The sequence below is a fragment of the Notothenia rossii genome (assembly GCF_949606895.1).
Source record: "Notothenia rossii genome assembly, chromosome: 2".
NCBI lineage: Eukaryota > Metazoa > Chordata > Actinopteri > Perciformes > Nototheniidae > Notothenia > Notothenia rossii.
This window is the reverse complement of record NC_136904.1, coordinates 65,862,957-65,935,045: the sequence shown is the minus strand read 5'-3', so window position 1 is coordinate 65,935,045 and position 72,089 is coordinate 65,862,957. Positions and strand designations below refer to the sequence as shown.

General features: G+C 42.3%; 1 long non-coding RNA gene across 1 annotated transcript; it reads left to right on the top strand.

The window, feature by feature from the left end:
* Nucleotides 1-20,028: 20,028 nt before the first annotated feature.
* LOC307026943 lies at nucleotides 20,029-58,999 on the top strand. The gene is made up of 4 exons (XR_013804484.1): nucleotides 20,029-20,443; nucleotides 26,635-26,787; nucleotides 53,259-53,424; nucleotides 58,317-58,999. It is a non-coding gene; the product is annotated as an uncharacterized lncRNA (long non-coding RNA).
* Nucleotides 59,000-72,089: the final 13,090 nt, after the last annotated feature.

The window sequence follows — 72,089 nt, the reverse complement described above, 5'->3', positions numbered from 1 at the left end:
TGAAACAACGTTGGAGGACGAGACTCCAGACACTTTGGCTCGTAGTACATGACATGATGTAATTTGCCCTCTAGCCTCCCGGTAACTTCAGAGATGAATGAGGGAGCTTTGTTGTATATGTCTGCAGGGGGGAATATGGAGAGGCCATGGGAAACCTATTTTATTTGAATTACAGGTAGTTAAATATAACTTCTAAGAAACGCAAAATACAGCTGTAGTGAAAGCACAGCATCTGTAACCTTCGTTGCCCACAGATGGTTTAGCTATCAACATTGCAGCAGATATAACTTTTATTTCTCCTAGACAGTGGTTCCCAACCTGGGAGTTTGGGCCCAACGGGGGTCACAAGATAAAGATGATCAAGTTAATAATAAGAAAGTAATATCTCCAGGACTAATTAAATAATCTTAAAGGGAAACATAACTCTTTGGTTTCTCTTAGCTAAAAGATATCAGACTTGTGTTGGTGTTTCTTAAAGTTAATATAGTTGCGATGAAGTGCTAGGAAGTGAAATTAACATGTTGACAAGTTGTGGAGGCATGAAAACTTGTCTGACAATGACCAAACTGCTCCCTCTTGGGGTCACAGTTTTCAATACTGGGGGTTAGATTGACTATGATAGCAAAACATCAGCCTTTACATACATCTGTATTACTGGACACAATTTGCGTGTCATTTTAACACGTAGTATACAAATATGGCATTGTCATTCAATGACAATACAGAAAGGGCTCTTATTAGACCCGGAAAACGGAGCATTGGCTGTACGCCATTGGCTGTACGGCAACTCAAGAGGACCATCATACACGGTCAAATTCCGAACATTTAAACATAGCCTACACTTCATTCTTTACTTTGTCCGTTATTATATGTAGAAGATGAACTACCTCTCTGAAAGGTCTCAATGTGTTCATTTTTGATGGGCTGTCTTCTGAGTGGTTAAACATCACTAATGATTTTCTGAATTCTGACTGCTTTGGATATATAATTACACCACAATAAGGTTTTACTATCACAGTGCACTGAGATTTGTGACAAACTGTAAAGCACTTACGCATCACTGTACACTGTAAACCAAGGGGGTTTTGCCATCACTTACTGTACGGAGGCTCAGTCACTGGTACATTTTCATTTACAAAGCCATGTTGGATAAAGTACCATCTTATATCTGCTCCCTGATCTCTCTGCAAATTGAAAGTACTTATTGCCTGAGATCTCATGCTGTGGTTTTATTAAATGTGCCAAGTGCTAGGACTGTCTTAGGGAAGAAAGCTTTTAGATGTGCAGCTCCACTAACTTGGAACAGTCTGCAAAAAGAATGGAAAATTACCAAGCTGGTACCACTACATGTTTTTAAAGCTCGGTTGGATGCTCCACAATCAGATGATGTTGGTACCTGTACATGTGGATAGATATGTAAATTGTAATCCCTGTAATTTTTGCTGTATGATGTCCTTTTGTTGTTCTGTTGTTTATGTTTTTATGTCTTCATGTGGAACCTACTGCTGCAGGTCTCCCTTGAAAAATAGATCATTGATCTCAATGGGATTTTACCTGGATAAATAAAGGTTTTGAATTGAATGTCGAGCATTAACTGCAAGTCACTCAAATTCATAAACTGGAGAATAATTATGTTACAAGTATTACAGAAAACATATCCAAGTGTAACAAACATCCAGTATTAACCTTACTGTTTTTTACTAACAGTAACCAAGTAATCATTTTCATAAAGTGCATATTTATTCCAAACTCACAATATACTGTATATATACTGTATTATATATAAATATATATATATGTAATAAAACATGATGCACAATGGTACACAGTATCCAAACTCTTTAGGCACTTGTCAGAGGCATTCATGTAAAGCAGATCACCAGAATCAAATACTGGTAAAAACGTTGCAGAGATCAAATGTTTCCTTGACTGAAAGGAGAAACCTAATTTTAAAACAACATTTTCAGTGTGTGACTTGAAAGATAAGTTCTGATCAATAATAAAACCTAGATATGTGTATGTAGTGACCCTTTCAATGTCAATGTCAGTCCCTTGAACAGTACAAATGTCGGGGAGAAAAGAAGTTAACTTTTTGCCATTTGAGAATATCATGAGTTTGGAGTTGTCTGCATGTAATACTAACTTGAGTTGAGATAAATGGGATGGAATAACATCAAAGGCAGACTGGAGGAAATCAAGACTTTGCTCTATAGAAGAGGATGAACAATAAATAACAATATCATCTGCATAAAAATGGAAAGCAGCATTTGAAAAATTATTAGAGATTATTTACATATATGGTGAAATTATTGGTCCTAATATGGAACCTTGGCGCACACCCTTTCAAATCAAATCAATCAAATCAAGTTTTATTTATATAGCACATTTATAAACGATTTTTGGTCGAGCCAAAGTGCTGTACAAATAATACAAATACCCTACAGTAAAGACATTTTACAGCTAATACAACAGCAGTTTGTTCAGAATATCAGTATGAGAAGAAAACGACACCCTCTGTCCTTAGACCCTCACATCGTACAAGGAAAAATATTGAAATATAATATATAATTTCTTGATAATATATAATATAATCAAATATAACAATCAAAATGAAATATGTAGTATTAAGTATTAGGGCTAAGAAAATATTGTACATGTGAAATAGTTGTATGTATCGATTTAAATTGACATGCATCCGCTAAGAAAAATAGTCTGTTGTTACTGTTTGAACTAACGTACCAACGGCACTGAACATATTACATATTACCTACCATATTACGTTATATACTTCTTACCTTCGATTTCTCTTATTCTTCTCCTCATTCGTCTTTGTTTTTCTTCAAGTTTGTATTGTATTTATTCAAGTTTTTATCTTGTTGGTCGAATGCACTTAAGCTTCAGCTAAATGCAATGTAATGTAATGATCAAAAAGCCCCTCTATACTCTAGAGACAGCGTGGAAAATTACCGTACAGCCAATCACAATGTGTCATTACGTCGTACGTCGTGACGTCACTGGTAAGAGACGGACCCCGAACACATCGTGTACCCCGAACACATCGTGTACCGACACCCAAGAGTGTAACTTTGGTTTGTGAAGTGGGGGGGACACAAAACAGGGGGTCCTCCGCAATGAAATATTGTTCTCGATTTAATTCCATTTCCTGCATTTCTACAAATATATATTAGGGACGATGGTGTGAACTAATCCAAGAAAAATGTGTAGTGTATATAATGAGTGTGCAAACTTATCTATCCATGAACCTGTTTTATTTGTGATGACCTCACATCCTATAGGGGGTCCGGGGGCATGCACCCCCGGTAAGATTTGTTTCTTTAAATTGAAGTTAAAGGCATCAATCTGGTGCACACATTAAGGGATTTATAGATACAGCTCTCAACACTTATATGAAACAGAACTGTATGTATTGCAATACTCCAAAAACCATTAGAATATGCTCACAACCAATAACACATCATTGATATACTCCTCTCTCCTATCTTTATCTGACCTAGTCTGCATTCTTTCTTTTTATTTATGCCTATTTTACGAATCACTTCCCTTTCAAACTGTGTTTATAATTTGTTACTGACATTGGAATTATTTTTTTACTTATTTTGAACAACTATATTAAATAGATGGAAATATTTTTTTAAACCAAACCGTTCGAGACCCACTGAGACTAAAGTTTACAAAATAATCACTCAGAGTCCTTTACCTCCCTGAGCTGATGTTATCTCAGCCTCTCAGTCCGACAGGAGAGGACTCTCCCTCTCCTTATTGTTGAAACAACTTCTAATCTCCGTTAGCTCCGAGCTAGCACCAGATGCTAACAACAACCCCCGTAACCCTCTCTGTCTCTCTCTGTCTCTCTCTCTGTCTCTCCCTGTCTCTCTCTGTCTCACACAAAATGCGCTCCTGCCACACACACACATACGCTCCTCCGTGACGATGACCACTTGCGTAAAAAAAAAAAAACACATTTGAAAAGTGGGGGGGGACACAAACGGGATTTTGAAAATTGGGGGGGACATGTCCCACATGTCCCTCATGTTACACAGTGCCTGTAAACCGGAGGAGAACGCTGGCATTTCTCCTCCTACTTGAAAGACTAAGGAGGGATCTGCAAAATTAGTTTGTGTGTGTGTATATGCTATATGCTCTGAAGGTTCCACTTCCTGCCTGCCCGGCCTTACCCCTAGATTCCACCGGGTCCGTCTGTGGCGCGTTACGGCTGCGCCGCGGTGCTCACGGCGATCGCGTCGATCGCGGCCACTCTAGTCAATGGGTGCTATTCCTCCACACGCGGCGCGTTACGGCTCAGAAGCGTCCCAGAACCTTCCCAGAAGCATCCCAGAAGCGCCTCGGCGCAGGGCTCCTCTACAATTAGGATGAATCCTATTTTTGACGCGGCGCAGCCGTAACGTAAGGTCGGGCAGGCAGGAAGTGGAACGGTCAGAGCATATAGCATATTGTGGTGACACCATATTGTGGACCATAATTCACCTTGCTTGTTGTGTTGCTACACGGACCCTTTAGTGGGAACACCGGTAGCGTTAGCTATTCAGTCCTGCTGGCTTGTCATGAAGAGCAGACGTGTATTACCTTCTGGATGTTAACCTATAATAAAGACTGGAACTCCATTCCAACACACTGCCTCCGACTCCCTTTCCTCTGCACCACACTGGTGACCCCGACTTTTCCGAGAAAGTTTCTGGAAAATTAACGAACATGGCTGAGCGCGATGTTTACGTAAAGCTGCCGGAGTTTTGGGTGAATGCCGCGGCGGCGTGGTATGCACACGTGGAGGCGCACTTCGCCTGCCGACAGGTCCGTGACGGGGACCTGAAATACTACCATGTTGTAGCAGCGCTAGGAGGCTCCACGTCGTCCAGGTTGGTTGGTTTTATCACAGACCCCCCACACCATGGCAAATATGAGGCGATTAAGGCTCTTATACTTAAGACATTTAGCTTATCTGCTAAGGAGAGAGCCCGCCAGATACTTGACATTCAAGGCCTAGGAGACAGCAAGCCATCTCGGCTAATGGAGAAAATGCTAAGTCTGCTAGGGAGGGAAGATCCCCGGATTTTATTTACGGAGATTTTCCTGCGTCACTTACCTCCCCGGGTCCAGACGGCGCTGGCCAACACGCCTGTCACGGAGCCCCGTGCCTTGGCTGATGAAGCGGATCGTTTTTTCCTGGCTACACAACAGCCCGGGGCAGAGACGTTAGCCGCGACACTCAGTGGCCCGTCTGCAGGCAAGAGAGCATGGCGGGGGCCGGACACGGCAGTTTCGAGCCGGCGTGGACACAACGGAGAGTGCTTTTACCACGCACGTTTCGGGACTATGGCTAAGAAATGCATCGCTCCGTGCAGCTACAAACCCCCGGGAAACGGAGGGGCCGGCGCTCAGTAGTGGCCCTGAGCGTTGGCGGCACGGGCAGGCTCCTCTTCGTCAGCGACAGCGTTTCGGGGGGCCTGTTTCTGTGTGACACGGGCGCTCAACGGAGCGTAGTTCCCGCGTCAAGTGAAGACATCGCCCGTGGTGGGCACGGACCGCGGTTGACGACGGCTAACGGCGGTCCCATTCGCACGTACGACGTGAGGCCTATGTGTTTGTGCATCGGAGGACAGCATTCCAGCTGGTATTTTGTGACAGCGGACATTTCTTTTCCCCTCCTCGGTGCGGATGTTTTGTGTGCTCATGGACTCTTAGTGGACGTTAAGAATAGGCGTTTGGTTGATGCCTTAACCTTTTCTTCCCTCGTGTGCACACTTGGCAGCGCAGCGTACGACGGGCTGTCGGGCTCGCTGTCGGGTGCAGACACGTTTCTCAGACTGTTGGCCGAGTTTCCAGACCTGTCGCTGCCCACCTTCTCTGCGCTTTCCACTAAGCATGGCGTGGAGCACCACGTCACTACCGAGGGGCCTCCTGTCTACGCCAGGGCCCGGCGGTTGAACCCTTCTAAGCTGCCTGTGGCAAGGGCGGAGTTCGCAACCATTTAGCACCTGGGCATTGTCCGCCGATCCGACAGTCCTTGGGTTTCCCACCTGCACGTCGTCCCCAAACCGAACGGCGGGTTCCGCCCGTGCAGGGATTACCGCCGACTCAACGACGCCACTACGCCTGACCGCTATCCGGTGCCGCACATTCAGGACTTTTCAGCGCATCTGGACGGTACAGTGGTGTTATCCAAGGTGGACCTGGTGCGTGGATACCACCAGTTGCCCATGCACCCCCTGGACATTCCCAAGACAGCAGTAATAACACCTTTTTTGACTTTTTGAGTTCCTGCGGATGCCTTTTGGGCTCAAGAATGCCGCTCCAACGTTCCAGCGCCTGATGGATTCGGTGCTGCGGGACCTGCCATTTGTGTTTGTCTACCTCGACGACATACTCGTCGCCAGCGCTTCAGTACAGGAGCACCTTTCCCACCTCCGAGCCCTTTTCACGCGGCTCAATGAACACGGATTAATCATCAATCCTGCAAAGTGCCAGTTCGTGGTGTCTGACATTGATTTCCTGGGGCACCGCGTCACCAAGGGCGGTGCGACACCTCTGCCAGCGAAGGTGGAGGCTGTTGCGGCTTTTCCTCGCCCGCTCACAGCCCGGTCGCTCCGCGAGTTTCTGGGGATGGGGGCCTTCTACCACCGTTTCATTGCCCGGGCCGCGCACATCATGCGGCCGCTGTAGGAAGCGTTGAAGGGCAAGACCCCCGTCCAGGCGATCGACTGGACAGCTGAGGCGGACGTCCCTTTTGCTGAGGTCAAGACCGCGTTGGCTCAGGCGGCTTTGCTGGCACACCCATCATCTACGGCTCCCATCTCCATCACCACGGACGCGTCGGACTACGCGGTCGGCGCAGTGCACGAGCAGTGGGTGGAGGGCCCTTGGCAGCCGCTCGCCTTTTTCCGCCGCCAGCTAACGGCCAGAGAACGCAGGTAGAGCGCCTTTGACCGAGAGCTCCTCGGACTTTATTTGGCCGTGCGGCATTTCCGTTTCATGCTGGAAGGCCGTGAATTTACGGCGTTTGTCGACCACAAACCGCTCACATTCGCCATGTCAAAAGTGGCGGAGCCTTGGTCGGCACGTCAGCAGCGGCAGCTGTCCTACATATCAGAGTTCACTATGGTCATTAAGCACGTGGCTGGCAAGTCGAACCTGGTTGCTGATTGCCTCTCCAGAGTCGTAATCGGTGCCGTCCAGTTGGGCCTGGACTATAATCGCATGGCGGCGGACCAGGTCACAGATCCAAGCGTCCAGGCTCTGAAGGTGGAGGGCGTGGGGCTGCGCTTGAAGGACGTGGTGTTCGGCGACGCGGGCGTTACCCTCCTGTGTGACGTCTCTACGGGCCTGTCGCGGCCAGTCGTTCCCGCCAGCTGGAGGCGCTCTGTGTTTGAGGCTGTGCACGGACTGTCACACCCCGGCGTTAAGCCTTCGGTGCGCTTGGTGGCCGCGAAGTTTGAAAAAGGACGTGAGGACTTGGGCTGGTGAGTGCGTGGCTTGTCAGCGCGCCAAGGTGCACCGCCACACGAAGGCCCCTTTGGAGCTTTTCCTGGTGCCTGAGAGGTGGTTTGACCATGTTAACATCGACCTGGTTGGTCCATTGCCCTCCTTGTTGTTCCTACCTCCTCACCATGGTGGACAGGACGACCCGTTGGCCAGAGGCGGTCCCGCTCATTTCGACGTCGGCCGCAGACGTTGCCCGGGCCTTCATTGCAACGTGGGTGTGTCGTTTTGGCACCCCGTCGGACATTTCCTCGGACAGGGGCTCTCAGTTCACTTACGAACTCTGGAACACCATGGCAGGCGGTTTGTGGGTCAAGCTGCACAGGACTACCGCTTACCACCCTCAGGCTAACGGCCTCTGCGAGCGCTTTCACCGCTCCATGAAGACGGCCCTTAAGGCCGGACTTACGGACAGTAACAACAAGCTGCCCTGGGTGATGCTGGGCCTGAGGAAACACACCTAAAGAAGATCTACAGTGCTCTACAGCGGAGATGGTCTACGGGCAGCCGCTGAGAGTTCCAGGGGATTTCCTCCCGAATGCATCAGCTCCCTGGTCTGCCACGGCCCAGCGGGTTTTTCCTGCGAGACGCAGCGGAGGTTTTCGCTCCGGTTCCGATTTGGCAGCACGGTGCACCAGGGTCCCAAGTTCCCGCGGAGCTACGCTCGGCTGGGCACGTCTTCATACGGCACGACGCACACAGAGGCCCCCTGCAGCCCCCTTATGATGGACCTTTCCGGGTCTTGGAGCACGGTGACAAGCACCTGGTGGTCGACATGGGCGGCAAGGCTGAGCACGTCTCGATTGACCGGCTGAAGGCTGCTCATTTGGACGTGGACCGGCCAGTGGTGCTGGCTCGACCGCCGAGGCGGGGCCGCCCTCCGGCTTTGATTCCTGTCAGGGGATGTGGACCGGTTGTTCCGGTCCCTCTTCTGACGAGGGCCGCACAGGCGGAGGTCGATGTGCCGGCTCCGTTGCACAGGACTCGTGGGGGTAGGCGTGTGATTCCTCCCCGCCATACGGATTTTGTTTACTTGTGAATTCTGGGGGGGCTTGTGTGGTGACACCATATTGTGGACCATAATTCACCTTGCTTGTTATGTTGCTTGCTACACGGACCCTTTAGTGGGAACACCGGTAGCGTTAGCTATTCAGTCCTGCTAGCTTGTGATGCAGAGCAGACGTGTATTACCTTCTGGATGTTAACCTATAATAAAGAGTGGAACTCCATTCTAAACACACTGCCTCCGACTCCCTTTCCTCAGCACCACAATATATATATATACAAACACAGCCGTAACGTGCCCGTAACACGCCGCAGACGGACCTGGTGGAATCTAGGGGTTGGCTATTCGACTACACATTCAGTTGGGCCAGATTTTATAACTACAAAATTCAGCTGGGCCAGACATTCAGCGGCCTGTAAAAAGCGGGTAGTGACACATTTTAAACAAACACATATTACTGCGATGAAAAACATGCAATTTTTATTCATTGTTCATCTAACAAAGGTATGTCAAAAAGTGCATAAAAACACAACAAATTAGCATTAATTTAACAGAATCTGAAAAAAAGTGCACAGTTGTAGCATTTCATTTGTTTGCTTTAGAAGTCAAATATTCAGGTTATTTTTTTTTAACCAGGCACATCACAAAGTGCATTTACTGAATACAATAATAGCAGTCTTAATAAATGTCCTCACATACAAAAAAAAACAGCTAAAGAGCTCCAATGCAACACAAAGAGGTAGTACTGCAGCAATACAATTTCTTCACTTTTCAAGTAATAACAAAAAAATCATACGTTTTGGTCACATTTGACCCAGACACATTACAAAGTGCATTTAAATTAATACAGAAAGAACTGTCAAACCCTTCAGTGCACAAACCCATAACAAGGGATACGGGTAACTATATGAGTGAATACTACACTACACGTCTACTATAGTAGACTAGGTGCTTACTATCACTTCATTTGTGATTTGTCATCGCTGACTTTCTCAATGGGAGAAGGGACATTTTTTGTTTTGAACAAGAGCAGTGATTTTTGGCTCATAGAATGTCAATGCAATCCTAAGACATTGGTGAAGAGTGCTGTCAGTCAGGGAGCAGCGAGTGCTACTTTTGATTGAGTTAATGTGTGAAAAGCTTGATTCACATGTGTATGTTGATCCAAACATACTGAGCACACAGATCGCTACTTTCTGAACGTTAGGGAACTGCTGTTTTTTGACATCACTCCAAAACTTCGCTGGCCCGTTAGTGCGCTGCATGTCAATAAGTTCCAGTGTATATTTCCCCTTGTCGATGCAGGGGACCACTTCCTTTGCTCTGGTTGATACGTCCCCCTCTATTGCAACAGTGAAGGGGTCTCTGGCAAAGCCCATCATCACCTCTGTGGGCAGAGGAAGTCCATCCAATCGACCGGCAAAGTTCTCTTTCAACCTCGCAATGAAATCTATAATCACATCCGTGATTTGTGCCGGAGATGTGATGTGTTTGGGGAGCGTCGGAAAATGCAGCATCCGACCCGTGCTCATGTAGTCACTCAGAAAAAATCAGGACATTCTGATGTACAGTTTCAAAATAAAATACCTTTTGGGACAGAGATGATAGCTCATATATGAGACTTCAAAGGTCTTTTATTTTGAAACTGTGCATCAGAATGTCCTGATTCTTTTCTGAGTGACTAGATGGGATGTCCTGCTATCACCCTGAAGTGAAATGAGTCTTTGATACTGGACAGTTTTTGTTTTATTCTCATCTAAACACAGAGGGATGATTTTTTTTTTACTCTACCGTAATGCATAGGATATTCGCGCACCGCAATATCACGTGAGGGCTGGCTTGACTATGTTTTTCCGAGTGGAGGCTGGCTTGACCGCAGTTCTAGATCGGCATGAAGGCACATTATGCAATGTGTAATGTGCACATTATCCCGCTTATTACATGGCCACATTCTCAACAAAGTAGGGACATGACTCCCAATATTAATTGAAATGCTTTTATGGATTTAGAAAACGATTCTATTGATTTAAAAAATAGTTGTAGGCCTATATATTTATTTAAATTGACATGCATCCGCTAAAAAAAATAGTCCGTTGTTACTGTTTGAACTAACGTAGAACGGCAGGAACTGCTTCGAGAGTGTTTTTGAGGAGCTTTTTTATTACAGATTTGAAAACATCTTTGCTTGCTTTAAAAGTAGCACAATTCAATATGTCAAACCTTGGAAAGTATCTAGATATCCCTACCCTGATGCCAAAGGAACTGCACACTGAATATTTTATCGCCGTTTGATGTCTATGTCTGGACCCAGGGGCGGACTGGCCATTGGGAATACCGGGAGTTTCCCCGGTGGGCCGGTGCTGTGTGTGGGCCGGAAGCGGTAAAATACAAACAAATGTCCTGCCAAAATCGTACCGGCCCACATTTGTAAGTGTTCCGGCCACTCCCTCTTTTTTGTTTTGCTTACCTAAATCCTACCGGCCCACATTTGTAAGTGTTCTGGAACAGCCCAGCCCAGCCCAGCCCAGTGGGGTGTGGCCCGCTGGGCTGGGCCGTTTTGATAGGCTACCTTTGTTCTATCTATCAGTTTCAATTTCACACATCAGGCCCGTAGCAGCTGTCACTGCGCAGTGAACGAGTGACTGAGAGAGGGGGGGGGGGGGGGGGGCTGTACGGCTGTACCGGGCTGTACCCGTAGGATAGAAAAGGGGGAAGTGACGTCTGACTCAGAGGTCGAGCGGCTGTGGAGAAGAACGTGTTGCCCACATTCTGTTACTGAGTTTAGGCTAGTTAGCTAACAGGTTTATTGTTTTGGGTGCAGTCACTTTTGCCTCCTTTTGCCTGCAGAGCACACAGCACACACAGTGAAATGTGTTCTCTGCTTTTAACCCATCCTAGTACCAGGAGTCTAGTACTAGGAGCAGTGGGCAGCTATTGTAAAGCGCCCGGGGAGCAATGGGAGTGAGGGGGGAAGGGGGATATCCGGTGCCTTGCTCAAGGGCACCACGGCAGGGCAGGAGGTGAACTGGGACCTCTCCAAGTAGCAGTCCACACTCCAAATGTAGGTCTGGTCGGGGACTTGAACCGGCGACCCTACGGCTCACAGTCCAAGTCCATACTGACATTAGATTTAGTCCCTAATTTTGCTCTCAAAGTGCACCAGATTGATGCATTTAACTTAAACATTTAAAAATAAATCTTCCCGGGGGAGCTTGCCCCCGGACCCCCCTAGAGGAGGTGAGGTCCACCACCTGCCCACACCCCCTGTTAAATTGTCTCACCCACATTGAGGATGCTTCCTACGCCCATGTTTTATTCCATGTGTCAAGTCAGGTAAATTGGGTCCAAATGTTATGGCATCTGTTAACATTAAAATCACTAAATATATGCTGTAACTATTTTGCTCTAGGCAACTTAAGGGCTCAGGTAATGTGATTATTACTATATGAATAATTGTCCAAAATAACATTAAATGCATAGGGTTTTTTGTTAAGTAACATACTTTCGTCGCCGGCCGGCTGATACATGCCGCGCATTAAGTGGGTCTGTCTGTCAATTAATCCCCGGGCCACTTTTCCCCCCCAGTCCGCCCCTGTCTGGACCGCTGCGTAAAAAGGAGGGTTTCTGCCCCGTTACTTCTCTTCTTACCTCTATAAGAATAAAACACGGAGGAGGGAGATCTCTTTTTCTCCCCCTCTTCTGACAGCCCAGCAGCTGATCTCAGCATGGGAGCCTGCCTGCAGGCAGCAGTCTCAGGACACCTGCACTCTGAGGACACCTCCACTCTCAGGACAGGAAGTGCACGCTAAGAATTCCAAAATAAAATCGCCACTATCAGTAGCGCCACTTTCCAAAAAGGAAATGCACGCAAATACAAAATAAAATCGTATCGTGACACTTATTATATACATATATATATATATATATATATTTAAGCAATAGCTCACGACAAGCCGTGGTATATGCTCATTATATCAGCCCCTAAGGGGGTTGTCGACCCTCCGCTTCGCGTCGGGCCGAACCACGCCCCTTAGCTGTGATATAATGAGCATATAGCACGGCCTGAAGTGAGCTATTGCTTTTATAAAACGGTTACCAAGTGTGGCAATATGAAAGAAAAATACACACTCTAATTCAAATAGTTTTTATTAGTAAATAATGATGCTCAAAATAAAATAGTCCCTCCGTTGCCTTCTGCATAAAACATAGTGCAAGGTGGTTGCTATGCAACAACACTAACAGCAAGCGAACATATTAGACAGAGAGCGTTGATCCATTATTTGGCTGTTTATTTACATGAATGTGTATGTTGCTGTTTATTGTGCATCCACTGAAAAACTGTCCAGCATCAGTAGCATGGCTTACGTGGTCACTTGTATAGAGAACCACAGTGACGCGTCGTAAAACCCGGAAGTAAACTCCTTCCGGTTCCTTCTTGAAAAAACAATGCAAATTCTCCATAGGATTTTGGAAAATAGCTCGAAATAAGGTCTGTGGTTGACACACATTTAAGAGAGGGATCACGTTTTGTTCAGCCGGATAATCTCCACATGTCAACCCTACTTTTATAATTTCTGAATCATAAATCTAGTCGCCAAAAGCGAAATGCTAACATTATGCTATAAACGAACTACAAGCCAGTACAGCAGCAGGGTCGCACGACTTCAACGTCACGCCAACTTAAGATCGTTTCAACTGACTTGCACTGAAACTGCACTTTGAACACTTTAAATTAAATATATTAACATTTTAAACTGTATACCCCGGTTATCTAGGCCCTTTTGGTTTTGTTTAATGTATACCACGTTTATCTAGGCCAGGGGTGGGGAACCTCCGGCCTCCGGGCCGTATACGGCCCGCGAGATCATTTGGTACGGCCCTCGAGGTAATTTATAAACACACGCAAAAAAGAAAAAATTGAAGAAATATAGACCGCAAAAAAATAAAAAAAGCGAGTGCCTGTTTTTCCTGGCCAAGATTAGGGTCCTTGAACACAACACGAGCCTAACGTGTCTGACAGGGGTGCAGTTTTGACATAGAGCGCCAGAACGCCGCTCTGGCACTTGAGAAATTGCAGTACCCATAAGGAGCCGTACACATGCCGCAGTTTTTGCGTGGCTGCGTCTTTCGTTGAAAGCCCAGTGGGCGATCTGTTCATCTGTCATACTGATCATACAGTCAATAACTTTGTTGTTATTAGCATCTGGTTAGCTAGCTATGCTAACGAATATAAGAAGCTTTTTCTACAACCAGTGAGGTAAAGGCACATCTTTATCATCATCTTTATTTATTTTATCTTTATTTATCTGTTGTTATTTTTGTTTCACTTGCTTCTAAGCGCTTTGAGCACCAGTAAAAGCGCTTTATAAATGTAATGTATTATTATTATAATTATTATTGATCTGATCATTATAGTTATAAAAAAATAAGACAATAAAGTAAACAGGTATAAAATACTGTATGACAGTAAAACAAAGTTGTTATTAATAAAGAAGAATACAGTTTGAAAGGAGAGTGATTTGTAAAATATCCATAAAGAAAAATAAAATCTGCTTATAGTTCTGTTTCATATGGATGTTGAGAGATGTATCCATAGATCTTTCAATGTTGCTCTCAAAGTGCACCAGATTGATGCTTTTAACTTCAACATTTAAAAACAAATCTTCCCGGGGAGCATGCCCCCCGGACCCCCCTAGAGGGTGTGAGGTACCCCCCCACTTAAATCACGTCCATATGGATAGGAAACTAAATACATTTGCACATATCTTGTGTCCATATCTTTCTGTTTTGGTGGTCATGCCACACCGTGCACGTGCATGCATGCGCGAGTCATGGTACGATATCTGGATTAAGAGGTTGCTTTTTCTTTGCACAGCATGAAAGAAAGACCAAATAAATGGGCTGTGATTTTAGTATTTTTAAGCAGAGGTCAATAATTTGTACGGCCCTCGGACGATGTTGAAAAAATTGAAATGGCCCTCGAGAGGAAAAAGGTTCCCCACCCCTGATCTAGGCCCTTTTTGTTTTGTTTTATGTATACATGTCACACTGTGGGAAACGATATTTTGATATTTCTGGATGTATAACACATGTAGAATTTTTGACAATAAAGCTGAATTTGACTTTCGCATGCTTGCATATTTTAACAACGCTTTTCATTTTAGCCACACTGAATTTAACTAGAAGTCATGGCTGTGACAATTACCAGTCTGATATCGTTTTATAAAGATGACAAGAGTGTAGACAGAGGAGAGAACCACTACAAGTCAGGACAGGTAACAGTGCAGCCTAGATGAAGGTGTGCTTACCGGTGTTGTCAGGGCTAGCATGAGGGACAAGGTTTATAGTGTCGGTGAGTAGTGATAGCAAGAGTACCGTTAACCTACAGTTAATTTATTCACATTAATTCCCATCAACAAATCAATTGTATGTGTCACATGAAATCTTTATTAGGCAAGGCAAGGCAAGTTTATTTATATAGCACTTTTCAACACAAGGCAATTCAAAGTGCTTTACAAAAAATGAAAGACATTAAGAAAATGGCATTTAAAATCAGTCATTAAAAAGAAAAGCTCATAAAATAAACATTAAAAGAAAAAATACATGGATAAAAGTTACAGTGCAGTCGAAGATATGAATAGTTCAATTAAAAGCAGCGACAAAAAGAAAAGTCTTTAGCCTGGATTTAAAAGTAGTAAGAGTTGCAGCGGACCTGCAGGTTTCTGGGAGTTTGTTCCAGATATTTGGAGCATAATAACTGAATGCTGCTTCTCCATGTTTAGTTCTGACTCTGGGGACAGAAAGCTGACCAGTCCCTGAAGACCTGAGAGATCTGGATGGTTCATAATTTAGCAGGAGGTCAAAAATGTATTTTGGGCCTAAACCATTCAGTGCTTTATAAACAGCATCAGTATTTTTAAATCTATTCTTTGACACACAGGAAGCCAGTGTAAAGACTTCAGAACAGGAGTGATGTGATGCACTTTCTTAGTGTTAGTGAAGAACCAGAGTAAAGACTTCAGAACAGGAGTGATGTGATCCTCTTTCTTAGTGTTAGTGAGGACTCGAGCAGCGGTGTTCTGAATCAGCTGCAGCTTTCTAATAGATTTTTTAGTGAGACCTGTGAAGACACCATTGCAGTAGTCCAGTCTACTGAAGATAAAAGCATGGACACGTTTTTCCAAATCCTGCTGTGACATTAGTCTTTTAATCCTAGATATGTTCTTTAGGTGATAATAGGCTGATTTAGTAACTGTTTTAATGTGACTGTTGAAACCAATAACTAATTTATCCCGCTCACAAGAGAACCCACCTCCGAAGATCGTGACTGGCTGAGGGACAGACTCGGGGGCAGGTTTTCAGGAATTTCTTGGCTTCTCTCCCCCGAGCCAGAAGAGGAACACTACAGCTTGGAAACACTTACTGTTCCTGAAATGATCAAATCTGTTGGGCATCAGGCACCTGAGGCAATTGTGGCAAGCATGGCATTGTCTGAGGAGCAACAGAGGGAAATTCAGGTGGCTACCACTGGTCAGCGAACCAACCCAAACTGGCATTTGTTCAGGAAAGGAAGGTTGACTGCCAGCAACTTTGGAGCTGTCCTGAGGTCAAAGCATGTGACTGCTTCCTTTATTGCCAGGGTGCGAGGGCAACAACAGGCCCTTGATGGTGTTTTGTCTGTACAGTGGGGGACTATGAATGAATGTGAGGGCGTCAGGGCATTCACCACTGTAACCCAGATGCAGGTCCTTGAGTCAGATTTGTGGCTCTCCCTATCAGGATTGTTGGGGGCATCTCCAGATGGTCTGGTAGGGTCTTCCGCTGTGCTGGAGGTAAAGTGTCCCAACGGAGCCAGGGAAATGACAATTAGTGAAGCATTGCAAATCAAGGGCTTCTGTGTCAGTAAGGAAGGAGAAACATTCAGCCTGCGTGAGGAACATCCTTACTGGCACCAAGTGCAAGGTCAGCTTCACCTCACTGCAAGAAAGAAGAAGAAATAAAAAAATTGTGAATTTTTTTTAATTTACATTTACTCGCCTTTGCAATGTTGTGGTTGTTAGAGTGTTAGGTTTCCTGTCAGCTCATCTGTTGGGAAGATATAAAATATTAGTTTCATGGAAGTCATTAAGACATACAGTACATAGGCTAAAACAAAACATCTAAAGATATAACCTTGCACTTCGATAAGTCTCGGGAACATTTTCACTATTTTGACATTTTTATAGATGAAAATTGAACTAAAGAAATAAATGGTAGATGAATCCATCTTGAAAATAGGTGTCAGCTGCTACACTAATTATAATAGTTATATTTCTTAATTAATTAAGATAAGATATTACTGTATTGATCCCAAATTGGGAAATGTTTGTGTTGCAGCAGCATAATAAGAAAAACATAATATAAGTTATTATATATACAAAAGTATGTGAGGGATGGAATATTAAATTGAATATAAATGTAAAATGTACATGTGATTTTACGTCCAAGAGAAGCTATGGAGCCGAGAGTTCTCTGCCAGCCAGAGATGATTTGTTAGTTCAATATGTCAAACTGATTTCCCTGACTACAATCTTTAGTTACATGGTGAAACGTTATGCTGCTTGTACTAATTAGACTTATCATATAAGCCACGCAGGTTTTAATAGGATGTATTCATTATCTTTACTTATGTTGCGGTCTTTTCAGCAGCGCCCTCTCTAAAACGGCGATACAGTCACTACCCATCATTTACATTTCACCGTGAAATGGACAAAAATGTAACGTCAGCTTACCTCATGACACAAATCCAGACTACCCTTTGGAAAACATCGGCCGGGAAACGATAGAACAAGCACGTTTCATGCGAAGACCTGTGGCTGCAACCCGGAGCAAAGCAACAAACCATTGCGTAGCTAACTAGTAGCGCTAGCTTTAGCTAACGTTAGCTAACGAAACGAACTGCAGAGTAAAATTGGAAAACACTGGTAATTAATTATTCTATAATTTGTAAAACTACGGTGTTAAAAACAACAATTTCAAAAATGCAGATTCTAATGGTCAGATATAGATATACAGATACTAAAGATAGGCAGGTACTTGCTTTCAAGAAGAACACAGGGGAAAACAAACTTAGCAGGAGTGTTTACGTGTTCGGCGTAATGAAGTAAAACGGCCTCGACAATTTCTGTAGTCCTATTCAGCCATTCGGTAACAACCATCGTTTTTCAGACACGTAAACTCTTCAAAAATCCCCAGTGGGGTCACTGCTGATGTATTTAATGTCGTAGAACAAAACGTCAATTACCTCTTAAATTTGTGTCAACCACAGACCTTATTTCGAGCTATTTTCCAAAACCCTATGGAAAAAATGCATTGCTTTTTGAGGAAGGAACCGGAAGTGCTAAAAATGCTAACTTACTTCCGGGTTTTACGACGCGTCACTGCGGTTCTCTATAGGTTGAGGTTGTTCGAGGCTGTTGCTTGGCGTGGCGAGAATATTGCTCCACTTTCTCCGGTCCCCGAGATTGGGCTTCCAGTATCTCTGGAGAGAGCTTTCGCACCTGTGGCCACTAACGGTCATAATTTCTCTGCTTTGTTTCAAGACCCGCATCAGAAAGCTTTTGAATGGTGGTACTTTTCCAGTTGTTCTACCTGCTCTTCACGTAGCTCTGCATGTCGTAGTTTAGGTGCTTTTTTGTCTGGAGATAGGCACTGCTCAATCCACTCCTCAATACTATAGTAAGACCCCCCCGGAGGTCGAAGTTAATCTTAAATGTTTCCATTTTATGCTTTGTAAGTTTGTTTCGTAACGGAAGAAATTTAAATATACTTATAAAACTGACAAGTCAAATCAAGCAATCTGATTGGTCGATAGCGTTTTTGCGGACCTCTTTGATTACAGATTTGAAAACATCGTTGCTTGCTTTAAAAGTAGTACAATTCATTATGTTAAACCTTCAAAAGTATCTAGATATCCCTGCCCTAATGCCAAAGGAACTGCACACTGAATATGTTTTTCCGTTTGATGTCTATGTCTGGACCGCTGCGTCAAAAAGGAGGGCTTCTGCCCCGTTACTTCTCCGCTGCTTTCTTGTTCCAGTCTGAAAAGCAAACCAGCTTGCTTTTCAACCCAATGGTATACTGTTTTTCTCAGACGCGGAGGGATACTGACTTGTTGTGAAAAGTAACTTACAATTCTACCCGTGGTATACGCTCAGTATATCACGGCTAAGAACCAATCAGATTGCTTGATTTGACTTGTCCGTTTTATAAATATAAATACCACATCTTGTATTTTAGTTACACCCGCTAGAGACAACAGTGGAGGGTTCAAGAAACAACCGTGTTTGCCGGGTGCACCGCGGCGGAGGTGGGGAGGTTCCAGCTGGGAACCTCCACCCCGCTACGGGACCCGTGGGACCCCAGTCAGACGGTGCGTCTTGGTCACGGTTCATATCGACCAGCCGGGAAGGAAGAGACACGCAGGGTGGGGGAAGTCCTCCACCCCAACGCAGCACACCCTCCCGCCCATCAGAGTCGAACCCGCAGTTCGGAGGAACCGACCGCCAGAGCACTGTTACTAGGCCGGGCCGGCGCGGAGGCCCTCCGACAGTGGGTCGCATTTGCCATTCGATCAGTGAGAAGAGAGGAGAAAAATGCAACAAAAATGGTCAAAATCCGTTAATATATGGATGAGTGGGGGGGGGGGCTGGACAGAGGCCGTTGGGTGACACCCGAGACCGGGCAGTGTCCCTTCAACTTTTACGAGAACCAGGCTGGGGGGTTCAAAGGGCTTGACCAAGGCTGACCCAAAGTGCACAGTGGGCGTGATGAGTCTCCATTGTGATTTGAAAACTTCCATCAAACGAGTCTTTCGGGGGGCGGGGGAAAAACGTGTTCGTCAGAATCGTCACTTCCTGTACTGACAGTGCAGGTGTCCTGAGAGTGCAGGCTACACTGGAACTGTCCTGAGAGTGCAGGCCTGCAGGCAGACCCCTCTCGATCTCAGAGCACGCTCCCCTCTCCTGCAGGGGGGTGTGGTCAGCTGCAGCTCACAGAATCAGCTCCCTGCAAAAACAGCGCTGGAAAGAGCAAATAGAGCGAAATGATTCATGGCTAAAATGCAGGATCTTTTTGGTATTTTGAAAAAAAACCTATATTTATATACTTTATATAGGTATGGCCCTACACTATATTGTTCAAATATAGCATGATATGCACTTTAAGTAATACAAGACAGAATGATGATGATGATGATGATCTCCGCGCTACAGCTGCTCCGTGTATGCATGCAGTGACATGTAATATCCAAGGATTAGAGACGGTTGGATGCTGCTGTTTTGAGCATTGCAATATATTTATTTTCACTATGTTATTTATTTATGATTATCCTTAGGCTCAGCAAAGATTTGATGTCAGCTGATTGCTGTCTTTTTTTCTATAGCTAGACCCTCCAGAAAAACGCGATTTTGCGATCGCAGAATTTACCGCATAATCAGCAAAATGGCGCAGACTTTTAAAAGGGCGCATATTTATCAAAAGGCCGCATAATCCCCGCATTTTTCCACACAAAGTTGAGAAAAAAAAAGGTTAACTCGTCTTGACGTGACGTCATCAGCTCGCGCATCACAGCATGTAAACAACACTGTATAGAGTGAACGTGTGGAGCTCACACGATAGAGAAAACACCAAGATGAAAAAATCTAATCCATCTCATTTACCGACGAACATTTCTACTAAAGACCGGGCAAAAAGTGGGGGGAAACTATTCTGCACCCCGTGCAACTGTGTGTTGGAGCATAAGATAAAATCGACGGTGACGACCCACTTTGATTCATCAAACATTCGAAAATGCTTTCTGCTGCTGCGGACAAGAAAGCCAAAAAACGCACGTTCACCGAGGCATCAATATCCAAAACCCTTTTGAAGGCTACAAGAAACGAAGTGAGTAGCCTACAAGATTGAAGCTGGTCAGATAACGAACGAGTAAATGAAAACAGAATGAGGCGGTGAAGTGTGTGTGTGTGTGTGGGGGGGGGGGGGGGGGGGGTGGTGTGTGTGTGAGATTAAAATAGCCCAATTGCTTTTACAATAAATAAACATTGAATTTGTTTAATTGAATAGTAAAGGGGTTTAACGTTAGTGGCAGGTTGTGTGTGTGAGAGAGAATAAATAAGACAGCCCAATATTTAAAAAAAATATTATTTTTTTCCCCCGCATATTTAGCATATTTCCGCATATTTCGCAACTTCCCGCAATTTCACCGCATAAAATCACATAAAAACCCTGCATGTTTAATCGCATAATCAAGGATTTTAGCCCGCATAATCAAGGAATTTAGCCCGCATAATCAAGGATTTTTGCCCGCGTTTTTCTGGAGGGTCTATATAACTAATAGTTTCTGAAATAGAGCCCTGCTGTTTTGTCAGAGCCTTTTCTTTAAATATAATTTTAAAATGTCGATACAGTAGCCCCTTTTTTAAAATAGTTTTTATAGGTGTTGCTATCTGTTTTGTGTAGCGTGGTTCTACAAGCAAGTCAGTGCATTCATTGGGTGGTATCAGAGAGTTACAAGGGTCTGTAAATGCAATGAAAACATTTGGCCACAGCAAATCATTTATATTAAACATGTAATTTTTACTTTTGAATACTTCAGTACAAAGGATGTATTGAATAATTTAAGTGATACATTTGTACACATATACGTCATTCATTAGTCAAAACAGGGCTACATTTGATTTAATTAAAAGGTATTATGTGGTAAACTGAAGAGCCGTTTGGGAGCCAAAAGAGCCGGCTCTTCTTGGTGAGCCGAGCCAAATGATCCGGCTCACCAAGAAGAGCCGGAATTCCCCTAGTTGTTATGTGGATGCTGTTGTCTTATTGATCTCTGGTGTTGTTGCCTCATGGAAATGAGCATGGATAAATGCTTTTGTTGTGGATTGTTTCCAAATGAGAAGATTAAATCCTGCAGTTGAGCTACAAACAAGCTAACATTTCTGCCTCGTGTGTTTTTCATATACAGAGGTAGAGTCTGCTGCTGGCCCAGGTACCCCTAGGTCTGAGGCCAGTAACATCTGCTGCTGTGGGGAAACTATGGAAACTACAGTTTTCTATACAACGGACTAAATGGATGTTTAATAAGAACGAGGGACTACTGTAAACTCATCTAGAGACTCTGCACCGTGCTCTGATGCTTTTGCCTTATGCTTTATGAACGTGGACAACAGAGAAACATATTCTTCATGACCAAAGTTGGAATTTAAATAAAAAAGGAAAGTGAAACGTATGCTGGTCACCCTCTCCCTCCGGTCCACATTAATACAAATGATCCCAATACGTATGACTGTATGAAAATATCTTAAAAATAAATACAAATGTATTTATTATAAACGTTAGTCCTTAACATCTATCACTTTGTATATCACCATTGAAACATCTTTTAAAAGTTGAACAAACCCCACACAGCTCAGTGAAATGTTGACTTTATTTGATAATTTCAGTAAAAACTAACGTTCATATTTCTCTTTTTGATTATAATACTGATGAACGTTCAAAACAAAGCACTTTGGCAACTTACCACATACGTTTTAAAATGCTTAATAAGCACCGTAACTTTCATGATATAATTACTCCGTCATAATCGTTTGTTTCCGTGAACGGCCGACTGTTGTGTGACGGCAAATGTTGCGGCTGCAAGGGATTGTGGGGCAGCATTTTCTCCTCTCCTTTCGGTGAGGGTGGTCCATTGGTTCCTAAGCTAAAGGAAGTTATAAAGGATGTTTGAAACCTCCTTTCGGCCCATTCCCAAACCACACCCTACCCCTACACCCTACCCCTCCGTTTGCGCGTTCACGCGGAGGGTCCGCCATATTAAGGGCTGTTCCAAAGCAACAAGTGTGGAGCGGTGTGGAGGGGGAGTGGGCTATCAAGCCCTCAAACAGCGAGTCTGCAGCGGGGCTGACTTGAGACCGGTCTCTACCTGACCCGTCTCAACGCTGTGTGTGTCCGTCAGGAAACAAGCTGTTAACAAGTAGTTCCAGCAAACATCCACTGATAAACTGCGATGTTAACAACCTTATGATAACCTCATATGTGTTGACTTAGGATCGTACCTGTGTTTAGTCTAGAAAAAGGTAAATGTGTGCATTTTATTATAAAGTTGTGTATATTTACAGACTGTTGCAAAAACTAAGAAGCTTATAAACATCAGGTGTGAAACTAAAATAGCTTTACAAAAAAGTAACACAATTAAAGATGATTGGAGTTTTATTTGAGTTATTAATTTACATTTTTTGTCAAAGAGATGCTGTGTTTTCCTCCCTGTCGTTAGTTTCCCTGGTGTGTCTAATTGTCTGATTGTGTTCACCTGTGGCCCTTGTGTTTCTCCCTCCTTTACCCAGCAGTTTCTTGTTCCTTGATTACCCCTCCCTGTATTTAGTCTTGTCTCTTCCTGTGTTCCCCTGTGGGTTCATTGTTTGTTTGTTTGTTTGTCTGTCCTCCCTTCACGTCACACGTCTTGGTTGTCTCTCCGGTCTTCCTCCATGTTTCTCACAGTCAGTTTTTGTCCAGTAGTAGTTTGCTGTTGCAGTTTCAAGTTATGCCATGTTTTGTTTACCAGCTTTTAAATAAAGCTCGCTTTTTGTTTCAAGACCTTTTTTCGTTTTTTGTAGTCGGCATTTGGGTCCTACCTTTTCCACCTTTTCCATGCACCCTGACACAAGCGCCATAATTCTCATCTCTCTGGAGCTTTTGCCTAACCATGTTTTCAGTTATTCATAATCAGGGAGAGGACTATAGATCCTGTCTTCATGCGTTAATCACATGCATGATCTCAGATGTTTCTGATCAGACTCTAATGGAACCCATTACATATATTAGAGGCACTACTTTGGTCATTAGTCTGCTCATGGGCCATCTACATTCATTAAGACACCTCTGATTGGATTTCAACAAGAACTATGAATCATCTCACACTCCACTGGTTGAGAAATGAAACCTAGAAAAAGCCAAATCTATATTTTCAAGATTGCAGTTATATTGTTGCTTGCTGGCTATCATGGAGGAAACAATCTTATGTAGAGAAAGAATGTGGTTAGTAGTTAATTGGATAACCTAGTAGTGCTATTGTGTTGTCTGTTTCTATAACGAGAAGATGCAGGAAACATCCTTTTAATCATGGTTGACCCATTTGTACATTTTATGCCAAGGTAAACAACAACCAATTTATCCATGTATCACCTTACTCTTAAAAGCCTTGAATTTACTGTATTTCCTTTCATAAAGAGGTTATGCTTGTGGCTCTGTTTCTTGCTTTGTTTGTCTGTAAGTAGGAACACGGAAATAAATATATTTCCAATTTTCTGGAAACCTAATGGAGGAATAAAGCTTTGAACAATGAAGAACCCATTACATTTTAGTTGATCCCAATCAAGGGGTGGCAACCCTGTCTCCTAAAAATTACGTTCCCACAGAACTAAACTGCATTCTCAATTACGTTTAGCTAGAAACGTATTTTCTCCCACGTTACGTTCGTCATGAACGTGTCTCCGATCCGTTTATTTTCTACATATCTTTGCCATTTATTGTCTTGCTTATAATGATGATAATAGTCATTTATAAATATCATTTTAGAGCACACATTTGAAATCAGTAGGCGAGGCTGTAATTTCGCCAGCTGTTACTCTCATGAGCGAGGCAGAAAATAATAGTTTTAACAGGCCAAAAAGCTGCTGTGTCGTTTATTGCACCTCAAACATTAAAACAAATCCAGAGTTACGTGTTTCTGTACTTCATCTAAGCCAGATGTGGTGTTGTTAATGTGATATGATATCCGGAAAAAAATTAAGTTTAGGATGGCCGAAGACACTACACTACCCGTAATCCCCAGCTATCGTTTGGGACTAACAGTCCCGTTGACAAACCCCGTGATTAATCTTCAAACTCTGGGATTGGATGTTGGAGTGGCAGTGCGCCAAGGTTACGCCGAGCGTCTAGCGTAAAAGACGTTTTCGTTTTTCCCAAAATTAGAAGTTGACAGTATTAAACTGTGTACAGCCCTGGAGGTTTAGGCGATAGGAAACAAATTGGTGTGCACAAATTTAAAACATGTAATTACTAAACGGGTGAAAATCGCTTGTATCCATAATGGGCAGCATTAAATATACTCACATGACAGCTCATTGTTACTTTATAATTCTACTCCACTACAATTCAGAGGTTAACCTGGTATTTTTACTCCACTAGATTTATTGTAGTTACTTTGCAGATTCTGATTAATGATGTGAAATATAAACAAACCTTAAAGCAGACTTTAGTTACACCTGAGTAAAATTCAGGGAAAGGTGATTGTCAAGTGCCAACAATCAGGAGAGATATTTGATAGTTGGTGTTTGAGAAGACTAAACATTTATCTGCAGATCTCTATAAAGTATATTAATTACTCGTTATTATCTACTAATAGTTAATTAAAAACTGTATATAATTGCTATTTTGCACATCCTTTTCAAGATTTCAAGATTTTCTAAGGTTTATTGACATATCATATCCACAAATATGGTGTAGTTATGCAATGAATGAAAAACTTGGGACACAGGTTCCTCAACAGTGCATTGCAAGACATCTATCAATATGTGTGTACCTCCACCATTAAACTGTCAAATTCTGCACATTTCTTATACTATCTATATACATAAGAGTATAATTAATGTGTATAATAACAGTGAAAATAAGTACTTCAACATAGTTAACATTGCAGGAAAGCAATATATTAGACGTTAACTACTTTGTCAGGCTTAATATTTATCTGCAGATAGATACCCCCAAAACTTTTGTCTTATTTGAAAGAAGACCTTAACCTAAAGTATTCTTTGATGTGTTAATAAAGGTTAATTCGTTTTTCTGTTTTGCAAATCCTCCTACCTGTTAAACCCCGAGCCTGTTTTTCAGGTTTCAGGCTCGAAAATGACATTCCCAGAACAAATGACCATATCTTCCCTTCTAAAAGGGTTAAATTAATAATCTTTTTTCTCAAAGTAATGATAAACCTGTCAGTTGGATGTAGAAAAGTCAGATTGAATATAGATGTTTTTTATTTTAAAGAAAATTCAGATTGAACATGGTAAAAAACTGTAAATTATAGTGTCCGTCCAAAACATATTTTGTACTTATAGTGAAAACTAACCTTGGATGATGGGTTAGTAGACTAAAAGCTTTAGGAATCCGAAGTACAACATATAATAAGTACCCTGTATCAAGATTGATGCAAAACGAGTGGTATTTAAACATTTTAGACAGATTTAGCAAAAAAAAACATCTCTTCTGGGGCCATTTGGGTGGATTTTTCATATCTCTGGCTCCCCCTGCTGGATTTTGACATGTGACATCTCTTTCTAACCGTCAGAGCCAATGGAATCGAGGGGAACTCCCACATAGTCCTTATTTGGTCGTGTGTGTATTGTACTGCCGCATAGCCAAGACCGGAAGCAGCAGCCACTCTGGTGGCTACCATTAGCAGCTAACTTTTGCTCTGCGATTTTTACATAAAAATGGAATTATGGATTATAAATAATTCCAATTATTGCCCAGGAACTTTATCAACCTATGGATTAACCGATTCAGCCGCGTTTTTTCTCGTTTTAATGCCATTGAACACTAGAGATGTCCCGATCCGATCACGTGATCGGGGATCGGGGCCGATCGCGTGATTTTCAAAAGATCGGAATCGGGAGAAAAAAAATCGGGGATCGGGATTTATTTTTTATTTTTTAAATACTATTTTTTTATTTTGTATTCAATATTCAGAAACAAAAATGACCATGTTCAAGTCTTAAAGTCATCCTGAGGCCTTAGTTTTGGTTTCAAATTACACAACATCATGTGTGTTGCTTCTTTGGGGCTTGTTTTCATAGACCTGGTTGCTTATTTCTCTCAAATCTGGCAACAGAGTGGGCAGGGCGCAGTGTCTAATTGTAGCAGTAAGCTAACGAGTACTGATAAGCTTTATTTTGTTTTGATCCAATGCTGCACAACTGAACTGATCCAATGCTGCTATGAAAAAAAGAAGCTATATCCATGTTGGATAGAATAACTTGAATGCTTTTTTTCTTTTTTTTCTCTTAATGCATTGCATAAAGATCGGATCGGGAAAAATCGGTATCGGCAAATTGTCAAAATCAAATGATCGGAATCGGATCGGGAGCAAAAAAAGATGATCGGGACATCTCTAACACGTCTTTTGATCAGATTAACAGCTACGGTGAGACGATCTCCCTAGAAGCAACGTAAAGGTACGTGTTGTGATGTCTGTATTTGCTTCCCCTGTCGCAAGTTCGGATCACTCAGTGATGACACTATATACCTAAATAATCTGTGGAACCTCAGCTTTAATCGGAGATCTTGTATGTGCAGCTACGATAAGTAATAAGGGTACTTTTATCTTGAGTTCTGTGCCAATGTCCGTTAGCATTTTTCGCTAAGGGGTCATTTAGATGCTTCTTATGAGACTTGTGTTTTGTTTTGGTAAAAATGGTTTATATCGTCAGTTAGCTGAGATGTCCTGACAGTGTCCTGAAAAAAAAACCCAGGGTCCTCGCCGGCGGGGACCTTGGGGCTTAACAGGTTAATATCTTTGTACATCCAGTACTAAACTGTTTTATTGTAGAGATCACTTACAGTATCTTCTTGATTTTTTATATTCTATATTTCTATCATTGACATTCTACTTTCCCCCTATATGAAAGTATGTACTCTTAATATTTTTTTCATCAAATAATATTATTCAACAAAAATAATTCAATAACGTGCTTTAACCACTAGGTGGTGCACACAAGGTACACACAGCATACTAATAATAACTTTGTATTATTAGTGTAGGACACTTATGTATGTATAACATCTGAAGATGTGTAGTTTTATTCATGTTTTTACATAATTTTACAGGATATTGCTGTACTATTTCTCATGTTTTACTTCTACACATTAATATCTTATTTGTAAAACATCACAGACAGAAAGGTATGTCCGTCATTTAATGGTAAGCTATTGAAATTGTGATTCCATAGATGTGTCTCCCATCAGCCAAATCCCCTGACTATTCTCTCAACTCAGTATTTACATTCTTATATTCAAAGAAAATCATTAATAACTTAAAAAACGACAAGTCCTTTTCTATCAGCTGTGCAACGTTATACTGTAAATATAACCTATCTACCAATTGGATAAAATATAAAAGTCAACCAAATTACTATTGATACTGCAAGGAGACGTATTTTGTACGTATTTTGTGAAAAGAAATTCAAGATGTTGTTTAATTGTTGATATATTTATGATCCATGTCACATATTCAGTTTTGGCGACAGTTCTTCAAGTTTGTCCAGAAGTCTTCTCATCAGGGCTCTATAAATAAAGAACTACGGCAGATGTGTAATGCAGCCGAACCGTGTATTACAATGCAGTTATGTGATGACTTTATTATTTTCCAAACCATACTATAAAAAACCCAATATTGGGACTTGATGAATTGGCCATTATTTATGTTTTTATCTGCCGTAGCGTTGCGCCATGTTTAAGACATAGCACGTTTTATGTATAGTTTTATGTTGTAACAGTTTACAGACTAACTTGCTGGTTCAATTAGGCCCTCCTTACATTTGTGGACGATGTAATGTGTGCACAATTTATATATATGGCTTAATTAACAGCTTGCTTTCTAATTGTGTTTCATCCGAATGCTTGTTGCCCTGTTGGTCTTCAATTAGTATTTCTGCATTCCTGGATGTCAGCAGTTCAATATAATCATTGCCAATGGAAATGATGGCAATACCTCAAAAAAATATTTGTAATTAGCCTGGAATGATCACCATAACAGTAAGAAAGCCAAGTTTTCATCCATGAATTAATGCTGTAAGTACAAAATGCCCAAATGTTAAGTCCCAACACAACAAGACTATAAAGATTCAATCCTAATTCAATTAAAACTGAGAGCTGAGCTAAGCTGAAACAAGTAATTGAATCAGTTATTGAAAGCCGTTTTCTTAAAGTTTGAAGCAAGCATTTGTTTTTGCTATTCCAATTTCCAGATGACAATAGACGCAGTCCTGATTAAGTGCATGCCCTGTTGTTATATCTTCTTAGTATTCTGGCTAAGCAGGATCATTGCTAGTGACACATTCACATAAACATCAAAAGAAAAAGCCTCATAATCACACAAAGGAAATAACTTGCAGCTGTGGATGACACAGCACTCGCGTGATAATCCTTGGCAGACGACATAGCATCGTGCCACACACAACACCATGTGGTTGTATCCCTCAGAGAGCTGTTGAGTCTTTGAGCGGTCTTGCTTTAATTTGCTGTCAAACACATTAATTAAACTTCACCAACAAACTGTTCCAGTCCTCTAGCTTCAACATCTGGCTGTACGGTCGGGATGTGTGCGACTCAGCTGAGGGGAGCTTGTGTTGGAGGTGTTGGAGGTTAACACAGAGCGCCGGACCGGCATTAATCACTGAAAGGTCAAAAAGAGAAAGGCCACACAGAGCAAGAGACTCCTGGCTGGACTACAGCTGATCTGAATACTGATGAACTCTGGAACCACATCAATAGCAAAGAGCAATCAGATGGATGAACAACGTGAGCCGTGATGCATTCATTTAATGTTCCTGCAATTATTCAATAAGCTGTTTACCTATGTCATAGGGTTTTTTATGTCTTAAGGAGAGTCTCAATAAACTACTCCCTCCATTGCTTTGAAATGGTGATGATGACTTCAGCTATTTCTTTTGTTGAAGCAACATGTCGTGTTTTCCTTGACCCTTCAGTGATGCTCATATCAGGGAAATTACTTTCTTTTTTTCCTTTATTTATTTAAAAACATATATGAGCATCATAGATTTTCTAAAAGTGGACATCAGGGGTAGACATACAAAGTGATAGAAAATGACATTAAATAAATAAAAAATAAAAAACAAGATATAAATACAGTTTCATATTTCAGATGAAATATTTGTTAAATACACAATTAGTTCTGATTGCATTCTTATTCTTAATATTTAATTTAATAGAGCTACTATATGTTTCAGGGCAAATACTCTTCTAGCACATCATATATTAAACCAAGCCCCCAGGAAGCTATCCCCCTGAAGCAAATTTTCTTAGTTTCTTTTTTCTTTGTTGCCCAGTACGAACAATTTTATGGACCTTATTTAAATCTTTCGGGTCTAATTTTTTTTAAATGCACCTAAAGCCAAATGAAGAGTTATTTTGCCTCCCTATTAATTTGACTGAGAGGAGACTGGCCGTGAACAAGCCCCACCTTCAACGCTGTGTCGAGTTCTCTTCATACATGCATTATCAAAAAACGTAAACCTATTGTTTTCTATAAAAGCACCAAATTGGGAATGTTAACGTTTTTTAGACGATGGCTATTACCCAATTTAGGATGATGATATTTCATAGAAATTGGTACGAGCAATACATACGTATGTGCAAAGTTTTGTTGATGGTCATGAATTTTTTTACTGTCTCTGTCGATCTGTCTTATTGTGTGTTTATTCCATTTTTTGTTTACTATTCTTTACTACAAAGGTCCCCTTTAGGGTCATTGAGGATTATATCTTATTTGACAACACAGTCTCACTCCCTGATAGTCCAATAGCGACGCTTGGTCAGGGTCCTTTGGAGTGCAGTTGTGACGCACCGAGTCTCCTTCAGCTTCATAAAAGGACACAAAGAGCTTTCAACTGATTGCAATGTATTCCCATCGGCGGTGGCAGTGTTTCCGCCAGACCAGGGCTGAGAGGGCGTCCACCCTGCTCTCGGGGTGGACGCTTTTGAATTTTGACTTGAGCCGTCCCTTTATAGATACTGTCTTTTTACGTTAGTGAGCCAGATCATTTGGCTCGGCTCTCTTAAAGCGCTGGCTGTTTCGGCTCTTCATGTTACCACAGTTTACCACGGAGGCTCTGGCGCTCGCAGCTCACGTGCGTGCTCCACTAAAACCCCCCCGCTCATCGTGTCCGAATCGCGCAAATTCCGTGTTGTCCTGTAGCAGGCACCTTCGATGCCGGGGAAACGATCTTCAATACTCCGAAAAGAATCCCACCAGACTCCTTTGTACCTCCAACAGAGGGATGTCCTTGTCCTTTTTCCTTTTCGTCATTTCAAGCGATAAAAACTCTCGATCTTCTCTTGAATTATTAATATTTTTGGAAGCCCTCGGCTCAAGTTCAGGGCGTCCCGAGCTGAATAAGGCAGTCAAATGACGGCAAGACGCCCCCCTGGCGGAAAGGCTGGGCCGTGGTATTTGACGCTCAGGGAAGCACTGCATCCTTCCATGCCGGCGGCAGTTAAAGGCAATGTGAGCGTCCATTCCCATTAGATAACGGAGGATTTTACACCCAGAAGTAAGTATTCTCCTTACTGTTGATTGATTTTACAGTGATATCTGCACTACTCATCAACTCAAAAACACAAGATTATCCTTGTTAATTACACAACATTGATTGGTTTAAATTGCTTGTTTTTCCCCTTCGATTCGGAGAAGCAAATATATTTTCGGATACACTACACTACACTACCCACAATCCTCACCTATCGTTTGGGAATACACCAGCCGCTTTGCTTGACAAACCCCGTGATTAGTCCTCAAGCTCTGTGATTGGATGTTGGAGTGGCAGTGCGCCAAGGTTACGCCGAGCATCAAACAGCACTTCGAAGAGGGATGAAGCCCATCGACGGCACACTATCCAATACAGCAGGGGTTGTGGGAAGGTGAGCCTCCCCTCAGAAAACATAAGAACAGCCATGCCCCCCCTCCCAATTATTATTTATATTATTATTATTATTATTATTATTATTATTATTATTATTATTGTTGTTGTTGCTATAATGCAGGGGTATTCAATTGCATTTCAAAGAGGTCCATTGAGAGAAAAGGTCATTACATGCTCTGTTTTCGCTGTCTACCTTCCTCTTTTTTGAGCCATTTGAAATTACTAACTGACTGCACCGATTTGATTGGCTGAGTAGCGTCACCTCCTTAAAACATTAAACAATAACTTTGTTAAACCTTTTTATCTTTATGTTTTAAACATTTTTTTTAAACATTTTTTATATTTTCAACATTGTGGATAAATCCGGGTCGGTTACCCGACGGGTGACCCGCAAAAAAAGTGATTCAAACATTTTCAAACATCCGGGTTCGGTTCTGGGTAAAACAAAGAAGATGTGGGTCGGGTTGCGGGTGTTGCATAATCAATATATTTAAATAATAATAATTTAATTTAATGTTTAAAGATTCCTCAGACCTCTCTCTCCCCCACGGGACCGCGCATAATCATAACATCTGCACCGCATGAATCTGCTGCTGAGGGTGCCACATTGTAAATGGCTGAAGTGAAGCTCTCTAGCGGAGAATACAGAATTGTAAATAACTCTTCCTCAAGAGCGAAATCCAACGTCTCGGAGGCTTTTTTTGGTGTCATCCTAGATGGAGAAAATAACCAACATCCCATGCTTTTTGAGCCAAATACGCAACTGAGTGTGTTAATAATTGCATGTTTTTACTGCTCATGGATACGCGGGTTCGGGTCGGTTTGCGGATCTTGTGCCGACGGGTCTGGTCGGATTGCGGAACTAATTGGCAATATGTGCGGGTGGCGGGGCGGGTTCGCTATTGCACGTCGCGGGAGCGGGTCTTGTAAATCAGACCCGTGCAGGACTCTGGCAGGGATGCATGTAGACAGGAATAAACGCAGATCATCCTCTGGCTGCAGCCTTGACCGGTACTTGCTTCTGATCAAAGTCAATTCGGAAAACCCGCACTCACACAGGTAGGTGGAGGTGAAGGGAATGAGCACTTTTACTGCCTTTTTGGCGAGTTGGGGGAACTCGGACTCCACAGACAGCCAAAAGTTTGCAAGTGACACTTTACTCATCTTTTTCTCGTTATTCTTTTCTCAGGCTGCGCCTCCCCTGAATCTCTATGGCGCCCCCCCAGGGAGGTGCGCCTCACACTTTGAAAACCACTACAATACAGGATTTAAACGAGTCCACCCTCCCAGAACTACACATGTGTGTTTCGCAACATGTTCTATGGCGCGGCTCTACTGGGAATTGTAGTTTTAAAAAACGTTTTCGTACTTCCCATGATTAGAAGTTGACAGTATTAAACTGTGTACACCCCTGGAGGTTTAGGGGATGGGAAACACATTGGTGTTATCACATTTTTTAAATATCATGTATAAATGGGTGAAAATTGCTTGTGTCCATGATGGGCAGCATTAACGTGACAGCTCAGGTCAGAAGAGTTTTATTTAATAGCTGGTCTTACGTCTGTGACCCCTCCTGTTGTTGATTGATAAGCCTTGAAACATGCACCTGTCAAGGTTCAGAGGCGAATGTTGCAAATATGGCAGTAGCCATCGATCATCTAAAGAAAAGATAAGATATACTTTATTGATCCCAAGTTGGGAAATGTTTTTGTTACAGCAGCATGTAAAACATGCAATTTATTGTTACTTTGTAATTCTATTGAAGGTTCAAGGCTTTCATGCGTACATAGATACAGTGTAGTTATGACAATGAAAATCTTAGGTCACACTGTTTCCAACAGTGAAACACAATAAAACAGTAACAGAAAAAATAGTGCAAGTGAATACAAAAAGAAAAATTGTAAAATAATAATAATATAATAATAATAATAATACATTTGATTTATATAGCACACTTTAAAGACAAACGACATCTCAAGGTGCTTCACAAAGCTATAAGGAAAAATAAGTAAAAAGATATCTAAAGGAGCATATTGGATAAACAATGGCAATATAAAAAATTAAAATAAAAGGTTAAGGGCATAAAAGGTTTAACAATAAATAAATAAAGTAAAGGACAGTCAGTAAAATGAGGTGTGGAACAAGTGGGTCTTGAGGCATTTCCTAAAAACTGAGAGTGATGCCGAGGTCCGTATGTTCTCTGGAAGCTGATTCCACAGAGGAAAAAGCACGGTTTCCCATGGTGACCAGTTTTGTCCATGGAACAGCCAGGAGATTGGAGCTGGCTGACCTGAGTGTGCGTGAGGTATGGGAATGTTTTCTGGTTAGCAGTTCCTGTAGGTAGGTGGGGCCAGTGTGGTTGATGGCGTTGAAGACCATTATGAGGACTTTATAGTTAATCCGGTGTGTTACAGGGAGCCAGTGGAGTGAGTGAAGGATGGGGGTGATGTGCTCTGATTTGCGTATTTTTGTGAGTATCCGGGCGGCACAGTTTTGTACATATTGTAGTCTCTGAGTGGTTTTTGAAGGAATGCCTGCAAGCAGAGAATTGCAGTAGTCAATGCGGGAGGTGACGAAGGCACGGACCAGTTTTTCTGCATCCGGTTTAGTGAGGGAGTGTTGCATTTTGGAGATGTTTCTCAGGTGGTAGTATGAGGCTTGGCGGACCGTCTTTATGTGTGCTTTGAATGAAAGGGATGAGTCCAGTTTCACACCAAGGCTTTGTGACAGTTTACTTATTTAGGTTATTTGGGGTGCCAGTCAGGTCTCTCTCCTGACGTTTGAGATTTGGCTAGTCAGTCAGTTTTAGTAAGTCTGCACAAAGGTGTAAACATCTCACTGCAAACACCCAACATTGAATGACATTAGAAAATATAAGAAAGGACACAACTCAAAATTATAATCACAAATAGCAAGTGTATTTTTGAATACCCCACAAATAATCAAACAATTACTCTTCCCACAGTTCAATGTTAAATCCAAAACGTTCCACTTCGGGTTTTATTCAAAATAAATAAAACAGTCAATTTACCACGGGAGAATGTCAGTCATTTTTAGCAATCCAGTCGGTTTTGAAAATCCAGTCCTGGTTTTTAAGGTGGTTGGGAGATGACCGGCTCCTTTCAGTTTTGTAAACAATAATCCGGGAAGTGAAGCGACAGAAGGGTATGATGACGGTGGACAGTGGATCAGACAACGGTAACACAGACTTTAAACGACCTAACTGCTGATCTCTAAACAGATGAGCGTGTTGCTCCACCAATCACTCTTGCTGCACACACCTTTCCCTTCCTGCTCCGTCTAATTAAATAGGGGCAAAAGGAAATGGAGGTGCCAACCAACAGCGAATCCCTAGCTGGGTGGGCGTTACCGTGAGTGACTACCGGTCACATAAAAACCCCGGTTGTTACAGCTTGTTACAAGTGGGGGGAGGGGAATGGAGTGGCCATTGATGCTGATATGAGGGATATCAGTTGTTTGTGTTTGATGTGGTGTTCCAATCGGAATGGCCTCTGATTTGCTGCTATTCAGTTGGAGGGGGTTGTTGCTCATCCAGTGGTGTATGTGTTCCAGGCAGCTTGAGACATTTAAAAGTGCCAGATGTTTATCCGGGGCAGTTTGGAAATAAATCTGTTTGTCATCAGCATATGTGTGGAAGCTGATGTTATGGCTCCTCAGTATTTGTCCCAGGGGCAACATGAAAGAGCAGTGGCCCAAGCACTGACCCTTGGGGTACACCAGAGGCGACACAGTGTATGTCGGAGGTGCTTTTTCCAAGACGGACATATTCCTGTCTTCCTGTGAGGTACGAGTGGAAAAAGTCCAGAGCCTTGCCAGCGATTCCAACCTCCTGGAGTCGCCGACACATGATGCGATGGTCAACAGTGTCAAATGCTGCACTTAAGTCCAGCAAGATGAGTAGGCTTGGGGAACCAGAGTCAGCCGCCATCAGCAGGTCATTTAGAACCCTGACCAGAGCTGTTTCAGTGCTGTGAGCTGGTCTGAAACCAGACTGGAAGGTTTCATAGAGCTCATGAGTATGGAGATGTTCGTGAAGCTGAAGGGCAACACATTTTCCAGAATTTTAGCTAGAAAAGGCAGATTTGAGATGGGGCGGTAGTTTGTGAGTACCTCAGGATCCAGATTGTGCTTCTTCAGGACAGGTCTGATGGCTGCCAGCTTGAGGGAGGGGGGAACCTCACCACTCAACAAGGATTTGTTAATTATGATGTTGGCAGTTGTAATAATGGATGGAGAGCAGGTTTTCAGTAGGGAGGTGGGGATAGAATCAAGGGCGCAGCTAGATGAGGTCATAGCTGAGATGATTTCCGTGAAGCAGTTTAGGGTTGGTGGATTTGATGGAGCAAGTACAGGATGTTGTGGAGAGACAGGTTGGTTTGAGGAGGCTTTGGCAATGTTAAGCCTGATGTTTTCAATTTTTGTTTTAAAAACTTCCATAAAGCAGTTGCAGTCATCAGTTGTAGGAGTGGTTGATGAGGGATCACTAGGCTTGAGCAACCAATGTGTTGTGGAGAATAGGTGCTTGGGTTTGTTACAATTTGTCTCAATCAGATTGGAGTAGTAGGCTGACCTGGTTGCTCTCAATGCCGAGGAATAGGCCTTCTGGTGATCTCTAAAAGAGAGCAGGTGGAAAGTTAGGCCAGTTTTCCTATATCTGCGCTCAATCTTCTGACCCTCTGATTTGTGCGCTCTGAGCTGGTCAGTACCATGGGGCAGAGCGATGGAAAGACACCACTCGGGTTATTTCAGGTGCCAGCCTGTCTAGGCACTCATGCAGGGTGTTATTATACCGGTGCACATGGTCTTCAAGTGAGAGTGCAGCATGGGGCCTGGATAGGGAAGAGGAGAGGGCAGACGTTAGCTGACTATGGTCTATGTTCTTGGTCTTACGGAAGATTATATTACGTTTTTTGCCAGGATCAAATGGGTGGTCTGACATTCCAAGCTCAAGAGTGTGGTTTTTTTTTTTTTTAAAACAGTGAAATAGTGCAATAAGAGTCTTTGATTGGAATATGATATATTCAGTGGCGAGCCGTCAGGGCCCTCTAGGCCTCTGGCTCTGTGAGGGCCTAAGATATTCTAAAAAATAATATTTAAACACATTTTTTTTTAAAACATCTTTTAAATATATATATTTTTTAAATTATTTTTGTTATATTTTTCATTAGTTTTAGGGAAAAAAAAAGCTTGATTTAAATGTATTTAAAATAACATTTCCAAAGAAAATAAATCCTTTGAATCTGCCTATTCAGTTTATTTTGGAATGTGAAGGGTTACATAAAAGAAGCTAAAGTAAAACAACGAGAGAGTAATGTCAAGTGACAGGAACAAAAGCTTTACTGCTGGGATTGCTTGCATTGACAGTGGGTCATTGGCCAGAGATGAATATTCTGATTTAGGAAGTTTATCCAAATCAGCACATCGCCATCAGAACGCGTCAGGTCACCTCAGAGCTACTATTCGCCTTAAAACATTTGGGATAGACACCAGACTGACACCAGGATAGAGCTCCAGCTGGATGAGCAACAACGCCGGGATGTCATCACTCATAATGAAAAGGTGAAGAGGAACCAAGGAATTTTGAAACACCTCATAACTTGTGTGGTGTACTTGGGCAAGCAGGAGTTGTCTTTCCGAGGACACGATGAGAGTGTAACCTCATCAAACAAGGGGAATTAGTTGCTGGATTTAGTGGCAGAATATGACGGCAACCTGCACACAAACCTCGCCACATCAACAGTCTTTACCGGCACACCTTCGAGGATTCAGAATGACCTGATCAACGCTGTTGCTAGTGTAATAACGGATAGCATGAAAGAGGAGCTGAGGAAGGCACCTTTTGTGGCGGTCATGTTGGATGAAACAAAAGACATTAACAACGTGGCACAGATGTTATATGTGCTGCTTCGATATGTCACTGAAGATGGGATAAAAGAGCGTTTTTTCAAGCACAAAGATGTGACAGAGGACAAACGAGCAGAGGCCATAGCTACACGGCTGCTGGAGTTCCTGAGGGAGAGTGGCTGTATTGACAAAGTGGTCACGCGGTCCTACGATGGAGCAGCTGTTATGGCGTCTGGATTGAATGGGGTTCAAGCGAAAGTTAAGGAAACAATTCCACAGGCCCGTTTCATTCACTGCTATGCTCAGATCTTAAATCTCGTCTTGGCAAAGGGAGCTTCCAAGATAAGAGAGTGTTAGGTCTTCTTCTCCCACCTCTCTGGCTTGGCCACCTTTTTCAGCGGCTCAGCAAAGCGCACCAAGCTACTGGATGATATTTGCCAGCATAGGCTTCCACGGGCAGCTCCTACTGGCTGGTGCTTTCATTCTCGCTTGGTGTGCACAGTGGCAGAGAAGACCAGGGAATTGAGAGAGGTAAGATAATAATAATAATAATAATAATAATGACCGTAATGAAAATATTAACAATAACTAGAGAATGCAATTCCTGAAGAAATTGCTAGTGGGAATGCTTTATGCTGAAAATCTGACGCTAAACTGGTATGCTGAAATGTAATGTTTAAGAAAAAAAGTGAATAATTTAGATTGAAATGATACATGAACACTGGGGGCTTGAATGTGTGATGAGAGAAGAAAAGAAAGTGAAAAGGCTTGGAAAAGCAGCAGAATATTTGAACTGCAAACTTGTGAACTAACTTGATGGTGAATGATCTGTCGCCATGGCAACGGCATTTGACGACACCCCATAATACGCTTAGATGCGTTGATGGCTACATCGTTACCAAACCTGTGAAGTTTTGGGCTGTTTGGAGTATTTTCACTGAAGTTTTTTGAAAACCGTGTTTCAAGGCGAGCATTGTGTTGCCATGGCAACGACATTTGAAGAAATCACAAAACTGTCCCGTAGATGTCTTCACGGCTGGACTTTTAGTACACATGTGAAGTTTGAGCACTTTTTGAACATTTTCATAGGAGTTATAGCGACATAATGTTTTATGACGAGGGACACATTTCCATGGAAACGGCATATGGTGAGATCTCAGATTTAGCGTAGAGCTGTTGAGGCATGGAGCGTTGATATACTAGTGAAGATTGGGGGACGATTGGACCGTGTCCATTGGACTTATAGCGACATAATGTTTTATGGCGAGGGATGCGTTTCCATGGAAACGGTATATGGTGAGATCTCAGATTTGGCGTAGAGCTGTTGAGGCATGGACCGGTGATATACAAGTGAAGATTGGGGGACGATTGGACCGTGTCGATTGGACTTACAGCCACATCGTGTTTCATGGCGAGTGGTCCGTCGCCATGGCCCGTCGCCATGGCAACGGCATTTGATGACACCCCATACTACGCTTAGATGCGTTGATGGCTGCATCGTTACCAAACCTGTGAAGTTCTGGGCTGTTTGGAGTATTTTCACTGAAGTTATGAGAAAACCGTGTTTCAAGGCGAGCATTGTGTTGCCATGGCAACGGAATTTGAAGAAATCTCAAAACTGTCCCGTAGATGTCTTCACGGCTGGACTGTTTGCACACTGCTATCTGAAGTATGCTGCTCTGAGCATGTCAGTTGGAGTGATGACATCATCATGTTCCATTGCACAGGTGTTTATAGTTGAGCTAACGAGGTGCCAAGGCTTCATTGTTCTGAATGAGAGATGAACCTCTTACATGTGAACGTTTTGTGGAAGAACCGTAACAGATATCTGTGAAATTTCAAAACGTGAAGCATGTCAAGGAAGTTGAGTATCTGAAGTGTAATTTTTGTGTAGTTTAGGGTTAATAATGTGGCCTTTTTGGCAGTTTAACTAAAGGTGTGCGGCTGCTCCCGTGAGGAAATATCTGCCTGAAATTACAATGGGGTTTAATGGAGGAATGTTGAACGTTTTTGTCACTTCATGCCCTCAAAAAGCATTTTGTTTAATTATTTTTGCTTAATTATTTGTCATTTTTCAAGCTACGAGATGTTTTCCTACGTTTGTCATGATAAATTATGTCTCAGGAATGTAGGGTTTTGGAATTATGGCAGTTTTAAAAAGATATATGAATGCGAATTTCAAGCTGTCCTCCACTCTAGCTGTGACATCACACACTCTAGTTAATGTTAAAATGTGAAGAAAACCTCTAAAACAAGGTGTGAACAATGTTTAATATCTCTAAAAGTAAGAATCAGATTTAAAAGTTGTTTTACACGAATAATGTCAGAAATATGTGTAACATTTTAAAGTTGGAATGAGGTGTCTGACTAAACATATGAATGAACAGTTAGCAGTTGAATTGCATGAAGATTTGTTGAAGTCTGAAGATTTTCTCCATTGACTTCAATGTTAAAAATGTGATGCATTATGTGATGTATCTCTGGAATTATGAAACTTATGAATGAGAAAAGTAATAGCCATCGATTCCCGACAGAGCTTAACGTTTTGATGTTTGAACGGAGTTTCTGCGATGTTCAATGCGGGAGGAGAAGAGGGCTAAAATACCGGCGGAATAATAAACTTTTCGTCCGTAGAATAACAGTATCAAAGAAATGATATAGTGTTGGAAACTACCCGGTCATAAAATCATGAAGGCAAAGAACTATGCTAGTATTACATTAAATCAAAAGCTAATCTTAGTGTTTACTGGAGGTCTATAAGTTGTTTTTTCTAAACTAAGCATTACTCTCATAGGTGTTCGAGCACATCGTAGACCATCACAAAGAGTTTGATGACGAAACTGTTCATTGCATTGATGGATACATCACCCTCCTTACCAGCTTCGATTTCATCTTTTGGTTGAAAACCTTCCACGCCATCTTCTCCTACTCGGATGTTGCTTTTCTAATACTTCAAAACAAAGGTTTTGATATGCAGTTCTGCCTGGCTACAGTGGATCAGCTACAGCGAAAAATTGAACAGGAGAACGGGAACTTTGACAGCGTCTATGATGAAACCCAGGCTTTGGTTGGCCCTCCGCGCGGCCGTGGAGCTCAAGGAGACGTTCGCGCACGGTACAGGGAGCTCCAATGCAGCGTAATTGAGAGCCTGCTAACCCAGATTGCCAACCGCTTCAGTGACCACAAAAAGCTGGAATTCCTGGCCCTTCTGGACCCGCAACAGTTCGGGCATTATACGTAACTATTTCCCAACTGCTGCCTTGAACAGTTTGATGGAGAGCTATGGCGGATATTTCGGCCAGCCTCGACTGCACACTTAACTCGCTGTGATGTACTGTATTTCTGACATTTTGGGGAAAAGCCCAGCCGACATTCATCAATTTCTCCTCAAAAAAGGACTGAGTGAAAGCATGAAACAAGTGTACACCCTCTCATGCATCATTCTGACAATACCTGTGTCCACTGCCTCTGGAGAGGTCATTCTCTGCGCTGAAGCGCATAAAAAGCTACTCGAGGACCACGACAGGGCAAGTCCAACTGTCAGACTTGGCCTTAATTAACTTGGCAATAATCATGTGTATTTTCTCCATTCCTGTTTATGTGTCTTCTCGCAATCATCACTGGCCCAGTGTATCTCCTAATCGATATAACCAGCCTGCTCTCGTCTATCCCACATGCTCCACTGAGATCCAACATCTTGTTTCAGGGGGCCTGTGGAACTGCCAGCCAGCTGTTCCTAAGGCTGACTTCATCTCTGGCTACGCTTCCCTGCAGTCTCTGGATTTCCTTGCTCTCACTGAGACCTGGATTACTCCACCCAACACATCCACCCCAGCAGCTCTCTCCGCAGCATATTCCTTCACCCACACACCCAGACCCTCTGGCAGAGGAGGTGGCACTGGTCTCCTGCTTTCTCCCAAATGGAGCTTTTCCCTCTTCAAGCTACCTAACTTCACTCCTTCCACCTTTGAATTCCATGCCGTCACAGTAACCCATCCTATACAATTTAACATTGTTGTTCTCTACCGTCCGCCAGGCTCCTTGGGGGACTTCTTGGAGGAATTAAATAATCTCCTCACACATCCCAGAAACTGGCCCTCCCGCTGTACTTCTTGGAGACTTCAACCTCCAGACAGGGAAGATATCTGAACTAACATCTCTTTTAACCGCCTTTGCTTTCTCACTGTCTCCATCCCCACTAACTCATAAAGCTGGCAATGTCCTTGATCTCATATTCTCAAGGCACTGCCCTACTTCTAACCTCTCTGTAAACCCACTTCACACTTCCGATCACTTCTTCATTTCATTCTCTCTACCCCTTTCCAAACATAAGAAACGAATCTCTTCTAATTCTGCACCTGTCTGCCGTAACCTTCGTTCCCTCTCCCCCTCTACCTTTGCCTCATCGGTGCTCTCAGCCCTCCCTTCCTCTGACTCGTTCCAACTCCTGCCTCCAGACTCTGCTGCAGAAACTCTCCTATCTACACTTTCATCCTCTCTGGACTCTCTCTGTCCTCTCACATCTCGGCAGGCTCGTCAGTCCCCTCCTGCTCCATGGCTAAATGACGCACTGCGTGCTAAAAGAACCATCCTTCGGGCAGCAGAGCGGAAATGGTGGAAATCCAAACACCATGACGACCTCCTAACCTATCAGGCTCTCCTCTCCTCTTTCTCTGCTTCGATCTCTCAGGCAAAAAGCACTTTTTTTCAAGATAAGATCCAATCTTCCTATTCCAATCCCCAAAAACTATTTTCCATCTTCTCCACCCTCTTGGACCCCCCCAAAGCCCCTTCCTCCTCCTCCCTTCTGTCAAGCGACTTTGTTAACCACAAAAAAAGGTTGATGATATTCGCTCTTCTTTTTCTGACTCGCATTTACTCACCGCTGGGTCACCAGACCCCCCTTTCACCCACACACTGACCTCCTTTTCCCCTCTCTCTCCAAGTGAGGTTCTTACCCTCATTACCTCTGCCCGTCCTACCACCTGTCCTCTGGACCCTATCCCATCAAACCTCCTTCAGACTATCGCTCCTGATATTCTACAGTTTCTCACCCATTTCATCAACACTTCTCGTCACTTTCCAAACAGTCTCAAGGAGGCAAGAGTAAACCCTCTCCGAAAGAAACCCACTCTCAACCCCTCCGATGTTATAAACTACAGACCTGTCTCTCCTCCCGTTCCTGTTTAAAACACTTGAACGCGCTGTCTTTAAACAACTCTCCTGTTATCTCCATCAGAACAACCTTCTGGATCCGCACCAGTCTGGCTTCAAGGCAGGTCACTCAACAGAAACTGCCCTCCTTGCTGTCACTGAGGAACTGCAAAAGGCTAAAGCAGCCTCCCTCTCCTCTGTCATCATCCTTTTGGACCTGTCTGCTGCATTCTACACGGTGAATCATCAGATCCTCCTTCGCACTCTCCAAGAACTTGGAGTTTCAGGCTCTGCACTTTCCCTCCTCACCTCATACCTCAAAGACCGCACCTACAGGGTTACTTGGAGAGGGTCGGAGTCCGACCCTTGTCAATTAACTTAAGGGGTCCCTCAGGGCTCTGTTCTCGGTCCCCTCATCTTCTCCCTGTACACAAACTCACTCGGATCTGTCATTAGCCCGCATGGTTTTTCATACCACTGCTACGCTGACGACACCCAATTAAATCTGACCTTTCCCCGCTCAGAGACCCAGGTCGTCGCACCCATCTCTGCTTGTCTAGCAGACATCTCTCAGTGGATGTCTGCTCACCACCTCAAGCTCAACCTTGACAAGACTGAACTGCTTTTCCTTCTGGGAAAAGATTGTCCCACTCTTGACCTAACAATCAACATCGGCACATCGATTGTTTCCCCGACTCAGACTGCAAGGAATCTAGGTGTCAAGACAATGGTACTTGCGTACCATGCTGCAAATGAATCTGGCCCTTCCTACATCCAGGACATGGTTAAACCGTACACCCCAGCATGTGCACTCCGCTCTGCATCAGCCAAACAGCTCGTCGCACCCGCACTGCGAGGGGGACCCAAGTTCCCGTCAGCAAAAACACGTGGGTTTGCTATCCTGGCTCCAAAATTGTGGAATGAGCTCCCCATTGAAATCAGGAAAGCAGATAGCTTGCACATCTTCCGGCGCAGACTGAAAACTCATCTCTTTCGACTCCACTTCGAGCGATAGAATTATTAACAAAGCACTTACGTATATACTAATAAAGGACTGGCTTATCTAAAGCCAGTTGAGTAGCACTTGAAATGTTTTAGCTCTATGAAACCTGATGTACTTATATGATTCTGTTTTCTTCAAGTTTGTATTTTGTTGGTCGAAAGCACTTATTGTAAGTCGCTTTGGATAAAAGCGTCAGCTAAATGCAAAGTAATGTAATCCATGACTCCGGATCCCGGCGTATATAGACACCAAAAAGAAAGAAATTTGGGGAAGCTGGGTTATTCGGAACATGAGAGTACACAGGTATAGACAGAGAGAAGGAAGAAGTAAGATGTCCCCCGACAAACTAAGCCTATATAAGCAAAACTAGCGGCTGAATCTAATCAGCCCTAACTATATAAGCTTTATCAAAAAGGAAGGTCTTAAGCCCACTCTTAAAAACGAATAGAGTGTCTGCCGCCCGAACACAAACTGGAAGCTGATTCCACAAATGTTGAGCTTGATAAGAAAAGGCTCTGGCTCCCATTGTACTTTTAGAGACTAGGAACAACCAACAACCCTGCATTCTTTGAACGAAATGCCCTAGTAGGACAGTAGGGTATAATGAGTTCTTTAAGGTAAGATGGCGCCTGCCCATTAAGGGCTTTGTAGGCGAGAAGAAGAATTTTTAATTCTATCCTGTGTTCTATAGGGAGCCAGTGTAAGGCAGCCAGAACAGGAGTAATGTGGTCGCTTTTCCTAACTCTGGTTAGTACACGAGCTGCAGCATTTTGAATCAGCTGAAGCGACTTAACTGACTTCTTGGTACACCCTGATAATAAAGAGTTACAATAATCCAGCCTTGAAGTAACAAATGCATGGACTAGTTTCTCTGCATCGTTTTGAGGCAAGATATGCCTGATTTTTGCTATGCTACGTAGATGGAAGTAGGCGGTCCTTGAAATAGATTTTATGTGGCTATATCATCAGGCAAGGCAGAGTGGAGGCAGATCCTGGAAAGATCGAGGCTGTGGTGGAGTGGCCGACCCCTACTACGAGGAGGGAGCTTCAGAGGTTTCTGGGCTTCGCCAACTTTTACCGCCGCTTCATCATGAACTTCAGTAAGGTTGCTGCACCCCTCTCAAGACTCACCTCTATCAACATTAAGTTCTTCTGGACCCCTGAGGCTAATGAGGCTTTTCGCAAACTCAAGTCCCTGTTCACCTCTGCTCCCATCCTCATTCAGCCAGACCCTGAGAAGCAGTTTGTTGTGGAGGTTGATTTGTCAGACACTGGGGTGGGAGCTGTCTTGTCGCAAACAGCTGGTCCTAATAACATCCTCCATCCTTGTGCCTTCTTTTCACGCCGCCTCTCTCCTGCTGAGCGCAATTATGATGTTGGAAGAAGGGAGCTTCTGGGAGTCAAGTTGGCGTTAGAGGAGTGGAGACACTGGCTCGAGGGCAGCAAGCAGTCATTCTTGGTCTGGACAGACCACAAGAATCTTGCCTACATCCAGTCAGCGAAGCGGCTGAACTCCCGACAGGCTAGGTGGGCTCTCTTTTTTAGTCGTTTCAACTTTAGTCTCACATACCGTCCAGGTTCCCGGAATGTAAAGCCCGATGCTCTATCCAGACTGCACTCGCCTGACTCTCCCGAGTCCTCTGCTGTTTCAATCCTGCCCAAGAGTTGGGTTGTAGGCGCCCTCTCTTGGGAAATTGATAACACCATCCAGGAGGCGTTGAGAGAGCAACCAGACCCGGGTAACGGTTCTCCGAACCGTCAGTTCGTTCCCGATGCTGCTCGCTCCAAGGTCCTACAGTGGGTCCACAGTTCCCGGTTCTCCATCCATCCCGGAGTAAACCGCACACGTTCCTTTCTTAAGAGACACTTCTGGTGGCCAAATGTCAACACGGATACTCAGGAGTTTGTTTATCCCTGTCCAACGTGTACTAGGAGTAAGTCCTCCTACCAAACACCTGCAGGATTGCTCCAGCCTCTACCCATTCCTAGTCGTCCCTGGTCACACATCGCCTTGGACTTTGTTACCGGCCTGCCTCCCTCCCAGGGTAACACCACAATTCTCACCATTGTTGACAGGTTCTCTAAGTCTGCCCATTTTGTAGCTCTTCCTAAGCTTCCTTCAGCCCTGGAGACCTCCCAACTCCTCTCTGTACATGTTTTCCGGCTACATGGAGTCACTTCTGACATAGTCTCTGACATAGTCTCTGACCGCGGCCCTCAATTCACCTCTCGAGTGTGGAAGGAGTTCTGTCAATCCCTGGGAGCTCCTGTCAGTCTAACATCCGGATATCATCCCCAGTCAAACGGTCAAACTGAGTGAACCAACCAGGACCTGGAATCAGTGTGAGGATCTGCAGTACTTCCTCCTTCTTTTTCCCCCTGTTTGTGTTTTTTTTGTCTGTGTGTCTGTCTCCCTGGCTGGGCGTGGCTACCTACATTCCAATTCCCGCCAACTCACCTCCTCAGCCGCTGCTCATCTCACTGATTGCCACTACTCACCTGCACCTGCTTAAAACCCTGGTTCCCATCCTCAGACTTCGCCAGTTCTTCGTTTAATCTTCAGTGGTAAACTATCGTCCAGGCCTACTAGTGTTTTTTCCTAGTGACTTTTTGATGCTCCTTGTGAAAGGAAATTATTTCCCAATCCTGCTTGTTTTTCTAGTTCCAGATCCACATACTCCAGCCTCTCTGCCTGGCACGTCCAGCCTCCCCTCCTGATCAGCCCAGCTCCACGTCTTCCCTCTACGTGTGCTTCGTCAACTCCTTGTCAGTGTCGTGGACAAAATAAAGCCCTTTTTTGACACTTCACCACTGTCTCTGTTTTAGTGCTTGCATAGCGGGTTCTCATCTCCAGTCACTTCTCGGGAAACCTAACTAGTTCCTCATGTTTGTTTAGAAGTCTTCTCAGCAGGGCTCTATAAACAGATATGTAATATTTAATGCAGCCGAACCGTGTATTGCAATGCCGTTATGTGATGACTTTCAAAGAGAAAAGCAAGCACACTCGGAATAAAGTATTTTATTTAAAAAAAAAAAAATCGTATTTCACATTGCATTAACACCAAATCCCAGCATGCATTAAATCATCCTATCACTGAGCCGAGGATCTTGCCTACGTCTGTTTCCGGTTTCGTTTATGACGGATGTATTTTGTTATCCTTCACATTTAAATGTACATCAAAGTATTTCGTGAGGCCTTCTAACATGTTTTTAAATATAACTACGGTTGTAGTTGAAGAGTTTGTAAATGAACATGAACCAAAGCTGTTGCCTGGCAACGCAATTGCACAACGTCACGTCCGTTAATTCCACATCCACGCGCATGGATTAACATCGATTTAATACATTAATGTAGCCTTTGTTTCTGCTAAAAGAGGTGTCGACCAGCTGGGGCAACAAGGAAATTGGCGTAATCGAGTGTGACTATTACCAAATAAATCATTATTATATTAATATTGTCAATAAGAAGAAGTAAGAAAGTACTCACCTGTGGTCTTTTTATAGTGCTAACATCCTTATTGATGAGCCAACAATTATGCTAGCAGGTGTTTGGTCAGGTGGAACGTGTTTCTTGATCATTGGTCCATGTTTGAGGCATTTTGAATATCAGTGTTTTGTATGTGCTAACACGTGACTTTATGTCAGATTCCTGTGTCTTACGTGGAGAAACGTGTGCAGTAGTTTGCAAAAAGTGCCATGTTGATTTGCAAATTGAAAACGTGTTTAGAGTTTTGGAGATTTGAGCCGATGTTTTGCTCTTTGAATGTCAGTTAAAATAATTGTGTTTCATGTATAATTTTATTGTGTTAGCAATCGAGAAAAACTGTAATAATGACCGGTGGGGCTCCCCCCGTTGACAGTTCACTGTCTAGCACTGGTTTCGTAGTGCACTGATCGATTAGGCTAAGCCAGGTGTCTCAGACTCCAGGCCCGCGGGCCAGACGTGGCCCGCGAGACAGTTTCTCGTGGCCCCTTTGTTGATATCATGTAATAGTGTTAATCTGGCCCGCGCGTTTACGTTTGCGCTTTATATTTCAATTTTATTTTTCCCGCTGCTGCTGCTGCTGCTGGCAGGGAACTGCTGCGCGGAGTTCCCTTGCCCCTCCCCCCTCCGAGGGAACTCCGCCACACGTCAATCAAATGCGCGCAGCGGAATCAATCCAGAGTGATCCAAAAGTGACAGAGTGGAAGCAAAATATATCGCCATGTCTTCATCAAAACTTTCAGGGAAAAGAAAAATCGATGATGACCACAGAACATTTCAGGAGAAGTGGGAGACTGAATATCTTTTTGTTGAGTACAGGGGAAACGCAACGTGCCTTATATGCACAGAGAAAATCGCTGTATACAAGGAGTATAACGTCAAACGTCATTACTCAACTAAACATGCAAAATACCTGGGAGATGAGAGAGAGAAAAAAGTCACAGAGCAAAAAAAAATTCTATGGAAGCAACAAAATCTCTTCAAGAAAGGAAGCAATGAGGCTGATTTAGCAGTCGAAGCTAGCTATGTGGTGAGTGAGATGATTGCTAGGGCGGGAAAGCCGTTTACGGAAGGCGAGTTTGTAAAAAAATGCATGTTGCAGGCTGCAAGTATAGTCTGTCCGGAAAAGAAGGGTCAGTTTAACAACATCAGCCTGTCAGCTAACACAGTGGCAGAGTGCATTTCTGACTTATCAAGTGACATATATGATCAGCTGTGCGACAAAGCCAAACTTTTCCGTGCATAGTCTGTGGCTCTTGATGAGAGCACAGACATCACTGATACCGCTCAGCTCGCAATGTATGTCCGTGGTGTTGATGACAATTTTGAAGTGACAGAGGAGTTGCTTACAGTGAAACCAATGCATGGCCAGACCACCGCTCAGGAGATATTTCAGCAACTGTGTGATGCCATTGCGGATATCGATCTGCCATGGAAGAGGTTTGTTGGAATTACGACGGACGGAGCGCAATCAATGACAGGGAGAAAAAACGGGCTGGTGGCACTTGTTTAAAGAAAACAGGAGGAGGAGGGTGTGGAAGAGGCTATTGCTCTGCACTGCATTATCCATCAGCAGGCCCTTTGCAGCAAATGCGATGTCTGTCGTTGTGAAATGCATCAACCATATCAGATCCAGGGGATTAAAGCACCGCCAGTTCCGTGCTTTTTTGGAGGAAATTGAGTCATAATATGAGGATGTGCTCTACTTCACAGACGTACGTTGGCTCAGCAGGGGAAACGTCCTGAAGAGGTTTTTTGAGTTGAGAACAGAACTGAAAGTATTCATGCTGGAGAAGGGTGGGATGGCTGTTCCCGAGCTGAGTGATCCCAAATGGCTCATGGACTTGGCTTTTCTTGTTGACATCACGCAGGAGCTGAATAAGAAATTGCAGGGCCAGGGCCAGCTTGTTAGTGCAGCATATGACAATGTCAGAGCATTCTCTACAAAACTGATGTTATGGAAAGCCCAGCTCCCTCAGAAAAACCTCTGCCATTTCCTAGCATGCAAGGCTCTCATGGACAGGGGCACAGCATTCAGTGGTGAGAAGTATATTGATGCCATTGTGAAGCTACAGGAGGAATTCGATCAGCGGTTTGCAGACTTCAAGACACACAGAGCCACTTTCCAAATGTTTGCAGACCCCTTCTCCTTTGATGTGGAAAATGCCCCTGGTGTGCTTCAAATGGAGCTCATCGACCTGCAGTGCAATTCTGAGCTCAAAGCCAAGTTCAGGGAAGTGAATGGGAAAGCAGACAAGCTTGGACAGTTCATGAGAGAATTGCCCCCCTCCTTCCCTGAGATTTCCAGGATGTTCAAGCGGACCATGTGCCTTTTTGGGAGCACATGTATGTGTGAACAGCTCTTCTCCACCATGAACTTCAATAAGTCAAAGTACAGGTCCAGACTTACTGATGCACATCTTCAAGCCATGAGGGTTTCAACTGCTTCCTCCCTCAAACCAAATGTGGCTCAGCTGTGTGAGAGGAAGCGCTGCCAGGTCTCTACCAGCAAGGAGTAGGCAAGAAAGAGCAACTGTACATAGTTATGTTGTGAAGAACAGTTCATGTTAAGAAGATGTTGAAGAACTGTTAATGTTGTATTTTTTAATAAATGTTTTGCGGAATACTTGAAGCGGCCCAGACTTGCCCAGACTCTACGTCCAGCGGCCCCCAGGTAAATTGAGTCTGAGACCCCTGATCTATGCTGTGTACTTCTCTACTTTCCTGTGTTTGTCAGTTTGTCTGTTTGTTTGTAATCCCGTGTTAATCATGCCAGGTGGGTCTACAAAAAAGACATGTCCCTTCTGTCAGAACATTTTATTTTGTGCACAAAAGATCTGTGGACATTGCCTTAAAGAGCCTGTGACACGATTTTACCCCATCATCCAAACCCATCATTTTGAGTAAATATTGTCCCCTTGAAAACCGTTACTGAACTGATTTTGGATATTTGTACTTTGATAACCATTAATCTGCCCTTCAATGTTGACCATTTCCTGGATCTTCTCGGGGATTCTTCAAGTCCCGCCAAATTATGGGTGACGTCAATGCGGGCACAGCGCTCCAGCTGCACCGTTCAGGATCCCAGCATCTGCATGTAAACGCACGATGGCGCACACAGCAGCAAGCTCAGACAGCGATGACAGTTTAATTTTGAACGTGTCTGAGAGCTCATATGAGGCTGAAGGATCGGTTTATTTTGTATCTGTTAGAAGTTTAGGAATTAGGTGCGTCAATATGGGCGATCATACGGTCATGTCCATTGGTGGACTGGGACTAAAAATCAGCCCGGGACTCTCGACCGGCCCACTTCGGTACAACTAGTAAATTGTCAACGGGGGGAGTGGGGGATGTGCTAGTGACTTATCCGACCGGCACACTTCGGTACCGGCCCATCGGGATTCGTCCCGATGGCCAGTCCGCCACTGCACCCAGCCCAGCCCACGTAAACTGTCAACGGGGGGAGCCTCGCTGCGGGGAAACGGTGGACCTAGTGTCCCGATCGGAGTGGGAATAATTATAATAATAATAATAATAATAATAATAATAATAATAATCCGTGCATTTTATCCATTAATTTCCCCAACATTGTGGTAAAAAAAAACACGTTTAATCAATGTTGGTGTACTACTACAACCAGTGGTGTAGTGGGGATGTTTTTACTGGGTGGACGGGGTGGTGGGTGGACGGGAGACACTATGGACGCGCTTGTGAACTGTCAACGGGGGGGGGGGGGGGGGCTTGGGGACCTCTGTGTCGCCTGTCAGCGCAATTTACATGATGCCGTTTAGACAATATAATAATAAAGGGTGGTGCCGGCTGTCAGCGAACCGATCCGGCCTTTCTGCGCGACTATCACTCAAATGCGGGACATCATCTCAATGTGTGGGACGCGGGACAAATAATAAAAATGCTGTGTGTGCAGTCCCGCACAGTGCGGGACACCTGGTCACCCTACACACACAGTTCTGCCCCTCACACATCCATCCATCCATCTTCTCCTGCTTATCCGTGGTTGGGTCGCGGAGGTAACAGTTCCAGCAGAGAGCCCCAAACTTTCTTTTCCCTGGCCACATCAACCAGCTCTGACTGGGGGATCCCAAGGCGCTCCCAGGCCAGCGAAGAGATATAAACCCTCCATCTGGTTCTAGGTCTACCCCTTGGTCTCTTCCCATCTGGACGTGCCTGGAACACCTCCCTAGGGAGGCGCCCAGGTGGCATCCTAACTAGGTGCCCGAACCACCTCAACTGGCTCCTTTCGATGCGAAGGAGGAGCGGTTCAACTCCGAGTCCCTCCCGGATGACCGAACTTCTCACCTTATCCCTAAGGGAGACACCAGCCACCCTGCGGAGAAAACCCATCTCGGCCGCTTGTACCCGCAATGATTTTAGATGTATTAGACTATTAAAAAAAGAAATCATGCTTCAAATAAGTGGGGGTACGGCGTACCCCCGCGTCCAACGCCCACTACACCACTGACTGCAACTACAAAAAGCTAAGGTTTGTTTTCTCATCAGGAAATGCAGACCGGCTCAAACAAAATATTTTTAGATCATCATCCTCACGATCATTTAATGTATCATATGTTCGCCGAATTGACATGAAAGCACTAATAAATGTAGTTTCATCCACTTGAGTTTACAAAAATAATCGATTTGTTTTTATATCACATCCGACGGGAGGAAATTCAGCAGCTCTCACTACCGATTTTTAATCCTAATTTAATCATCATCTTCACCACGATCATTTATGTTTATGTTCGCCGAATTGACATGAAAGCACTGACAAATATGAATATACTGTAGTCAACTTCATTAAAACGTTATTAACGTGCCTAAACTCAGTAATTCACCATTTCTACGCATGACAACACACTTTGTCCGTGTTTGGCTCTCTCGCCGCACAGTGAAGCGTTCCCGCATTGACGTCACTTCCGGCTTCCCCCAAAACCTCAAAATGAGTCGAAGGAATTTTCCCGCGATGTTCGAAATTATTGATATTTATCGGAACGGTATCGCTTTTTCTTTTTTAAACTGACGGTTTGAGATTACTAGTAGCCCACTATTTCATTGCACAACAGTTGTTGGGTTCGTGTCACAGGCTCTTTAAGGAGCAGCCAAAAAAGCCGCGCCTTAAGAAGAAGCTCAAGAGGTTTGATGAGAAGCGAGGGGGTTGGGTGTCAGGGCGGAAGAAGAACCACAACATTGCTTCCATCAAGGATGAAGCCATTGTCTTGGTATGTACACTTTTTACTGTATGTTAAGGCCCGGACACACCAAGCTGACACCAAAGAACTGACAAAGACGGACCCTGATTGTTTGCCAATATATTGGGCCAGGATCAAGTTGAATGTTGTTTTTATATACATTTATTTCTTAATGATGTTTGTATCTTATTAACCAATATACACTATGATATCAACTTCAAATATAGATATTATTGCAAAGGTATTATTTCATATTCTCTTTTCTTTCAATTTTACAACTACTCTTATCTTAACTTTCACAGCCAAGGGACACTATTTTAATTTAACTACAGATTTAAATAAACAGAGCACTTCCTTCACTTCCATGTTGTGTTCCATTCTTGCTTATGTACACACTTTTAGACCTTAAAGGTAAGGTATTTAAGTTTGACAAACCGGCTAGAGATCGCTAGAATTTGAAAATACACAACCGGAGAAAATCTGCCACTTCCTTATAAAGCCCCTCCTCCAACACACACAAACGCGCACATGACCAATGAGGGCACGAGATAAGTTTGTGCACAGATGGAAGGCTGACAGGCAGGTAGGCCATCCAGTTACTTTAGCCGGGCCGGCTCAGATGATTGGTTGTGCTTTTTACAGTATTACGGCTTCCACAGATGACATTTTTTTATGGATTTTTTGTCAAAGCACTTAAGATATTCATTGCTATCGGGATGTTAAGAGCATTCCATGGAATATAAAAAAAAGTGTATCTCGAGCCGGTTTTTCAAACTTACCTACCCCACCTTTAATAAGACTACATAATTGTATGTTACTACTCTATATTACTCTTACGACTGCAGCCACAACATACGGGAACGTTTTACATCGTAGCACGCAATTTCAATTTCAACAGTGTCAAGCTATGCTTGGATTGTGTTACATTTTTAATTATGCAATATTCATTGTAAGTGTTAACTGTTAATTGTTGAGTGGTCACACATTTGTATCTTATTGTACTTTAACTTTAAGATTATCAGGGTTTGAACTGGCACTCGGGATACTGATTTATTTGTATTTTGTGTTTGTCTATAAAATATTTTCTGCTTCTATTGTGTAACCCTTCCTGGTAAATACATGATTCTGCAAAAGCTTAACTCAGCATCTAGGTTTATGAATGGCATACAACTAGATGCTGTCATCAGTAATGTTATAGTTGTAGTTATATAGTTGTTGTTGATGTTTCCTTTCCATTTCTTTAAACAGTAAATATATTATTTTGTCATTACAGCTTGAGAAACTCCATGCCATTGGCTTTAAACCAGTGCTGCTTCTTGGCAAGGAGACCAGGAAGAAGGACATCAAATGTGAAATCCTAACCCCTCGCTGCACACTGACCACCTATGCCCAGGATTACCTTGACAAGATAGGCACTTTTTATGAGTTCCTTTGTGAAGGTGAGATGCTTGCACTATATCTTCACAGTTCACAGTATTGTGTACACAAAATGTTTGTATCAATGGAGAGCTTAACATTTCCTTATAACCAACACAGTTATATGGAATGAGTTCGGATCAACTAATTTAATAAAGTCAGTTAAGTTAACAACAACTTACAGCGACTGTTTTCAATCCATCCAAATCTTGTGGGACAACAACTTGATCCAGTATTTATCCTTTGATACAGCCAGAAAGCAGTCATTCGAGCCATTTATTTGGGTTTGGCAAACTATATTTTTGTGAGACAACTAACACACATCCTTTCTACCTGTTAACTGTCACTATTTTTAGCTGCAAAGTATTACAAAAGTTGAAAGTAATTGCAAAATATTTAGGGATATGGACAACGTTTGACTGTTTATTATTTTAGCAAACTACATAAAATAAATACATTTTTAAACACTGAGTATGTAGCCTAATGAGACATGGCTTACTCTGCAGAGGGGACTTGTGGACATTTAACTGTTATTAATCAGGAAATAGTTAGGCAAGTTTACGTGAATTTGAAAAACCATTTTGGGATATTGTGCTACCACCTGCGCATTCATTGTATACAAATTGAAAGTTGTAAAGTTGTTAATGTCAAGGTAGTTAGGTTTGATGACTGAAATGTATGTTTAGGCTTGAGCCATCCCTTAAGCAATTTCCTTTTAGCAAACCATTCCTAAATGGTTTCCTTTATCAACGCCCAAAAGGGAGAAATATTTTGAGGTTAATGGTAAGAGCACAATACATGAAGACGATCCCAGTTGACCACATATTCAGTTTGGCAGTTCTGTATTAAGGTCATGTTTCTCGGGTTGTAAACAAAAGTAGTTATCCAGTGCATCCAGAGGTCCCTTTACATTACATTTATGTTTTTATCCAAAGCGACTTGCTACTTATTTGATTGCACTTATGCAAAACACGTTTGCGTCAGTCTCATAAATTCTGAACAAAATGTGTGGATGTAAATAATGTAAGGGAACATACATGCACACCTCTATATGTTGTCTACCAACAAATTGACCTGTCACATCACATGGAATGTAGACACAAATCGGAAGAATAATATCGCAAAAACAAAACCATAAATGGTTGACTGGATAAATACCACTATTTCTCTGCTATTAACTTTGACTGCACACAGTCCTATGACATGACGAGTATATTTTTGACCCTGTCTGGTCAAGTGTTCATAGTTGTATTTATTTTATTTCTAATATGACTAATACTTGTTGGGGCAGAATCTCTGCTCCGCGCCGTTCTTATATGAGCGGGTTCTCAAAAGAAGGAAAAATTCAAAGCAGCCAGGATAAGGGTTAAACAATAATCTGCTTTAATGGTGCAAACATACAAATACATCACCGAATCACGAAGCACTCTGCAGAGTAGTCCGGGCTCAGGTTCTACCACCGTGTGAGACACGTCTCAGGAACGGCCAGTCAGAAACAAGAGCGCGAACCAAAGAAAAACACAGGCTTTCATACTAAAAACACAGGAGGAGATGTGTGAATGCTTCCCCCAGAGGTCATCTTATTGGGAGAGACCAACACATGGCCTGTCGTACCCAATCAGCGCGACACAGCAGAAGAAACCCGGAAACAAAAAGTCTCTTTCAGTTTGACGAAAACCACCTTTTGGTGTCTGGAACGAACCTGCTCTAAACAACAAGTTTCCTTATCTTATTTCACATCTTGCAGCCAGCACACACACATCCCCTTTATGGCTCTTTGTCTCTGTGGCCATCTTCCCCCCCCCCCCCTCAGGTTACCACACACAAGTTAAAAATATGTTTTAAGATATAGTTGTTATAGTTGGCAAAATATACGTAATACATGTAAATTACCTTCATATCAATAATAACGAGGAACACATTACCTATGCTCTTAAGCAGTATTAGAGATGCTTTTCAAATAGTCAAACTTCACACAGGCCCAATATAGAGAACACACTCATTTGTCCTGCAGCCTTTCCAGCCATTTGAGCTATTGTTCACATCCTTACTTCAAATAAAAGGTTTCACATTGCATATTTCCAGCTTCCTTTACACATACTGTTATTATTAATACAAAGTAATTAACCACACACATCTATTTAAAACAAGTAGATTTCCCTGATAATTGACATGCTGAAAATCTTAAGAAGAATGTCCCCTCCCCCAGCTCTCTCGTCCCTGTCATAAAAGCTGCTTCCATTTCATATAGAGTAATAAAACATGTTTAAGCTAATTTCTCCACAATGTTTGTAGCCATTTAGTACCCACACATGAAAGAATAAAAACAGAGGTATAGTTGAACAGTAATCACGCAGCACATATATTTACTGCAATGAAAACACACACATTTGCCCTAAGCATGTGTAACGCACCCTCTTCTTTTATGAGGGAAACATTCCAGAGTTTCGGAGCTATCCCCAAATAAGGATGTCCCCTGCTCACATCCCTCTCTGAACACAAAGACTTCACCTCAATATATTGGGGAGGGAAAATATACTTTGTCCCTTCAAATTTAACACACATGAATATATATAAGGTGACTTTAAAATGAATATACTAGATTTAACTTTCCTGCCATAACACGGTACTTTAATACTTCAAATAATTCAAATAATCCTTCATACTGTATGTGGAACCTGCTTTGATGTTCACAGATTGCTCCTACCACACTCGCCTAGAAACTTTCCCCATCAGGAGTGTAATAAAAGAAAGAATGAGAAAGGTTAGACGGGAATAAAAGTAATGCATAGGGTGTGCTTTATGATTTACAAACTTACAACACAATTGTTTGCTAAATAGCTAATATGCGTTTGGTCTTTCCGAAATTAGAGATTTGTTTTCTTCTCTTGATAGGGAAAAGCAGAAATGTTGGTGGAGTGGGAGCCCTGTCCAGTATGGTATACAGGACTGTCTCAGAAAATTAGAATATTGTGATAAAGTTCTTTATTTTCTGTAATGCAATTTAAAAAAACAAAAATGTCATACATTCTGGATTCATTACAAATCAACTGAAATATTGCAAGCCTTTTATTATTTTAATATTGCTGATTATGGCATACAGCTTAAGAAAACTCAAATATCCTATCTCTAAATATTAGAATATCATGAAAAAGTATACTAGTAGGGTGTTCAACGAATCACTTGAATCGTCTAATTAACTCGAAACACCTGCAAGGGTTTCCTGAGCCTTGAAAAACACTCAGCTTGGTTCAGTAAACTAAATCACAAGTATGGGGAAGACTGCTGATCTGACTGCTGTCCAGAGGACCGTCATTGACACCCTCCATCAGGAGGGTAAGACACAAAAAGAAATTTCTCAAAGAGCAAGCTGTTCACAGAGTGCAGTTTCAAAGCACATCCACAAAAAGTCTGTTGGAAGGGGGAAATGTGGCAGGAAACGCTGCACAACCAAGAGAGATGACCGCAGCCTTAACAGCATTGTGAAGAAGAGTCGCTTCCAGAATTTGGGGGAGCTTCAAAGACAGTGGACTGAAGCTGGAGTCCAGGTATCAAAAGTCACTGTTCACAGACGTGTCCGGGAAATGGGCTACAATAGCCGTATTCCCATGGTCAAGCCACTTCTGAACTCAAGACAACGGAAGAGGCGTCTGACTTGGGCTAAGGAAAAGAAGCACTGGACAGTTGCACAGTGGTCCAAAGTCCTCTTTTCAGACGAAAGCAAGTTTTGTATTTCATTTGGAAGTCAAGGCGCCAGAGTCTGGAGAAAGGCTGGAGAGGAGCAAAATCCAAGTTGCTTGAAATCCAGTGTGAAGTTCCCACAGTCAGCGATGGTTTGGGGAGCCATGTCAGCTGCTGGTGTTGGTCCACTGTGTTTCATCAAGCCCAGAGTAAATGCAGCTGTGTACCAAGAGATTTTAGAGCACTACATGCTTCCGTCTGCTGAAAAGCTCTATGGAGATGAGGAATTCATTTTCCAGCATGATCTGGCACCTGCCCACAGTGCCAAAACCACCAGTAACTGGTGTACTGACCATGGCATTACTGTCCTCGATTGGCCTGCAAATTCCCCTGACCTGAACCCCATAGAGAATATGTGGGGTATTGTGAAGAAGAAGCTGAAAGACACCAGACCCAACAATGCTAATGAGCTAAAGGCCGCTATTGAAGCATCCTGGGCATCCATAACACCTCAGCAATGCCACAGGCTGATTGCCTCCATGCCACGCCGCATTGATGCAGTAATCCGTGCAAAAGGATTCCCAACCAAGTACTGAGTGCATTAATGGACATTTTCAAATGTTTGATTGTGTTTTGCTGTTATAAATCTTTTTTTTTTACTTGGTCTGAGGAACTATTCTAATTTTTTGCTTAAGCTGTATGCCATAATCAGCAATATTAAAATAATAAAAGGCTTGCAATATTTCAGTTGATTTGTAATGAATCCAGAATGTATGACATTTTTGTTTTTTTAATTGCATTACAGAAAATAAAGAACTTTATCACAATATTCTAATTTTCTGAGACAGTCCTGTATATCTTCCAGTTACTTGGCTTCATGTCATCTGATGTAGTCCCATGTTGGAGAACAAACACAAGATATTTAACAAATGCAAAACATCCAAATCTACCACCAGTCCTCTTATATATTTCACTGCTGTTATTCTGAAGCAGCTGAAGTAGTGTAGGAACAAATGATTGTTTAAGTTCATTGTTGTTAATGTATGTGTTTTTGTTTGTTTTTATTGTTTGTTAGAACATTTGTTTTAATTTCTATGTTCACTTTTTCTAAATGGTAAATGAAACATTTACTTATATAAATTGGGTTATAAGATGTTTGCTTCACACATGGTTTATGCTTTTCGGAAAGACGAAACCAGTAACTGTAACTAAAATTATTCCATTCTGTTTTCAGTGGCAAGGAGTGGGCTCATTCCTGGCAGCCGAAGAATTCTCCGGGATAATGAATAAAAATAAAATCTGTTATTTGAACACCAGTTTCGTTTTTGCACGTTTGTTCTCTTGTTTATATGCTCCATTTGAGTCATATTTAATATGTTTCTATTAGAAATAAGATGAAAACCTCCACCAAAATGCATTTGACTTTTTAGGAAATTACAGTTGAAATACTACATGATTTCATTGTCAGTGATAGGAACACCATAACCTATTTTAAGCATATTCATGTGTGAAATCTGGTACTTTGCCATCCACTGCCTTATCTAATTTGTTTAACTTCCGAAGTATAACGCTTTGGAGGTAGGCTTGCATATAAAGCGTCTTTGGGTTTCAGAAAAGCGCTCTAAAAATAAAATGTATTATTATTATATCATTTAATTATAGGCCTAATTAAAATGATCCTGATCTGGATCACTGGTTTTGCTACTACATTTGAAAGCTTTTGGGGACAAATACTTGAGATATTAAAATGGTAGTGATTACTTTGAATTTTCTTTTTCACTTATTGAAAACCACAACTCGAGTATCAGGATGGTCTTTATCTGGAAAGTTATCCACATCTCATCACCACGTTGTCACGGCGACCCTTTGTCACGTCACAGATACGGTACCCAAACTCAGATCGCCACCCAAACGATACTGCCGTTGCTAAGGAGGCAAAAGTGCAAATTTGTATTTTATATTTTTTTAAACACAGGGTTTGGTTTCGGATCGCGCCCGATTGAGGGATTTCTGAAAGGGAATGGAGCCTATACGGCCGTCAACGCAAGACAAGTCGAACGAGTCCACGCACACACGCCGGAAGAACTACAAATATGTCAGCTCTGTGTACTTCGTAACGATTGTTGGGCGCGTATCTAATGGGAATTGTAGTTTGTAGCACTGCTCTCATATAATTTCAATGGGTTAACTTTCTATTCTTCTGTGTTTTTGTATGTTTTGAGCTGAGGTGCCAACTCAACATACAATGTTGATGAAATTAATGAAATTTGGTGATGATTCATGGTTTTTGTGTTAATGTAATAGCAGTTAAAACAGGACCGGTCAAATTTGACCGCGAACACCAAAGTAAGGGGGGGGAAACTAATACAATAGGAGGGTTTTAATGTAACCATTGCTTATGACATTGATGATATTTTAAATCAAAAAACATATTCCCTAAAATGTGGAAGCTCTGGATGCCATACAAATGAATAGTTGATATTTTTTTAGGGCCACAACTTTGGCACTAGAGCACCTAGTGTTATCAAACGCATTTCAATGGTGAAACTATCCAAACATATTGCATATGACAACATTTTCCACTACGATGATGTAAGCCAACAAAACCTTATTCTGGTTCAATCATGGGTAACCCCACCCATCCTCTCCACCTGCAGCTGGACAGACAGATAACCCCCCCCACCCCACCTGGACAGACTGCTGCAGCTCCGCTGTCACATGAACCGATACAGGAAAACATTCCTGCCCACTGCAATAACTCTGTACACAACACGTTCTCACTCCCAACCGGTCACATGTTGACGGACGGTCAACTCCTTGCAGTATCAATACTAATTCGGCTGACTTTTATATTTGATCCAATCGGTATATTGGTATATTTACACCATAACGGTGCACAGCTGATAGAAAGGGACACCTAGTGGTTAAAGCACGTTATTGAAATGTATTATTTTTATTATTAGATATTAATAGGAGACACAGACAGACAAACTAATAAGGCTTTATTTAAACATTAAAGAATACTTTAGGTTAAGGTCTTATTTTGAATAAGAAAAAAGCTTTGGGGTTACAAATATTAAGCCTGACAAAGTACTAATATATTGCTTTCCTGCAATGTTAACTACTTTATGTTTAAGCACTTATTTTAACTGATATTATACATATGCATTATGGGCACAAGCAATTTTCCCCAATTTATTAATTATATGTTTTAAATGTGAGTGTTTCCTATCCCCTAAACCTCCAGGGATGTACACAGTTTAATACTGGCAACTTCTTATTATGGGAAATATGAAAACGTCTTTTAAAACTACAATGCCCAGCAGAGACGTGCCATAGAACATGTTGCGAAACACACAATAGTGTGTAGTTACTACACAGTTACTACATTTGTAGTTCTGGGGACGGGGTGGGGGAGGGGGTGGACCCGTTCAAATCCAGTTTTGGACAGTCTGCCGTGGTTCCATCCCATTTCAAAGTGTTGTTCGACGCTCGGCGTAACCCTCGGTGCACACTCAAACATCCAATCAGAGCTTGAGGACTATCACGGGGTTTGTCCATGGATGGATTTGTCCAGCGCCGTATAGACTGAGAGTTACGTCATCTCCGTTCACTCCAATGGACCACTTTTTTACAGCAATGGCGGATCGTGGAGCCTCTCAATCGTTCCCCGGAAGTTAGCGCCAAGGCTAGCAGAGCTGTAGAGTTGCAGCAAAATAGACCGTTCGTGACGGACTTTTAAAGGTAAGAAGAAGTTTAAAGATTTATATTGCGGATATTATCAGTACATCTGATTCAAATTAACATGTGTATTAAAGGATGTCAGTGGATTATCCCTAAATTAGTAGATTTAGGGAACGTTTACAGATAACAGATAAAGCTAGGATAACGGATCAAGTTAGCAACACACGTTGAACAGCCTTTTAATTGTAAATTCCGTTCTCTTAATGTCATTTCGTCCAACGTTGTTGAATTAGAGAAGAGGGGCTTCTAAACGGGATTGTATGCAGGGGTGGAGGGAGTTAAATATTAGATAAATATAACTTTGGTGTGTGTAAGAGTGAGTGTTTTTAGCAGAGCCATATTGTGTCCTTGTGATTATGTTGATTATTACCTGTCTGTATAATGTTGCAGCTCAGCTGATTTTGGATTGATGGCAAAGGGAGAGGGACTTTAAGACCCTGTGAAGTGTGCACCTGTGCATGATCTATTATGCTAATACGTATAGTAATGACCAAAATTGTCCATTGGAACCCATATCAAAAGATGTTGGAATAGCAACGAATTTGACGAGTTTTGAATTTGCCGGGGAAATCTGCAGTCGACCTTCGCCTTCGTGGGCGTGGCTTGCGATCTACTGCGTGACGTCACGAGATGGACGCCGCCGCACTGTTTACATTCACCACCGTTCATTTTTTCTCTTTTTCAAAGTCGAATTTCTCAATGTTTTTGAGCTAGTATTTTCCTGGAAAGTGTGTCGGAGTCGACTGGAAGTGATTGCCAATCGAGAAAACCTGACAATGGAGGCGACAGTGAAGAAAGAGGGAGGAAAAACACACGTGAAACGATGCATTGCCGCTGGCTGTAGTAATGTCCAGTCTGCCGAAGTGGCGATGTTTCTGTTCCCAAAAGATGAAGGTGAGCCTGGCTGGTGTCATTGTTTCGTAGATTCGTTCATTGATCATGATAAATAAAGGCCACTGGTCGATTCGAGAGAGAGAGAAAGAGAGACTGAGAGAATTACAGGGTTGTCGTTAGCATCTGGTGCTAGCTCGGAGCTAACGGAGATTAGCTGTTTCAACAATAAGGAGAGGGAGAGTCCTCTCCTGTGGGACTGAGAGAGATAACGTCAGCTCAGGGAGGTAAACTGTAGCCTAAGTTATCTCAGTGGGTTTGGTCATCTATGTAAACAAATATTTCCATCTATGTAATATTAGTTGTATAAAATAGGTTAAGAAATCCTTCCAATGTTTTTTGATTATTGAAATATATGTTTCATATGAGTGTTGAGAGCTGTATCCATAAATCTCTTAATGTTGCCCTCAAAGTGCACCAGATTGATCACTTTCCTCATCTATCCTGTCCGAAAAGCTGTCCAAATCAATCATTTCTCTCACACTAGTATCACTTTCCAAAGTCTCCACCATGTTTACAATCACAACTGGGTACATCTTGTGACGTCACAGCCACTATCGTCTGCAACTTCCGTTAGGCTCAGACGGCAAAATTAATCATTCATTCATTCATTAATTATGAAAAATTATTTTAGCCATGAACAGGCACAATGATATGCAAGGAATGAAACTGCCATTTCATTTTGGCGCAAAAACATGCACTTCACAGGGTCTTTAAGTGAGAGTGAAAACACAAGGTAAGTTTAATACTACTGTTTTATATAAGTAAGCATACTAAACATGTATTCTATCACTGTATTATACAAGTAATATTGTTAGTAACCTACTGTATGGCAGGTGAAGGGGCAGTGATGTTACAGGTGGAGGAGCAAAACTGCAAGACTGCAAACTCACAAGACAGAGAAGAGGTTGATTTCACTTCATTTATTTCATATTTTCTAAAGATGTGGAAATGGCAAAAAAAAAAAACTTGAGAGCTGTAACCAAGACAACTGTAACAACATGAGCAGAGAGCCACCAAGGTTTTTCAAGTCCCTCTCTTACTCCATTTTGCCAACCCAAACTTCCAGGTACATGACGGGACACCTTGTTGTTTGCGCTCCTCTGGCTGGGTGCTGGCAGGTGGAGGGCAGTGATGTTGGCAGGTGGAGGGGCAGTGATGTTACGGGTGGAGGGTGAAGTATTATTTTAGTTATTTGAAGTATTAAAGTAACGTGTTATGGCAGGAAAGTTCAATCTGGTATATTCATTTTAATGTCACCTTACAGGACTGTCTCAGAAAATTAGAATATTGTGATAAAGTTCTTTATTTTCTGTAATGCAATTAAAAAAACAAAAATGTCATACATTCTGGATTCATTACAAATCAACTGAAATATTGCAAGCCTTTTATTATTTTAATATTGCTGATTATGGCATACAGCTTAAGAAAACTCAAAAATCCTATCTCAAAAAATTAGAATAGTTCCTCAGACCAAGTAAAAAAAAAAGATTTATAACAGCAAAACACAATCAAACATTTGAAAATGTCCATTAATGCACTCAGTACTTGGTTGGGAATCCTTTTGCACGGATTACTGCATCAATGCGGCGTGGCATGGAGGCAATCAGCCTGTGGCATTGCTGAGGTGTTATGGATGCCCAGGATGCTTCAATAGCGGCCTTTAGCTCATTAGCATTGTTGGGTCTGGTGTCTTTCAGCTTCTTCTTCACAATACCCCACATATTCTCTATGGGGTTCAGGTCAGGGGAATTTGCAGGCCAATCGAGGACAGTAATGCCATGGTCAGTACACCAGTTACTGGTGGTTTTGGCACTGTGGGCAGGTGCCAGATCATGCTGGAAAATGAATTCCTCATCTCCATAGAGCTTTTCAGCAGACGGAAGCATGTAGTGCTCTAAAATCTCTTGGTACACAGCTGCATTTACTCTGGGCTTGATGAAACACAGTGGACCAACACCAGCAGCTGACATGGCTCCCCAAACCATCGCTGACTGTGGGAACTTCACACTGGATTTCAAGCAACTTGGATTTTGCTCCTCTCCAGCCTTTCTCCAGACTCTGGCGCCTTGACTTCCAAATGAAATACAAAACTTGCTTTCGTCTGAAAAGAGGACTTTGGACCACTGTGCAACTGTCCAGTGCTTCTTTTCCTTAGCCCAAGTCAGACGCCTCTTCCGTTGTCTTGAGTTCAGAAGTGGCTTGACCATGGGAATACGGCTATTGTAGCCCATTTCCCGGACACGTCTGTGAACAGTGACTTTTGATACCTGGACTCCAGCTTCAGTCCACTGTCTTTGAAGCTCCCCCAAATTCTGGAAGCGACTCTTCTTCACAATGCTGTTAAGGCTGCGGTCATCTCTCTTGGTTGTGCAGCGTTTCCTGCCACATTTCCCCCTTCCAACAGACTTTTTGTGGATGTGCTTTGAAACTGCACTCTGTGAACAGCTTGCTCTTTGAGAAATTTCTTTTTGTGTCTTACCCTCCTGATGGAGGGTGTCAATGACGGTCCTCTGGACAGCAGTCAGATCAGCAGTCTTCCCCATACTTGTGATTTAGTTTACTGAACCAAGCTGAGTGTTTTTCAAGGCTCAGGAAACCCTTGCAGGTGTTTCGAGTTAATTAGACGATTCAAGTGATTCGTTGAACACCCTACTAGTATACTTTTTCATGATATTCTAATATTTAGAGATAGTATATTTGAGTTTTCTTAAGCTGTATGCCATAATCAGCAATATTAAAATAATAAAAGGCTTGCAATATTTCAGTTGATTTGTAATGAATCCAGAATGTATGACATTTTTGTTTTTTTAATTGCATTACAGAAAATAAAGAACTTTATCACAATATTCTAATTTTCTGAGACAGTCCTGTATATAGAATGTGTGTTAAACTTGTGATTTCTGCATTGAGTGACTTCTGCCTAGCAGATACCAAGAAGAGGCCCCTAGGGTCTCTCTGTTAATTATCAATAGTCCTTGCAATTAACAGGGGAAGTCCCAGATACATTTTCAGATAATGTAGTTAAAGTCTTGTAGAATTAATGTTTATCTCCTACACATCCTGCAGGCCTTGAGACTTGGGTCACCCAGCAGTAACCAAGATAAACGTCCTTTTGAACTTATCAATAAAATGTATTCATTCCTAGTAAGCTGACTTTGGGGTGAAGGGAAGTTCAGGGAAGCCATTAAGCCACAAGAACAATTAAACTTCTGTTAATCAACCAAAACTCATGACTTTCAGGGGACAGGACATTCGGACCTATAACAAGGGTCACTTCATAGAGAATATATGTGTGTGGTTGATTACTTTGTATTAATAATAACAGTATGTGTAAAGGAAGCTGGAAATATGCAATGTGAAACCTTTTATTTGAAATAAAGATTCTGCAGGGAATATTCTTAAAGAACAATAGCTCAAGTGTCTGGAAGAGTTGCAGGCTAAATGAGTGTGCGGTACTTTTTACTGCTTGAGATCGGAGCTGATGTTTTCCTCTTGTTATTATTGTTTGAGGTTAAGGTAACTCACATGTGTTATTTGTATAATCCAACTATAAAAAACTATATCTTAAAACTATCTTTATAAAATGCCAAAAGTATGTGAAACTTGCAAGGAGGGGTTTGTTATCTCGAATGTAAGGGTCGCCTCTGGCTCGCGCTGATTGGCTGTCTTTTCTAAGTGGAGGACCCCTCGGGGGGGGGGGGGGGGGGCAGCCGCATAGCTCCTCCTGGGGTTTTGGATATAAGCCTATGTTTTCTTTAGACCAGCCTCTTCTTTTCTGCAAACTGACCAGATCCGTGAGATTGGAGGAAGAGCAGGAAGTACTTCCTTTGTGTTTGTATTTGTATTTGTATTTGTATTGTTACTTTTTATCATTAAAACAAGATTATTGTTTAACTTGCATTCTGGTGTTTCTTAATCCCTTCCTTTTTACGAATTTACCCAGCTTATCAAACGACACGCGGAGACGAGATTGGTTTTAAACATCCTCCAAATCTCCAACAAATGGTGACCCGACGTGTCTGAGTGGGGTGTTTTCGGGGAAGTGACCACCAGCAGCAAGCGGACGGAATAGTCCAGGGCTAAACATCTCGGCCTCTTCTGACAACTAAAAACAGAGCTCTGTACAATAGGCTACCAGGTGAGCAGACACGATTTAATTTGAAACCTGTGATTTGACCATATTCCAAATTTTAGGGTTGTCAGACGAAGTTTACAGTGTTTTTTATAGTAACAATGCAAATGCGAGTTTTAGTTGTAAAATAGGATATTGAGTTCCTGCAGGCCAGAAGGGTATTGAAGTCCCGGGCTTGAAAAGTGGAGGTATAAAGTCCCCACAGTTAAAATAGGATATTAAGTTCCTGCAGCTAGAAGGGTATTAAAGTCCCTGGCTTGAAAAGTGGAGGTATCGAGTCCCCACAGTTAGACTGTCTGGAGTAGTCAAATGGTAGTATTAAGTCTCCATATCAGACTGACTCAAAATAACGAATCCACAGCTCGACGGGGCTGGAGATGAGTTATTTATGTTATAAGTGATCCAAAGGAGAGTAACGCAAACTTCAGAAAGTCATTCTGAAGTGACCAGACCTCATTAATCCTTTGTTCTGTGGGGTTGAATCTATAAAGCCAAACGTCACGATAAAGAGTTCTGTAAGCCTGGGTTACGACTCCATGTCAGCGTCACATTGTTGAAAGACGGTGTTGAAGCGCGCTGAGAGGCTTGCTAAACTTGTTGGAATAAACATCGGACAATAAAAGCTGAATAGACTGTACGGGGAATTTTTTCTGTGAATATTTACTGGTAACAAGGACAGTAAGTCAGATCAATAGATATGAAGTCTGTGAATATTTACTGGTAACAGAAACAGCCTAAGTCAGATGAATAGATACGAAGTCATAATGAAGGGAGAATTTTAACGAGAGGAGCGTGAGTTAAGAGCTTACGAGAACAGTGGGTTCAAGCAGAAAAATTGAATAAAAGGATAGCAGAAGTGTTAATTGTTGAAAGAAGCCCCCCTTTTCCTATAGAGGCTGAGAGCTACAGCGGGGGAGAGAGAAGGGGGTGTCAGTATTTGTCTGGGAGAGTTCCCCCCACCTTTTTTCCTCTCGAGAGCAGCAGCAGCAGCCTGGAAGGTGTCTGCTTGCTTTTTTCTCTAATGCCTGAAGTTGGACTGAAATACATTGAAAATTAACAGATCAATGTGTGATTTGAAGTGGTAGATATATTGAAATAAATAAGAAACAATGATTTGCTGCTATTTAAACATAGTCTTTGAGAACTGATTGATACCGTTGCATTGCGTTGTGAATTTTATGGTATTTGTCATTAACTAAGGATTGTACTTAATTATACTTCAAGGAAAATTATATTACATACAGTAACCTTAGGGGAAAGTAAAAAGAGGTTTACTGAGTATATGAAGTACACTAAATGTAAGGCTTTATTCAAATTAGATATAATAGGTGGATTTTTCCATCTAGAATACGACATGGAAAGAGGAGAATTTGTTAGACATGAAATAACGAACTCATTGGAAGAAATATATATTGTAATGTTATTTAGGAGTTGTTTTTATCATATACAGTTACTCTCAGTTGATGGTTGTTTAAAGTAGATAGGAAACTGAAAACGTAAACGATCCACCACAATGGTGTTTTTTAGTTTATGAAGAAGGAGTAGAAAGTAAAAAGAAGGTTTTTGTAAATTTGTCAGAGGGAATCTGTTAATGTTTAAGCATGACAGAGGTGCTGCACGAGGCTAAAAGCCATCTCACACAGTTGGAGAACAAAAGAGGTTTTGATGAGAGAAGCTTGGGCTGGCAGCTGCAGGGCGCAGAGAGGAAGAGAGAGAGAAAAGTCAGATGGTTTGAAGAAGTATAGAGAGAGTACAGGTTATATAGAGTTACTACTATTCTGGAAAATGTCATTTTGTTTTATGAGTAACATAAAATAAGAATATATTTACTAGATATACGAACAACAGGCTTATCTAGGTTATCTAACAGAAAATTGCTATTAAACATTTTCAGCTGCAACTATCCTGTCTTTGTTCTAAAGAGAACATACGTTGCATTTATAATTAATATTAAGAAAAGTTCACAATAGATACCATTAAAGACCGTTTGGGATGAATAGGACGAGTTTGTCATAAACATTCGTGCTTAGATGGAATAAAAGTGTTGAGAGATGTTCTCAAAAATGGGAGTTTTCACAATGTTTTTAGTTTTTATTGAAACAATTAAGTAATAAGGACAGAAAAATGTTCCGTGATGATTTATTTAGGTTTCAGCTTTAGTAATAATGAAGATTACATTTTGTAATAATTCCTTTGAGTGTTCCAAAATATATTCATTAACTGTAGTCAGATTACTTGTTTTAAATATATAGCGCTGGATACAGTTAGTTTTGTATTCTGTTACAAATCTAACCATGCTTGTAACACACAACTTAGATAAACAATTTGAAAAGAATAGAATAAGCAAGAAGATTAAAGATGAATCTATAGTGGTTAAGAAAAGTTTTTTGTTTTGCCTATTAACTGAGAACTGAAGTAATGAAGAATAGGAAGACTGTTACCATTAATGGGTTTAACATTCACATGTTTCAGCATTCCTGACCATATAGACACTCAGCTGTTTTATTTTGTCACCCGCTGGGGGAGAGATTTACATTGAGTTTTTCTCAGTAGCTGATTTGCTGTGATTACAGCAGCATTGGATAGTTGTGCGCCACCTTTGGGTTGTACTCTGAATCAGGGTGTTGGTGAAAAGTTCCTCATTACAGAAACAGAAGAACTGTGCAAAGAACACATCTCAGAGGAGGTTTTCACAGTTTGCTTGTGCCTCGTTGTCAAGGCAACAGTGGTGTGAAGAGGTACTGCAGTTTTTGGGGATTTCTGCAGTACAGAGGACAACGTGTGTCTGCTGATTGTATCACGTTGATCCAGAGGTCCCTTCCCCCTCAGGACATCCCAATGCCAGAGAGAGTTTCCTTGGAGCCCACTGACCAGGGCCGGTTCTAGCTTTTTGGGGGCCCTGCCACTGACTACAGCTGAAGAGGACAATGAATCATTGACTGTTCTCAATATGACAAGATCAAGAGACAGGCTGGTCTCAGTCTGTTCAGACTCTGAAGAAATCATGCAATGATTTTACAGCATAATTGTGCAAGAGTTTATCACAAGGTGGTGTAGAACGATATGCTTAGCGTTTAGGAAGGGAGGCTGATTGTTTAATGATGGTCTGGAATGCTGAACGGGTTAAAGTTTAATATCCTTGTTTGGCAAACAAGACATCTGATTATTATGTCACACATGATAGATCTTGACATAGTGACTAGCTATGGGTAAACGTGTGGACGTTATACCATTATTATCATGAACTAAAAATAAATAGGGAAATAGTATCTGGTTAAAGATGAATGGATTTCATATCCTATAGAGGATTAGTTATATTGTGAATACTTCACAAGGTATTTACTAATGTATTTTGAAGAACACATAAGAACACAAGTCCAGTTTTGTTTTTTTTCTAGATTAAATTGTCCATTACCAAAACTGTTCAGCTTAGGTCTAGCTTTAGACTTTGATAGTAAAAGAGTATTTAGGCTTATTTTTGTATATCTGACATTTTTTAAATATGTTGGCTATTCACTAGATAGAGAGATGGCATTACTCTCCATTTGTTGAGAACATTTCTGGAGATTAAATATTTGTTTCATTCCTGATATTCCTATTTAGGATGTAATTTTAGAGTAACAAGGCTGATGCTGAAATTGGAAAATATGTTAGTGGTTTACATGATGTAAACAAAAAAGGTTTTTGTTTGTTCAACCTCCAGTTAGATCTGAAACAGTAATAATGATTGATTTGGCCAAAACTTAGTTTAACATCCTGATGTAACATTATGAGGTATGTTCACTTCTAAGGGTAAACAAATTGATAAAATGGATTATTATTATTATTGATTCATTTTTAATATTAATTCAAAAGGCCGTTTTCTGCAGGTTCACTTAAGAATGCCTTGCATGAACATTTGTCAGGTATTGTGTTTCCTAGGGGCGGTATATTAATAAAGTGTATTGATAATTTGTTTGTTAAACATCTGAAGAAAATGGTGCTGCGAACACGAGAAAAACTTTGTTGCATTGGTTGACATCAACACAATGATGTCACTAGTACAACTCCAGCTAGTAGAATATTAAAGTCTCTGCAGAGCACGACACATGGCCAAAAGACTGAGACCAAATGACCTTTGACCCTGACTGACAGTGTGAGTGTGAATGGAATGCCGGCATGTGATCAGTGTAACTGCATGATTCTAAAACAATAACTAACCAAGCATGTTTTTAGACTAACACATTATTCTGGAGCTCCAAGGGAAACGAGAGGTTTCCTAAAAAATGTTGACATGTTTCTAATATTGATTGAGTTATAACAGGTAACACAGATGCCGAATCAGTGGCCAAGGGGCTACTGAGAGAGGTAATTCCAGAATGAGAATGAGAAGGTGAACTGTGATAATGAAAACAACTTTGTAATATTTCAACAGGTATTAAAGTAACTGAGGTTTGAAATGTAGAAAGAACATATTACAGCTAAGTTAAAACATAGTAATGTAATGAGATAGAATTTAATTTAGACAACATCTTGTAACTAGCCTGGTAAAGAAGTAAAAGCCATAGACTGTTTAGATTATTATTGGGATGTACATTTAATTTAAATTCATAATAGAAAGACATTTGATGACAGTATGTTGGATTTCTGTATTCATTTTTTCAGCTTGATAATATCTAAGCAGTGACAGGTAGAAGCAGTCTCACCAGGAAATCATTCACTTTGTCAGTATCATGATTTTAGTTGTTTTTAATCCATAACATTAGTGTGTTTCTTTATCAGAGACATTAGCAGTTCATATTATATTTAGATTTTAAATAGGATCTCAAGGATTTCATTTAAAATAACACAGATGCTTGTCAGAAATTCAGAGCTATTGAGATATGTTATTTAATTCACCTGAAGATGTTGGGGTTTATTTTGTTGACACAGGCCAAGTATTAGAATTCTGAAGCGGCCTACCAGTGGTGGGTCAAACACCTGAGGGCCCAGAAGCCCTGAGCGTAGACTTGAGGGGTGGGTATCAGATTTCTCCACACAGGTTGCTGACGCCAAAAGGGGGACCCGAGGAGCAGGAGGCCGACACAGCGGAGTTCGTCTGGCTGAAGGTCGTCAGGCCTACGTGGCTCAACCCCAGGTTCTCCGGCCTCTACAGAGTGACCCAGAGGACATCTCATGCCGTCCGCCTAGGAGGAAAGGGGGACATCTGGTACTACTGGAGCCAGTGTGCAGCGAGGAAATCACCGGCTAGGACCATGGAGGACATCAGGACGGACCTGGCTATCATCAACGAGGACATCCCTACAGCAGACGACTCGGAAGCTGTCATCAGCGGACTGGAGGAGAAGGACCTCGCGGACATCCCTACAGCAGACGATTCGGAAGCGGCTGTCAGCAGGCTGGGGGACTTCTCGAGGCAGCAGAAGAGTCTACTTCTCTCTGATCAGATTAATCAGTTCCACCTTTGAAGGAAAGGCCGCATCTCCCCCTCCCTATCAGCTGCCCTTGTTGGCGTTTTCCGCTGAGGGGGGGGGGGGGGGGCCCTGAGGATTCAACAACACGCAAGGATGCTGCTTTCTGGCGCTCAGGTTCGCACTCTGATAGTTCCTTCACTGACATTGAAAGTTGTGTTCTGTTCACAAAGGTATACTGTTGGGGAGCAGACACAGTGGCAAGGAATGACAGTAGTTGTGTTTCAAATGTCGTATGTGTGTTGATCTCGTGGGGGTGAGACCAAAAGGGGGATTGAAGTATTATTTTAGTTATTTGAAGGATTAAAGTAACGTGTTATGGCAGGAAAGTTCAATCTGGTATATTCATTTTAATGTCACCTTATATAGAATGTGTGTTAAACTTGTGATTTCTGCATTGAGTGACTTCTGCCTAGCAGATACCAAGAAGAGGCCCCTAGGGTCTCTCTGTTAATTATCAATAGTCCTTGCAATTAACAGGGGAAGTCCCAGATACATTTTCAGATAATGTAGTTAAAGTCTTGTAGAATTAATGTTTATCTCCTACACATCCTGCAGGCCTTGAGACTTGGGTCACCCAGCAGTAACCAAGATAAACGTCCTTTTGAGCTTATCAATAAAATGTATTCATTCCTACAGTAGTAAGCTGACTTTGGGGTGAAGGGAAGTTCAGGGAAGCCATTAAGCCACAAGAACAATTAAACTTCTGTTAATCAACCAAAACTCATGACTTTCAGGGGACAGGACATTCGGACCTATAACAAGGGTCACTTCATAGAGAATATAT